General features: G+C 48.0%; 2 protein-coding genes across 4 annotated transcripts; one reads left to right on the top strand and one right to left on the bottom strand.

Annotated features, from left to right (window-relative positions):
- The first annotated feature begins 19,868 nt into the window (after positions 1-19,868).
- Positions 19,869-28,753, top strand: Mtif3 (mitochondrial translational initiation factor 3). 3 transcript variants are annotated; one of them, XM_038345844.2, is made up of 4 exons: positions 19,869-19,972; positions 23,713-24,146; positions 26,690-26,847; positions 27,779-28,753. In XM_038345844.2, the coding sequence occupies exons 2-4, from the start codon at positions 23,714-23,716 to the stop codon at positions 27,992-27,994; spliced, it is 807 nt and encodes a 268-aa protein (XP_038201772.1). In that variant the 5' UTR covers positions 19,869-19,972; position 23,713; the 3' UTR covers positions 27,995-28,753. The 3 variants fall into 3 exon arrangements, with proteins under 3 accessions (XP_038201772.1, XP_038201771.1, XP_038201774.1); XM_038345843.2 differs by having other exon boundaries at positions 19,899-20,138; XM_038345846.2 differs by lacking the exon at positions 19,869-19,972 and adding an exon at positions 20,194-20,259.
- Gtf3a (general transcription factor IIIA) lies at positions 27,987-37,114 on the bottom strand. Its single transcript, XM_038344514.1, has 9 exons — positions 36,755-37,114; positions 34,727-34,827; positions 32,895-32,991; positions 32,192-32,280; positions 30,839-30,912; positions 30,327-30,407; positions 29,662-29,891; positions 28,464-28,523; positions 27,987-28,239 (listed from the first exon to the last, which is right to left on the bottom strand). The coding sequence occupies exons 1-9, from the start codon at positions 37,112-37,114 to the stop codon at positions 28,075-28,077; spliced, it is 1,257 nt and encodes a 418-aa protein (XP_038200442.1). The 3' UTR covers positions 27,987-28,074.
- Positions 37,115-70,814: the final 33,700 nt, after the last annotated feature.

Consider the following 70,814-nt stretch of genomic DNA (forward strand, 5'->3'; position numbering starts at 1 on the left):
GTGGGGGGTGCTCATATCCCAAGACCTAAGAATTGGTGGAGGAATGGCCTCCAAACAGTGTGTGGTTCATCTTTGAAAAGCCTCAGGATTCAAGCCCTGTCTAATGTCTGCAGCTGCGTGGATGGCTGAGGATGGAAAAGCAAAGGGTGGGTGGTCGTTGCAGGCTTTTTCGGGACGATTCTTCAACAGTGACACCTTGTGGCCACTGTAAGAAACTGCAGCGCTAGCACCTGGGGGAGCCTGGAGAAGAGCTACAAGGGAATTTTGAGAGACACATACTGGACTCACAGTTCTGAGCGCTCTATCAATTCATGTGAAGAAAGAATATGACAATAGAAGCGTAACCGTCGACTTACACCACAGTGATTGAAGAGCGAGCCTGCCGATTGACAACCAAATCAGATGGGCTGTTTAAAGCCCTATTAACATTGAAAATACTGAAACTGCTCGAAATGCAATGTCAGTTTTAGAAGCAGAATATGAAAGTGTATGTAGATGTGACCCATTTGGTCCTATTTATCCAAAAGAGGACCATGTGAGAAACCAGAGATAGCTATAAACACAGACTGATCAGAGCTGCTCTCTGATCATGGCATGAAGCTCGCTTATGATCTATAGCACTTGGCTTCTTTTTGACCTCTTCCAGTGGTCCCCCTTGTGAGGAGGAGCATCTTCTGTAGTGAGCGTGCCTTCTGAGAGGCATATACCTGTGAGCCGCCAGCTTCTGGTCACCATGGGTAAGCAAAACACTGGTAGGTGTGCACAGAACCCAGGGTGCTAGTGAGCCCCTGGAGCTTGTGAATCATCATTGTATTGTTATTATTATTACTATCATTATTATTATCATTATTACCTCTCTTCTTTGAAACAGGGTCTTACTATGTAGCCCAGGCTGGCCTCAAACCTCCAGCCTCAGCCTCTTAAGGGACTGCAGGTATGAGACACCATGCCAGAGTAGTTTATTCTCTTTTGGTACCATAGAGTGGTTTTGGTGTGGATGTTGCATGCAGGAAGATGTGGATAAAGCCCCGCCTCCTCAGCAAAAAATAGACAGCTATTCCTGTCTTTGCTGAGGTTTGGCGCTGGGCGAGACTCGGCCATGTGATGGCCCAGGAGATATAATGACGAGAGGGACAGATGCCGAGGATGGTCTGCGTATATGGAACCAGTTCTACTGACAGCTAGCGAGGAAGTCCCTAGGGAGACGCTGTCCCACATAACAACAGCCCTTTGTCAGTCTTGGGTCCCCAGCTCAACTGTCTTTCTGGGAGTCTTGGCTGGGCTCTATCCCAGTGTTTCTCACTGAATACTCAGTGTGTGCGTTTACCCCCTCTCTGCTGTGGGGAAGGTGACTGCCCAGACCTGTGCCCCTAGAAGACCAGGGATGTGGCCAGCGGCTGGTTCTAAGTTCACCTGCACAGAAGAGTGGTCCCAGTCACTGTGGACTTGACAGTCATGCTGAGCCTTCCTTCTGGTGGGAGTCGTTCCATTGTCAAATTCTCTCAAAGAGGACAACTCACTTGGTCACTGCCTGGCTTTGCTGCCAGAGACAGGGAACGTCTGTGTCATGCAAAGAAGTATCTGAACCTCTGAAGGCACCAAGGACCCGGAAGTCCCCGTCACCCTCTCATCTGTGAGCTAGCACACTTTGGAGTGCTTTGAGGAAGCAGATGCCTTGTGAGCCATAACAAGTGTTAGGCTAGATCTGGGGTGGGGGGAGAGCAGAGCGGACGCCTGACAGAGCATCTGCTAGGTGCCAAGAGTCTGCTGATGCTTGACTCTGTAAGTCCCTGTGCCTGCATGATGGACCGACGGCGCCTTGATCCAGAGGAGTACAGGCATCGATATAACCACATGCAGAGTCAGCCTGGCCCTGCATCAGCTCAGCTCTAGCTACAACCACCTCCAACCTCCATTCTTAACCTCACTCCAATCTGTGGAGCAGCTGTTGCCCCATAGCCTTCCCTTAGAGGCCAGGATTACTGTGAGACCAAACACCAGGCTAAGCTCCACAGGTATCCAGATGTGTCGGGATGGCTATGAGCTATGCTGTATGGACACACAGGGGTGGATATCCGAGAGATACCTGCACTCCTGACCTGGGTGGTTCCATCTGGGTTGGACCTGGGGTTGGGGAGTGAGTCAGGCAGGTGGAGAGAGGAGAATAACAGCCAGGCTGGGCTGTGGAGGGAGAAGGGGATTGCCAGCAGCTGCAGCAGTCCGGAGCCGAGGAAGAGCAGGGAAGCCGTCCCACTAAGGGAGAACATGCTGGTCACCAGGGTAAAGATGGAGCCTTGCTCCATCTGTGTGTCCATCTGTCTACGGTCATATTTGATTCCCCCCCCCCCTTTTTTTTTTCGAGACAGGGTTTCCTTGTAGTTTCTAGAGCCTGTCCTGGAACTAGCTCTTGTAGACCAGGCTGGCCTCGAACTCAGAGATCCGCCTGCCTCTGCCTCCCGAGTGCTGAGATTAAAGGCGTGCGCCACCACCGCCCGGCTTATGGTCATATTTGAAAGGACATCCTAAAACACTCCAGGTAACCGTTAACAAATAAATGGACACACAAAGGGTGCCTTCCCTGGCAGAACTCTAAGGACTTGCCTTATTCGCCTTTTCTCACCTCCAGTGTGAACCTCCTGGGGGAAGTTCCGCCTTCCAGAACCAACTTGCTATTTGTCCTGCTGAAGGTCATCTGTCAACAGGCGGTGAGTCCCTGTCAGGTCTGAGCACTGCCTGGGACGTAAAACTTCCTGTTGTCATAAGCTCAGCAGAGTCCCCAGAGCCTCTGGGAGCAGTGCTTGCCACAAACAGGTTCAGGCTTTGGCTATTTAACGTAAGAATGGCTTGTTTGGTCTAGTCTTGGCCAGGTACCCAGTGTATACAACAGACCTGGGGAAGAGCTGACTCCCTAGGGCAGTGATTCCCAACCTTTTCAACCCTGCGGCCCTTTAATACAGTTCCTCACGTTGTGGTGACCCCCAACCACAAAATTATTATCCTTGCTACTTCATTACTGTAATTTTGTTACTGTCGTAAATCACAATGTAAATATCTGTGTTTTCCAGTGGTCTTAGGCAAATCCTGTGGAAGGGTCCATTCGACCCCCGCACCGCGAAGGGGCCACGACCCACAGGTTGAGAATCACTGCTCTAGAACTCTCTGACCACTTTGAGTCTCCGTCCATCCCAAGAAGAAGGCTCCCTCCACAGGCATCATGCCCTGTCCTCCTGGGTTTGGGCTTTGTGGATAACGATGAAAGGCCTGCCACATTAATGTTTCCACAGGGTACCCAAGGCTGACCTGTGATGGTGATAGGGGGAGAAAATAGTGCCTTTAACATATGGTAATCCTGCCTCATTCAGTCTGAAAAGGTCACATGAAAAATTCTAGAAATAAAAAATTTGCAAGTTTCAAATAACATTTATTACCGTGCATTAGAATTGTTCTGTTTTGTTCTGATTGTTACTAATCTCTTACTGTGCCTAATTTTTCGATTAAACTCAGTCATAGGCGTGTGTGCGAGAATCCGCATTGTATATTGCGTGGAGGGGCAGTCAGCTGTTAGGGCAGGCGCTAGCCCGGGTGTTGTGCAGGTCCTGTGATTAAGCACGAACGGCACAGACTCTGGTGCCAGAGCCTCGCCCCCTCCTCATTCTGACAGTTACATCTGCTCTGCCTCTCTGTGTTTCCAAATGGGCAAGCAGTGGCCAAAGGCAGGCGCGGTGTGTCCCCCCTGCACCCCAGAGCCAGAGTGCTCATGCCTCACACATCAGGGTGGTCCTCACACACACCTCCGAGAGAAGTGAACTGGTAAACCCAGTCACACAGGCTCTGTGGCCGTGGATGAGTCACGTGACCAGAGTAGGTCGCAATTGTTTTTCCACCTGTAGTCCAGCCCCCAAAGGCATCAATCACAGAGTCATGCATCACCCATAGATCCAGGGAGGTCACCACTGACCGGCACTGAACAGCCCTCAACTTCAGTTCTTCTTGCTCTCCCACCCTCAGTTTGTCTCCAGAATGAATTTTCCGCTTGCCTATTTCGGCCTGATCCCGCCTCCGAGTCGGGGAGGCTTTTGTCACAGGAGAAAGGAGTCAGACAGAGGTGTGGTTAGAGACCCTAGTCAACCACTTGTTATTCGTGTGACGTTGGGTAAACCATTAACTTCTTCTCCTCATCTGAGAAATGGATGAGAAACAGTATAGGTCAGGGCCTTTGTAATCACAAGAAACAAGAAAACCGCCCAGCTCAGGGGCAGACGGCCCTCGGATAAGATCGCTGCCTCCACTGTCAGCAATAGCGTCCCCTGGAGGAACAGGATGTGTCAGCTCTTAGGTTCTGCATCAGTAAGGCCACTCAAGAAGATGTGTATGGCTTCAAAAAAAAAAAAAAAAAAGTCACTGTTGAAAGCTGGTGTTGAAACCCACGGCGCAGCCTACCCACAGGGCCAGTGGTTGATACTGGCACACGTGGTGGGTCAGCAGCCTGCCCACTGGACCTCTGAGAATGGGTGTCCCAGGGGCACACTACCAAGATGGCTGCTCTAGCTGGCACACACAGACCCTGACTTGACTCACAAAGTGGATCCTTAGCAGGAGCGGGCCATCAGCAAGGCTTCCCCTGGGGTGGACATTCTGACTACCGCCCACATGTCCGGCAAGCTCCCAAGTGATGCCCATTGGCTGGCATAGAGGCTGCCCAGGGAGGCTGCTGCAGCTTCTTGGGAGCAAGTTTCAGGTAAGGCCAAGGTGGTCCAGGAGGAAGGGATGCTTAAGCCCACCGTGTGCATGAAGCATCCTCTTAGTGCTGATACATTTGAACAATGCAACAGGGTGTGCAGACCCCACCGTGGTATCACACAGAGAAGCGTTCCTACTCTCTGCCTTTTCCTCTCCCCCCTCAACAACTGATAACTGCTAGTCCTTCCACAGGAGACAGGGGACCCAGCTGGAATCCACTCCATGCTGTCTTGCCAACTAGCTTTCCTCCAAGGTGACATGTTACTAAGATGGTGTCTTTAATGCCTCTGCTCCCTCCCCTAAGCCTGATAAAAAAAATCTGTCTGATTGGGCAAGTCTCTTGGCGCAAGGCCTGTGACATTCTATGCTGTATGGCTAGCTGCCAGAGTCACATATGAATGTTGTGGGTGCTTCCGGACTGAGTGGGGCTGTTTTATTTCTGTTATTGGTTGAATGGTTGCAATTTATCCAAAAGTCAAAGAAACCCCTACTGAAACATAAAACCTTCCCAAGCCACACTATAAGTGTCACCCTGACTCTTATTCTCAGATCATTTCAAGCCCATTAATTTCTGTTCTCTGTCAGAAAGTACAAAAGCAAGCCAGGAATGATGGTGCACACTTTTAAATCCCAGTTCTCAGGAGGCAGAGGCAGGCAGATCTGTGAGTTTGAGGCCAGCTTTGTCTGCAAAGCGAGTTCCAGAACAGCCAGGGCTATACAGAGAAACTCTGTCCTGAAAAACAAAACAAAACAAAAAAAAAAACCAAAAGCAAACAAGAAAAAGTGATGTAAACCTTATTTAAGGGCTGCTAAAGAGTTACCAGGTTACGGATATAATAAACTAGACAAAGCCGTTTAATGTCAGCGTTCCATGGAGTACTGACAGTTGTGAGAATAATCCCATCACAGCCGTGCCCAACAACACAGCCTCACTCCGGAAGTAATTCCCACCTCCATCATAATTTATTTTTAACACGTCTCTGACAGGCTTAGTGAGCAAAGCTCTTGTTTAACCTGCTTAAATTTAGTCTTTAGTGGCCTCAACCAAGAATGAGTTGGGCAGAGATGAGAGGGAGACTTGGGACGCGAACGTGTGTTTGCACAGCCGTCCGTGAGAGCCCTTGCTTGGCTGATTTTCGCGTGCCTACGTTCCTCACCGCTTTAACCTTCACATATGCGCACTCGGTATTCCTTCACCAGATGTTAAGCAAGAGGCCGCTGTACCATTTGCAGTGTTCATGGGTAGGACAATCTTTTTACTGTTTTTACCCTGACCAGCATTCACGGCATCCTCTTGTCTCCATAGCCTCCATGGAGAGCACACAGAATGTCTACAGCCGGTGAAGCCCACCATCGGGGAGGGAACTCACTTCCGCTCTCACCTGTTGGGCTACCCTCTGACCCAAAGTTGACTTTCCTAAAATCTATTCTAGTAAGTCATATCTGATATGACAATTGCACCATCCCATCAAACATAGCCAAGTGCCAAATTACCTCTCTGTCCATCACTGACCGTGGGTACCACGGTGGTTCGTAGGTGTGCAGCTGGCTACTTGTGTAAGCATATTCTAGAGCGTTTGTGCAATGACCGAGTGCCCGGTGATACATTCTCAGAGTGTCTTTCCGTTGTGAAGTGATTCGCGACCTTAATGCATAAACCACGAAACTGTGACCGCAAAAAGAATATGAAGACCTGCAATCTCAGTAAGAATGAGTCACTGAGAATAAAGGTCTGACAGAGCCGTAGTGAGACAACTGAGAACCGGGGGGGTGGATAATGACGAACACTGCACTCCCACTGCTTCAACCTGCACAGATAGGCTCAGCAGTAAAGAGCACCTACGGCTCATCTGGTTCCCCAATCAGCCGGATCAGGTGGCTCATAACCACCTGTGACTCCAGCTCCAGCCCCAAGGGGACCCAACTCCTCTGGCCTCTGTGAGCGCCTGCACTCAAGGACACACACCTACACACACACCACACACACCACACACACCACACACACCACACACACACACTAAAAAATAAAAAATCTTTAAAAACGTCTTTAGCCGGGCGATGGTGGCGCACGCCTTTAATCCCAGCACTCGGGAGGCAGAGGCAGGCGGATTTCTGTGAGTTCGAGACCAGCCTGGTCTACAAGAGCTAGTTCCAGGACAGGCTCCAAAGCCACAGAGAAACCCTGTCTCGAAAAACCAAAAAAAAAAAAAAAAAAAAAAAAAAGTCTTTAATTTTTAATTTCTTCCACATACTTATGAACAGATTTGACTATGCAAAGACAATGTGAATTCCAGAAGGAAAAGAAATGGGCCCTACAGCAGAAAGGGTCAGAGAAATGTAACTGCATTCTCTAAGGATAGATAAATGTTAAGTAAATATGCACTTAAACACTTGAAATATTTTTACTAATTGGGAAAGCCCTACGATGTATTTGGGTCATACCCCCCCACACACTCATATCCCTAATTCCACCCAGATCCACCCTTATCCCCTCATCCCTCCCAGTCTCATGTTCCTTTGTTTTGTTTTGTTTTGTTTGTTTTTCGAGACAGGGTTTCTCTGTGGCTTTAGAGCCTGTCCTGGAACTAGCTCTTGTAGACCAGGCTGGCCTCGAACTCACAGAGATCCACCAGCCTCTGCCTCCCAAGTGCTGGGATTAAAGGCTTGTGCCACCACTGCCTGGCTCATGTTCCTTTATTGTATAAGATTTGTCCATTTTTTACTTTTTACTTTATGTGTGTAAGTCTTTTACCTCTATATTTGCATTTATACCACATGGGTGCAGTGTCAACAGAGAAGGAGGGAACTGGATCCCTTGGAACTGGAGCTACAGGTGGTTGAGGCTGCCATGTGGGTGCTGGGAACTGAACCCAGGTCCTCTGCAAGAGCAGTCAGGGCTCATAACTGCTGAGCCATTTCTCTAGATGTAGACCAGGCCTCTTCCCTTTTTTTTTTTTTTTTTTTTTTTTTTTTTTTTTTTTTTTTGGTTTGTCGAGGCAGGGTTTCTCTGTGGCTTTGGGGCCTGTCCTGGAACAAGCTCTTGTAGACCAGGCTGGTCTCGAACTCACAGAGATCCGCCTGCCTCTGCCTCCCGAGTGCTGGGATTAAAGGCGTGCGCCACCACCGCCCGGCACCTCTTCCCTTTTTAAAATAACCATATGTGTGCATTTTTTTAATCGCTGGTTTCCATTGTCCCATGCAAAAAGGATCTCACTGCATCATTCCAAAAGGCTGATCCCCAGTCCCATAGATAGATGGATCATTGGAAGCTGAATTCAAAAGACAAAACTACAGTGTACACTTTCCGTGCTTTTTCGGATAATACAGAATACAAACACCAGTCTATAATTTGGTAAGTGCCACGGTTTGCTACCCAAAAGAATGCTTCCCTGTGAGTAGTAAAGGGAATCCTGTTTTATTTATTGCAGCAGCAAACCCATGTTATCTTGTGGACTGGAAGAAACATTATATCATTCTCGTGTCCCTGAGTGTTGGTCAGGCCTTCATCCTCACCATGGGTTCCATGTCAGTCACTCTGAGACTCTCATTCAACTGCCACAAAGAGCCCCTGGGTATGTCCTGAGAGCTTGGGGTTAAATCTCCAGACTTCTGGCTGGGCAGTGGTGATGCACACCTTTAATCCCAGCACTCAAGAGGCAGAGGAAGGCAGATCTCTGAGTTTGAGGCCAGCCAGGTCTATAGAGCGAGTTCCAAGGCAACACAGAGAAATCCTATCTTGGCGGGGGTGGGGAAGATCTCCAGACTTCTGATACTGCCCTTAGCATTCCCACGCAGAAATGCTCCCAGGCAGAAATGGGAAGAAGAGGAGAACTCAGAGCCTGAGAAGAAATATTCATCTTTGGGTCAAACATTCAACCTACACCTCCTTTTCCACCTGGTCCCAGGACTGTGTGAAGAGGAAGGAACAAACCCAGAGAGTGCAGAGCAAAGGCGAACTCCAGGAGGATTGGATGGCATATAAACCCTCTCTATTCCGAGAAGCCCGCTAAGCATGAGAGGAGTCCGGATCCCCATGAAGCAGTGGGGTGGGATGCAGAAGGAAGGCTTTTGTTCTGGGCTCATTCTGACTCCCGCATCTGGTATGCAGTTAATAATTACCGCTTTCTTTTTTTAAATGCTACTTCAGCAAAAGCCCGAGTGTTACTGAGAGAGGAGGGACACTAGAAAGGAGATTAAAATGTATAAATAAACCCTGCAAAGCACAGCAAAGGCTGGGCTGCAACCTCCACGTGGGAATCAAATGAGGCTCTGGGAATGTGGTTCTCTCCTGCCGGCCTGGTCTACACCCCCAAATCCATTTCTCTAGCCCACCAGCTTCCTGTCTTCTTCTCACCTCCTAACAAAACGAAAGTGTCTGGGTGCTCAGAGATGATTAAACAAGTACGCCCCACCATGCCAGAACTCACTTAACAACTTCTTTTATTTATTTATTTATTTATTTATTTATTTATTTATTTATTTATTATGTATACAGTGGTCTATCTGCATGTATGTCTGCACACCAGAAGAGGGCACCAGATCTCATTGCAGATGGCTGTGAGCCACCATGTTGTTGCTCTGGAGCCATCTCTCCAGCCCTGCTTGAGAACTTCTTGAAGGAATGTGGGTCCCAGCAGCCAATGTCAGCATCAACACTACAGCAAATCTACCAATGGCTAGAGAAAATGCAATCAGAAAACTCCAAAAGCTATCTGTCTCTTGCTGACCTAAAATTCTACCCACATGTAGAGTGTGGAACAGCAGAGACAGCCATGGCTGAGAAGGAGTGTGCACACACACACAACGCGTGCACACACACAATACATAGACACACAGACAGCATAGGACGAGTAACTCCGTAGAGATGCCAGGCTTACGTCAGACACAAAGTTCACCTGCATCTCAGCCTTGCCCATTCCAGCCCCGGCTGCAGCCGTGCTGGAGTTCAATGTGAGGGTCTCCATGGTAAGCTCTGCACCGGCCAACCCTTCCTGTAAGAGCTAAGCATCAGATAATCATAATGATAACTTGAATGTGACTCGTAGCTAGCTATGAGACATGGAGAAACCAAGTTGAAACTAGAAAGGAAATCTCCTCCCTTGTGGCTAGCTCTTGAGCTTTTTAGAAGGTGCTATTTAGGCTGCTGGTGGGGAGAAGCCATTAATGGTTTTGTCCAGTAATGAATGGGGTATGCTACAATACCCACCTGCTAGAAAGTATATGTTACCGGAGCAGCAGTGGCATAAATGCCAAGGGGTAACTGATTGTTTTCTGATTGGGTTTGAGGACTAGATCACAGAAGGGAATTAATGCCTGGTACTGTAAACCTGATCAAAAACCCGTGGTTGGGGAGGTCATAGGATCCGGGGAGGAACCCTACTACAGTTGCTTCGCTAAATGAACATGCTGTTAAACTGCCTTCTAAGGACCCATGACCACACGCGTAAATCAGTTCTCATCTCGGCTTTGGTCAGAAACACTTACTTTTGCAATGGACAGTGGTTAATACTGAAGCTGATAACTGGCCAAGTGCTGAGAATAAGTGACTGCTGAGCGCTTCACTCTGAACAGGGCATCTTTATCACGCCTTCTTTTCTCAAGACTCCAGGGGCATCACTGAAGAGAGGGCACAAAGCACGTTAGAGTTGAAGACTAAGGAGGGGCGCTGTGAGACGCTCTCTTCTAGACGTGGCGTGGCCACTGCGATCAGGAATTCCCAAAGCTACGGTTCTCTACACTAGACCTACACACAAAGTCAAGTCTGAAAGGTCACTCGGTGGTTTCACCACAGATCGGGGAGGGCTCATGAGGCGCCACCCCTCGCTGGGGAGTCATTACGGTTGAGGTCTGCTGGGGGGGGGGGGGAGTGTCGCTTGTCGTCAGGGGTGTGGCTGCGGCTAGACCGCCCATGCTCAGAGGCACTGCCGTATCCCCCTGGCACACGGTCATGCCTTCCTGGAAGGATGGCTCAGACATAGGCACGCGCTGCCAAAGCCTGGCAAAGAGAAAGACAGCTTTCCAGTTAGGATTTCTGTCACAAATACCCCCTCTCCACTTAACTGATCTCCCACCTCACGCTGGCAAACTGCTTCCCGGGTCTCATGAACTGTGGGCATGACATTCAGTGCCTCTAAGACTAGGCTCACCCGCCGGGAGCAGCCTGGGCTGTGGGTGCTAGAACAGAGAAAGAAAAACACCCGGAAGCTACAGCTATCAAAGCGTTATGAGCTTAAGAACAGTTGCAGGCAAACCGTTTCCAACAGGAGTTGCTATTCCTGACTCCGTGGTATAAGACACCCGTGGTAGGAACAAGAAATAGATGTTCCTCCCTGGCGAGAACACCAGGCCGTCACTGAAAATCTGTCGGTGGGTACCCAGGATGGCATCTCAGCGTCGCTGGCTTTGTTGACAGCATAAGCACCTGGGTTGAAGTCATTTAGACTCTGCCTGGTCTTCTTTTGCTTTTGGTTGCTGTATACTTTTCATTCCCCTAAGACCCGGTTTCTCTGTAGCTTTGGAGCCTGTCCTGGAACTAGCTCTTGTAGATCAGGCTGGCTCCGAACTCACAGAGATCCTCCTGCCTCTGCCTCCTGAGTGCTGGGATTAAAGGCGTGTGCCACCACTGCCCGGCTAGTTTGCTGTGTGCTTCATAATCTCACTTCTTGGAACCTGAAGTGTGACTGCCATAGGTCATTCTCTAGACGGAATGGCCACCCGAAGCATTTTTGGTTTGCATTGTTGTCTGAAGGAGATGACAGGCATGGAGCTTGGCTATGACGAGCTCGTCCTGGCAGGAAGTGTGGGTTGATTTGGAGTAGAACAGGAGCTTGCCTTAGATGGGGGAGACTGAACTGGACTTTGAGCAGAAATTCAGGGGAGGGGTGTCTAGCAAAGCTAGCGAGGCAGATGTAATAATGAGAGGACGGAGGCCTTACAGATGGCTCATTTGTTAAGAGCGTTTGTGTTCTTTCAGAGGACCCAAGTTCGAGTCCCAGCACCCAAGCCAGGTGGCTCACACCACCTGTAAATGTGAAGTCTTTGCCTCCTTGGGCACCTACATTCCACCATTGTGTATAAACCACCTCTCTACACACACATAGTTTTGGGGGAAAAAAAGCAATAGGAGGAAGCTGATGATGTAATGGCAGAAAAGGATAAACAATACATGAAAAGAATCACAAGTTCAAAACCCATGACATCATGGTCACTTAGCACAGCAGCCTTTAACTCGGGGGTGATGGTGTTGTAATGCCACCTTATAACGATATAGTTGTAATGATGTTGTCCTTTAGAATTCTTATGTTATATTACAGAAAATAAGAACATTATTATAGAAGGTATTCAAGGGGGCTGGAGAGACGACTTAGCAGTTAAGAGCACTGAGTGCCCTTCCAGAGGACCTGGATTCAATTCCCAGCACCCACATGGCAGCTCACAGCTGTCTGTAACTCCAGTTCTGGGGGGACCTGACAGCCTCACCCAGACATACATGCAGGCAAAACACCAATGCATATAAAATAAAAACAAATAGATTTTTTAAAAAAGAAAGTATTCAAAAACAGTAAGTACAGGAGCAGAAGAAGTAACTCAGAACACGTTCTGCTCTTCCAGAGGACCAGAGTTCAATTCCCAGCACCCACACAGGCATCTCACAATTGCCTGTAACTCCAACTCCAGAAGGATTGATGCCTCTGTCCTCCTCGGGAACCTTCACACACATGCTCACACACACACACACACACATACACACACACATTTACACACACTTACACACACTCTAACACACATACATACGTACATGCTCATATACACACATACATATGTACAAATACACATATAGGCATGCACACAAATACAAACACATACATGTGCACACAGAATTAAAATAATAAAAATAACAAGCCTTTTAAAATGCTAAGTATAAAAAATTTTGTATTCATTCAAGAGGTAAGCTTAGGTGTGTCCAGAAGATTCTCTCACACAAAACATCTCATATCCCAAACAATAACTAAACAAATTCTAGCCCTACCTGAGACAAATGGCCTTCCAATGCATATTACTTTACTTTGCTGAGTAGTAAATAGAAAGCATGGCTTGGCACTCGGGAGGCAGAGGCAGGCGGATCTCTGTGAGTTCGAGACCAGCCTGGTCTACAAGAGCTAGTTCCAGGACAGGCTCCAAAGCTACAGAGAAACCCTGTCTCGAAAAACCAAAAAAAAAAAAAAAAAAGAAAGCATGGCTTGGGAATCCAAGTTCAGTATGTTAAAATATCCATTATTTATATGAATGAATATCCACATAAATATTGTACGAATGTATGAACCTCATCCAGGCAAGCCTCCTGATGAGAGAGAAACGTGTGGGTAGTACCAGAGGCTGGGTAGGATGAAGGACCTCAACATTAGCAGGTAATTTCACATTTCCAACCGAACGGTGATGTGTCCAGACAGTATCCGCAGCAGTCCATCCTTGACTAGAAACTGGGGAATCGTTGTTGGAGAGACGCTGAGCGGCTCAGGGCACTGACTGCTCTCCCAGCATACACGAGTTCTATCCCCTGCACCCTCATGGTGGCTCACAGCCACCTGTAACTCTAGTCCTAAATGATCTGAAACCCTCTTCTGGCCTCCACAGGTACGCACACAGAGCACATACATACATGCAGGCAAAAGTCATGTGCACATACAAATAAAATTAAATAAATCGTAAGAGAGAGAACAGAGGAGCTGTTCACAAATCTATAGCTGTCTTTGTTGGCTTATATAGAGAAGCAAAACCAGAAACAAACCCTCCTGCCCAGGATTAAGCTCTCGGTTTAAAGAACTATACCCCATGGAAATGTAAAGGAAGCTCTCCTTTGGGAATTTCCAAATAGCTAGAAATTCTATCCTAAGACGACTGAGGGAAAAAAAACACACACACAAAGAATCTTCTAGAAGACGGAGCTTCTGCCTCAGCTGGGCTGTCCCTCCATTTCTAATGAGGACTTTCTCCAACATCCCTCGTAGATTATTTTTGACTTAGCCACGCAGGGAGCCTATTTTAAAGCTTGCAATTTGAAAATCATGGATGCTTTAGACAGCCCTCCACCTGCGCCTCTTTTTAGGAACACAGCCCTTTATCCGCTGATGGATGAAAACCCCCAGCAAGCGCAAAACTTTGTTAAGCTGTCACTCTCAATAGAGTAAGAAAAAAAAATGATGGACAAAGAAGGAACAAATTGCATCTTCCAATAAGTTTTCTTGAAGCCCTTGTTAGAAGCGGTAACCTCCAATGTTAACTAAATTTAACCCACTGCGACCCAGAAGGTGACCTTCACCTCTCCATTCTTGTGCTTCCTGAGGCTGCTGGAGAGAACTGGCTTCTGCATTGGAAAAGGCCTCTCTGTCCTACACAAAGGCCCAGCCTTGCTGCCACCCTGCCTGGAGGCCCCTTGTCGCCCGAGGGGTCAGCACCTGGGCCTAGAAGCAGGTGACAGTGGCCTGCCTGCATCCTTCTAGAGCAACTTGTAAGAGGGTCTACCCGTCAAGGATCACGTGGCAGACGCAGGCATTCAAGCGACTGAAGTCCAGGTTTCCTTTGTGAGCACAGACGTTACACAAATCAATCTATTGCTGTTCAGCTGACTGTAAAATTGGTAGATTTACTGTTGCAAAAAAAGAAGAAGAAAGAAGAAAAACACAGTTTTCACTTCCATGTTGGCAGGGCCATGGATGCGTAGGGCTGCCAACAAAGCCGCCTTTAAAATTTTTGCCGGGGAGGACTTAGCAGTTTTTTGTGGGGGGGGGAGTGTTAAACAATGACTCCAATGGACAGCGGACAGTCTTCTCTGCAAGCACACATGTAAAACTCCACACCCCAGGAACTTGGGAAAGGAGAGTAATTGGCCTCTAATTCTATCTGCCTCAAGGAGAGTGACGGTCCAAATACTCCATCATCAATGTACTTACTGGCAGACCTGCCCTCCTCAAGTAGCGAGGAGCCAGACACTGTCACATGGCATCAAAAAGCGGTGCTGTGCTTTTTTCTTTTTCTTTCTTTTTCTTTTTTTTTTTTTTTTTTTTTTTTGGTTTTTCGAGACAGGGTTTCTCTGCAGCTTTTTTAGAGCCTGTCCTGGAACTAGCTCTTGTAGACCAGGCTGGCCTCGAACTCACAGAGATCCGCCTGCCTCTGCCTCCCGAGTGCTGGGATTACAGGCGTGCGCCACCACCGCCCGGCTCTGGTGCTGTGCTTTATGTGAAGTGTAAGTGCTAGGTGATATGCTGGTCGTGTTTTGCTGTGGCCCCCACAGTAGAGAACGTGGAATGTCTTCTAAGTTTTTATCACCCTCATTGTTCTGTGTGATGTGACATGTGAGCGGTGGGAGCTCCTCACTTTAACAGTTTCAAAACTGAAGGCCGTTGGGCCTGAGGCCATAGCTCAGTTGATACGGTGCTTGCCAGGCAAGCATGAGGATCTGAGTTCAATTCCCAGCTCCCATATAAAGAGTTGGGTGTGGTGGTGCACACTTGTAACCCTAGTGCTGAGGAGGCAGTGACAGGAAGATCCTTGGGCCTCCTGCCCAGCCAGCCTAGCCTAGTGGGAGAGGTCCAGGCCAATGAGAGACTGTCACATTTTGTCAAAAGGATAGCACCTGTGGAACAACAGCCAATATTGACCTCTGATCCACTGGTTCTACACATCTTTATATGCGCGTGCGCCCACACACACACACACACACACACACACACACACACACACACCAGTGTTGAAAGTTAGCTAAGTCACTCCAAAACCCACACCACCTTGCTTTTCCAAAGGAGACATTCGAACCCATTCGAACCCATCTGTTTCATTCAGTTGTGCAAAAAGACTATGCATGGAAGAGAAATGCATCTTTGTATGTAAACATTGCATTTCATGCACATGAAAGCTTTTGAAAAATTCATCACTTTGCATAGACTCCGACACACTTATTGTGCTCATTTACAGTTATGGTCATGTCTTAATAATTGGTGTTATCAGTTTTTGACAAAAGAAATATTTGATCCGGAGTGTGATGCTGTGAGGGGCTTTATACATGATGAAGAGGTGTATTCCGTCTGGATCTATTTATAGTCTTAGGGCACATGAAGGGCTGCAAGACAGGTGTGGGTACCACCAGATGCTCTCCAGGTCTCCTGGGGGGCCTGTCTAAGTAGTCACGGAATAAATGTGTCACCCAGAGGATGATTCTCAAGTCCGGCACATGTTGAAAGCACAGCTAAACCTACTGGTGTTTTTATTTTGTTTTGTCTTGTTTATTCAGCACATTGGTCTTTGGAGTGAGTGACCCATGGTCCCACCTGAGAGTAAACGGTCAACATGAAGACTTATCGTGATAGTTTATGATAACAGACTTGTGGATTCGTGATAGTCGTCTCATTGGATGGAGCTGGTCATCTTTAGGAAATTTTGAATGCTTTTCCTAACGTTTGGCCAAAGCCTATCCCCGTCCCAAGACATCTTGTTTCCTGCATGCCTTTCACCATAGCAGCAGTCAGAAGGTGAATGTGTGTCTTCTCAGCCATTAGACCCACGCTGTACTGACAGAGTCACTGCCCTGAACCCATGCAGACTTGACAGCATGTCTACAAGTTCAAAAGAAACCCAAGAATTGCACTAGTATGTGGTTTGCTTTTAAAACTAGTCACCAAGCAAGAGGGAGTGTCTGCTGGTGCCTGTGCAGACTTTCTTCACCAGCTTGTCCCAAGGTGCCCTCCCTGGGGCCCTCTCTGGTGTCCTGGCTTCTGTGGGTGGCCTAGCAGCTCCCCTGGGAGGCTGGACTCCTTGGCAGGCTTGCTGTGGACATCAGTACCACTCTCTTTGGTGTGTAAGGACCACCTGTTCTGAAATTTAATTTGAGACAAAATTTTTGAAAGAGTTTCCATGGGGACTTTTTGTGTTTTGTTTTGTTTTTGTTTTGTTTTTAGGTGGTTTTTGTTTTTTTGAGACAGAGTTTCTCTGTGTAATCCTGGCTGTCCTGGAATTAACTCTATAGACCAGGTTGGCCTTAAACTCACAAAGATTCACCTGCTTCTGCCTCCTGAGTTCTGGGATTAAAGGCATGTGCCGCCACTGACCAGCGAGACCTTTCAAATAAAAGTGAAATTTGAAAAAAAAAATATTGAGGACTTATAGACCTGCCGACTCTTGGTTAAACATTCTTCCTGACAGGACTTTTTCTGGAGCTATAAGACAGCCGTGTTGCAGGAGAGAAACGTAACAGAGACAGCAATGGCACCAGAAAGGCTTAATGCAGAAACCCCCAATATTCCAAAATTTGTCCAAAGAATCTGAAGTTCTTTTTTGACGGACAAATCAGAAACTGCGCCTTGGCAAAGAGGAGGGAGAAAGACAGTATCAGGGCATGGTGCTTGCTGTATGTGTTGTTTTCATTCAAGAGTCTCCAAATCCTGCCACCACCAAGCTGAACCTATTGCTCCCAATGTCTCCTTAAAATAGGCCACATCCTGGAGAGATGGCTCAGCAGTTAAGAGCACTGGCTGCTCTTCCAGAGGATCCAGGCTCAATTCCCAGCACCCACATGGCAGCTCACACCTGTCTGTAACTCCAGTTCCAGGGGATCTGACTCCCTCACACAGACATATATGCAGGCAAAACACCTGCACAGAATTTTTTAAGAATAGGCTACATCCCATTTCATGGAGGCTAAAACAGGATTCAGGAGCTGAAGGGGAAAGTGGGGGGTGCAAGTTCTAAGACCATGTCTGTAACAGCATTCCTCCTTGTTGTCTGACTTCTCTCAGGAATGCAAAAGCAAAACCACTGTCCTAGGTCCAGCGCTGTGGCTCTCACCTTCTAGCCCAGCACTCAAGAGGTAGAGACAGAGGACCTCTGTGAGTTCAAGTCCTTCCTGGTCTACTTTGGGAAATCCAGTACAGCCAGGACTACATAGAGAGAGCCTGTCTCAAACAGAACAAAACAAACAACAATTAAAAAAACAAAAACAAAACCCCACCATCATGTAGGTGTTAGGACAGCTAACTGTGGCAGCTGCTCCAGCCATTTGCTAGGTCCCATGGCCTTCAAAGAAGGCGACAGCAAGGTGCTGAACAGGTAAAACAGTTACCAGGGATGTCTGTCTGGTTAAATTTCTTAAACTGTAATCTTATCAAACTGTAAGTCCTTTGTTTGCATATTAAATGCTTCTGTTTCCTTGTGTCAATCGGACTTAGTGTTCCCACAGAGCAGTATCTTTTCTCCAGTCACTGCTGGGAAACGGCACAAGTACTGTCGAGGAATATGGCACCAGGCTGCTTGGGTCAGATTTTCTTTTTCTCTTTCCCCTCTTTTCATTCTGTTTATTTTTAAGTACTCGGGATAGAAACTGGGGCTTGCACATGCTGGGCAAGTGCTCTTGCTCTGGGGTTAGGGATTTAACTCAGAGTTAGAGCGCTTGCCTAGCGAGTACTAGGTTCTACACCCTAAATCAATCAATCAAACAAGGATGATCCATCACTGAACTCTTTCCCCAGTCCCCTTCACTCTTTCTTTCCCCCCCCCCTTTTAAAATCTTTTAAAGTTATTTTGATCTGTCTGTGTGCCTGCACGTCTGCATGTACCTTGGAGGTGCCTCCAAGGTAATAATAGGGCCGTGGGGTCCTTGGAACTGGAGTTACAGGCAGCTGTGGGTGCTGTGGGTGCTGGGAACAGAACCCACGCCCTCTGCAAGAGAAATACCCCCTTAACCACTGAGATATCCAGCCTTCTTGTTACAGTCGTTACTTTGCTGCTAATTGCATGATGTCGGGACAAGTCATATAATGTCTTCATGTTTCCGTCCCCTCATCTAGGAAATGGGTAATGACAGCAGTAGCTCACGAGGGTGTCTGGAGGATTAAACTAACTTGATACACATGAAGCGCTTAGAATTGTGGTAAATGTCGTAAATGCAGGCACGTGTAGCCGTGGTGAACCTGTCTACCCAGAGGTATCTGCACAGCTGTGCTTCCGTCTTCCCATCAAGGACTAATTCCAGCAGTAGAAAAAGCATCTCTAATTCTTCATTTCACTTGGAAATGACCGGCATGCCGGTCCCAGACTGGTCTTTGGGTCGTGTAGAATTGCTTCAAGCTTTGCCATATCACAGATCCAAGGTTCATGTGCCAGAGGCTGTAATTTGATGGGAAAAGGAAGGCTTAGATGTGGCTGTCAAGAAGCTGTTCAAGGCTGCCTTAGTTTCCTCTGATGCAAGCGTAATAGCTGTAATCAAGTATTACCCTGGTTATTTGGTGAGAATTAAATAAGACAAGTCTTGTCATATTTAACACGCAGCCTATAAATACAATGGTTTCCCCTCACAAAAGGAATGTAAGTTCCACCACGTAGGAATCCCCTGTTGAGAACCGAGAGAAGCAGGGACTAACACCAAAGTACGACAGTTTAACAGTCTGGTTGCATGCAGGGCTGCGGACCCCAAGAGCCAGTAGGTGTAACACAGACCATGAAGTTTGCGCCTGCCGTCTTCCCCAGTCTGTGGATGAGCTATGATTTCTCCCAGTTCCGACAGCCCTGGAACTTGAATCCATCACTTGTCTTGCCAGGGAGGCTTACTCCTGGCTACCCAGAGTTTTCACTAGCCTGATTGCCCTTATGGCAGTACTCATACCAAAGAATGGAGTCCAGACATTTATAGAACACATTTATGAGGCATTTGATAGTTTGTTAATATTGCTATTAATGTAATTGACCCAAGTGATACAGTGACTTTGCTCCAGGGACTTTGGGTTTTGTTTGTTTGTATGTTGTTTGCTTTTGGTTTTTCAAGACAGGACTTCTCGGTAGCTTTGGAGCCTGTCCTGAAACTCGCTCTGTAGATCAGGCTGGCCTCGAACTCACAGAGCTCCGCCTGCCTCTGCCTCCTGAGTACTGGGATTAAAGGAATGGCCACCACCGGCCCACTTGGGACTTCACATTTTCATGTTCTCTTCGCCTCTGGAGCAGCAGAAAGTAAGTAGCAATATCCTCAACTTCTTCCTCAGAACTTCAGCACTTCCGTCGTCGTCCCCCTCCCCCCCCACCCCCGGGACTTTATCTTAATAGCGGAAACCGCGACTGCTGGCGGAACCTTCCCTTTAAAGGACTCGGGAAGTCCCGCCTGCTACGGAAGCCGGCGCGGTCCTTCCGCGGAGCCCGTGTACCGATCTGCCGGTTCCTCCAGCTCGCCGTGCCCGGCCTAAGTAGCGCTAAGGTGAGGGCTCGGCGGTGCGGGCTGAGGCGGAAGGACGTGTCCCAGGGACAGTCTATGCAGAGCGCCCTAGGCGGACGGGGTACGGCGCCCCCAGGCTTCAGGATCCAACCCAGCTGCCGCGCTCCCGAGCCACTGTACAACAATCCCAGCCATTTTCGCCGCGCAGGTGCGCACGCGCACGACCTGGGGGTGCGGGACGTTGGGGTGGGGGGGGGAGTGTGTGTCTGGCTTCCTGGTGGCCGTGACCTTCGGGTGGGCGTGCCCGCTGCCGACCCTTGGAACACCTCGTGAGGATTTTTTATTTTCCTTATTTTTATCTTTTATTGAAACAGGGTCTCACTATGTAGCCCTGGCTGTCCTGAAACTCACTTTGTAGACCAGGTTGACGTCAAATTTATAGAGACCCACCTGCCTCAGTTTCCAAAGTGCTGCGACTAAAGGCGCTCGTCGCCATGCCGGGACTTTTGAAACTCCTGAAAGTGGGGGTGAGAGAATCCATAGTTATAGTGGAGGCCAAAGCTGAGTCCACAATATATTGAATCTACTCGAGCCCATTCCTTCTGGAGCGAATAGGTGTCAGGATGTCAGGGCTTGTGACTATAAAGTGATAAATACCATTAGTATGTTTAGGATCCCTTCAGAAATTGTTGGAAAGCCTGTCCAATCCCAAGCCATAATTCATTTTATTATTATTTCAGAAAACTAAGTTAGCAACTCAAATAGCAAGTTTTAAAACAAGACATTGTAATACATTACAGCTCAGAGATAGACTAATTTGATTCACACTAAAGAATGTCAGCAGGGATGTATTAAAAGTTGTGAACCGTAAGCACTTTGCAGTTCATATTTTGCCGTAGCCTTGACTCTGAATTGAGGTGTTTGAGGCAGTGGGCATTTGCTGGTGCTGTGTGCTGTGATGGCAAAGTAGGTGCGAAGCGTGTTGTGGGTTTTGATGCCATCAGGCAAGCTCACTATGGTGTGGCCATAGATCAGTCTGTGTTGAGAACAAAGACTACCGTGGAGTTGCTAGTTGCAACATGAGTGCATGCTCGCGGGAGCACCATGGACTCATTGTGCAGGTGTTTGTGAGTTAATTTTGATTCTTGCTCATTCGGACATGATATTGAATCAGCTGCCACATTCAGCTACACAGCCCCCAGTTTAAGAAGCTGGATATTAAGCATTCATAAGTTTTGTTCTAGAGACGGTCTTTGCAACCCCGTCATCATTATCTTGTGAAGAACACTGTCCAGGCGTCACGGTTATCAGTCCCTTATCCATAAGATCCTGAGCCCAAGCAGCTCAGGTGTCCATTAATAATAAATTAGACTTCTGCAGAGTGCAGTGCCGTGTCCTGAGGACCGCTTCTCAGAAGTAAGAAGGTACAAACTAACAGGTGTTCTGTATCGGACACAGTAAGCCAGATCAAGCCCAATTTAAAAACTAAAAGCAGGTTTATTTGCACAAAGCAACTTCCCAGGGAGCTCTCCAGCCCCAGAGATGGAGGCGGAAGAAGTCACACGCCAGGACTAAAGCTGGGAGCGCATAGAGCCTCTAGGGAAGGGGTGATGACATGTGTGCCGTGAGCTGGGTTTGTGCCCAAGTATGGGCAAAAGCTGACCACTTCAGGTGGGGACTTGGACTGCTGGGAACTTCAGAGAAGGAGTCGCCAAGAATGCAAAGCTGGCCTTTTCTTTCTTGGAGATTCTCTGAGAGGCTGAGGTTTGGAGGGAGAGAAGAATTGGGCTTACTTTCTTGACTTTCTTGCTTTTTTTTTTTTTTTTTTTTTGGTTTTTTGAGACAAGGTTTCTCTGTGTAGCTTTGTACCCTGTCCTGGCACTTGCTCTGTATCTGTAGACAAGGCTGGTTGGAAACTCACAGAGAGCCTCCTGCCTCTGCCTTCCAAGTGCTGGGATAAAAGGCGTGAGCCACAATGCCTGGCTATGAATAGGCCTTTTTTTTTTTTTTTTTTTTTTTTTTTTTTTTTTTTTTTTTTGGTTTTTCGAGACAGGGTTTCTCTGCAGCTTTTTTAGAGCCTGTCCTGGAACTAGCTCTTGTAGACCAGGATGGCCTCGAACTCACAGAGATCCGCCTGACTCTGCCTCCCGAGTGCTGGGATTAAAGGCGTGCGCCACCACCGCCCGGCCGGAATAGGCCTTTCTTGATCATGCAGGGGCGAGCTGGAGGTTCCAACCAAACACAGCCAGCTTCTTAATCTGGAGGCAGTGTGTGGCTAAGCCCTTGGCATGCATCATCCTTGTACCTGAACGTGTTTGATTGTTGTCTAAATGTACCGTTTTTATTGGTGGCAGAATGATGGTGGTGATGATGATGGTTGTTAGCGCCATACTTGGAGGAGAGCTTTTCCTCATCAGCATCAACAGGCACAGTTTTTCCTAAAGAGACAATAAATGCTCAGCTCTTTCAGTCTCATTGCCGTCTTACCAGTTTCCCGTGGGGCTGGGGTGTGACAGCGACATCCGGGGTAATTAGCAGCCTAAGAGATGTTTGCATTTTCAGCATGTGGAAGGGAATTAACAGCCATTTTCCTTAACGTTTAAATCATGCAACTGGCTAGAGGGAGCCCCTTCATGCTGCCAAACCATAAATGAAATATCACCGCCAAACAAAATTATAACGCCTTCAGGGAAATCTAGAAACCGAGAATCTGGTCTAGGAAGGGCTGTCTGTCAGGGCCAGACTGTCATCTTTAAAAAGACCAAAGCCGGGCAGGCAGTGTCTGCTGGCTACTTGGTAACTGATCCTAGCCTCTCCTGGGTGGAGGATGGCACCAGTTTCTGCTTATGCCACTCATTACATTGTTTCTATGCAAAGATTTTCCAAGATTGTTGCTGCTGTGTTTGGGGGCTGAGGATTAAACCATGGCCTTGAACCTTTTAGGCAAATGCTCTACCATTGAGCCAAATTCCCATGTCCCCAGTAAAGAATTCTAAATAATACATTCTTATGAATTTGTGATTTTTTTTTTCCTCAGACAGGGTCTCACTGTGTAGACCAGGCTGGCCTAGCACTCACTCACAGAGATCCACTGCCTCTGCCTCCAAAGCGCTGGGATTAAAGGCGTGCCCAAGAAGCACCATGAGAAGTGAGAACAGCACTTTGTATTGTTTGACTGTGGTAAAGAAGCATTTTTTTTTAAAAAAATCAAAGTGTCATTTTATGTGTGTGTGTGTGTGTGTTTCTTATATTTTACAAGTGTTTGCCTTTGCCTGCATATGTATCTGTGCACCACATGTGTGCAGCCTCTTCAGAGGCCGGAGGAGGGTGTCAGATCTCTGGAATTAGAGTTACCGTTGAACATTTGGACACTGTGTGAATGCTGGGAATCTCGCCCAGGTGCTCTACCAGAGGATGAGACTCTTAACCTCTGAGCCACCTCCAGAGCCCCTGAAATGACATTTCTACTTCATCCTTGTAAACAAACCCTTGGGAAAACGTGACTTTTGAGCTGGTACTGTAGGGTCTAGTAAACAATGTCATGAATGCGAAAGAAAAGGTAGAGAGTGAAGAGTCGTGCCGGGGTGCTCAGTCTGGTCACCAGCTGTACTAGGGATGGTAGCCGCCAAGAGGCCATGCCTTGGTGTTGTCTTCCCATGCGTGGATCTGGTGGTCTGTGTGCCGTGAGGTGCCACAGCCTCGCCTGCACCACACTGTGCCATACTAGCAGACCATGGCATCATCGATTGCGTGGTAATACACTTTCCCCATTACCTTGTCAGGATGGCTGTTCTTCTGAAGAGGCTGACGCTGCAAACCTCAATTGGAAGATGTTTCAGAAAATCCATTGCGAAGCCAGACCCGGCACAGCTGTCCCTGGCTGCCTCCACCACGAAGCTCGTGTACCTCACCTCTGCCAGAGGTTTCAGTAGTGCTGGAGATGCCCACAGTGAGAAGAGACAGAAGAGGAAAGATGCTTTTACTAACACTGGCAGGAAGATCGGCCAGCGGATCATCCGCGTCCTGGATGAGAAAGGCAGTGACCTGGGACTCATGCACCGAGCCGATGTGATCAGGCTCATGGACAAGCAGGACTTGAGGCTGGTGCAGAGGAACACCAGCTCAGAGCCGCCAGAGTACCAGCTCATGACCGGAGCGCAGATCCACCAGGAGCGGCTCAAGTTCCGGGAACAGGAAAAGGCCACCCCAAAAGCTGGTAGGTGCTTTACTGTTGGTGCCCTGAATACATCAGCACAGTGGTTCTCAACTTGTGGGTCGAGATCCCCCTTTGCACAGGGGTATACGAACAGCAATCAAGTCATCTTATGCTTGGGGGCACCACACCGTGAGGAACTGTATTAAAGGGGACAACACTAGGAAAGTTGAGAGCCACAGCTTCAGGACAATACAGCAACACTCACTCTCATGTTTGCCAAGGTGTCAGTGGACATGAGGAAGTGGGAACTCTGCTGTGCCTGGTCTCACCATCATTGCAGGGAGGTACACATCTCTCACTTCCATTCCCCTCATTTCTGATGTCCCATGTCTATCACTTCTTTTTTTTTTTTAAACTGGCAAGTATGGGGGGAAACACTATGTAAGCCTGCCAGAGTGATGGAAGTCGCCATCATCTTGCAGCCTGGGCTCCAGATGCAGTGGCGAAGCCATGGGACAGACAGGGCAGTGAAGTGACACTCGAGAGGGGTTTTCCAGATCCAACCTCCTTCCTGTCATTCTGCTTTTCAAGCACCTTATAAATGCTGGGACGGTTCACAGTACCCCTGGCCTGTGCACATGGCCAGTCACCTTTAGACACCTGTCATGGAAACCACCTGGAACTGGGCACTCAGTGAGGAGGGATGACTTTTATGGCTCCCAGGTATGGAAGACTCCGTTCCATGGGCTTCATGCTATGACAAGGATTGGGGGACTGGCCCCACTGTGGGAGGCTGAGCGCTGTGAGGAAAAAATAACCTGTTTTATTACACCCCAGGAATGCTAACCAGAAAACAGACATTCGTAGGAAACTAACGTGTAGTGGGGAGCTGCGGGCCAGCTTCCCACCGCAAGGCTCCCGGCCACCGGCTAGCTTTACCCGAAATAATTATACGGAAACTGTATTCTTTTAAATACTGCCAGGCCCATTAATTTCAGCCTCTTACTCACATCTTGACTAACCCATATCTAATAATCTGTATAACACCACGAATGGTGTCTTACCGGGAAAGATTCAGCACATCTGGCCTGGTGGCTGGCTTCATGGCATCTCCCTCAAAGGAGAGGCACGGCGGTCTGACTCACTTAGGAGAGGCGTGGCATCTGACTGAGCCATCTACCTCACTTCCTTCTTCCTGTTCTGTCTACTCCACCCACCTAAGGGCTGGCCAAGGCAGTTTCTTTATTAATGAATGAAATCAACACAAAGAGAAGACTCTCCCACATCACTAACGAGATCAGGGAGTCAGGATATCAAACCATGTCACAGCCAGAAAATGTGTAGCAGACTGGGAGCCTGGAGAGCCTGGCGCTTCACTCCATTTTCACAGAGACCCATAGCCAACTGGTGGAAAACAAGGGGTGCTGGAAACTTTTTAAAGACCTATAAGAAAAGGTAATAAAGGTGGTCGTGGTGGTGCACGCCTTTAATCCCAGCACTCAGGAGGCAAAACCAAGTGGCTCTCTGAGTTCGAGGCCAGCCTGGTCTACAAATTGAGGTCCAGGATGGCCAAGACTGTTAAACACAGAAATCCTGTCTTGAAAACAAACAAACAAAAATATAAAGGAAAGGTAATAAACAGTTGTCTGTCATCCAGAATCAGTGAATCTGGCTGTGATTCAGGTTTTAAAACGTTGTGGAAAAGTTGGCGTCTCCTCCACCCTCCCAAGAGATGTCATGGATTTAAGCCAGTGTTAATATAACAGATGTTCAGAAACAGTATGTAGATTCTTTCTTAAAAAGGCACATCCCATGTTCACAGGATAGCTGTGGGTAAGTTATTGGATCTGATTTGTTATTCCATCTCCATGGCATCTGGCCTCTTCCCAGTTCTTTATTCTTATGAATGTTTGTGTGCACTCTGGGGTCTGTGAACCTAAATGGGCCAGGATGCAGCGCCTCTGGGTTCCCGGTACTGTCACGGTGATTTTCAGCACAGTGACAGGAGCCACTGCTTAAGGTTTCCCTTCTGCTGTCTGAGCAAGTCTCCGAGTTGTCCACTATGCCCCAGTGGTTTCTCTTGGGTGGTCTTCCTGCAGATTCATAGCTCAGTCTGACACACGGTCTGGGGGCGGAGTCAGTGGGTGAGAGTGCTTGTGCACAAGAGTGGTCTGAATCCCCACAACCAAGTAAAATCCAGTCTCAGCCGCACTCCAAGCCTGCCCCTTTGGGGTGATGGGAGCCCACAGGCTAGTGACCCTGGTGTACAGTGTGCAAACAAGACTTTCTCAATGGAGGTGAGGACTGCACGCACACACATCTGCACTCACAAGCACAAATGCATACACACGCATGCACACCTGCATTCACAAGTGCACACATACACACAAGCCTTAGTAGATTTTAACTATTAATTTAGCACATTAAAAACAACAAACTTTTATGCCTGTCTCCCCCATTTAAAAAAGCAGCTGAAGGTCCATGAGGCTGAAAAGAGATGGGGCTCAGAGCCTGTGGGCCTCAACTCTTACCAGTGTGTGCGGAAGCTGTTTCAAAGGAGAGCAGAAACAGACCCAGCAATAAACTTCACTGTTTCCACCCAGGACCAGCTGTGACAAAGGAACTCATTTTTTCTTCAAATATTGGACAGCATGATTTGGACACAAAGAGTAAACAGATTCAGCAGTGGATTGAGAAAAAATACCAAGTTCAAGTCACAATAAAGAAGGGGAAAAATGCAGACCAGCCAGGGAATGAGCCGGTAAGTGTGAGCACCCGCTGGGTCTTTGTTCTCCCATGTAAAAATACAACTGTCAAGAAACTGGAAAACTACAGGCATAGAAACTTGACTGACTAGTAACTACCACCCTGTGTGGCACCAGCTTCCTAGTGTCAGACTGTACACCTACTGTATGTTTTCCATTATAATGTATTTGCCACATGTAAACTGTTCTGGGGACTCAAGATGGCTCAGTGGTCAAGAGCACAGACTACTCTTACTGAGGACCCAGGTTCAACCCCAGCATCCACATGGCAGTTGACAAATTTCTAACTCCAGTTCCAGGGAATGACTCCATCTTCTGGTCTCTGTGGGCGCCACACACATGTGGTATACATACATACATGCAGGCAGAACACCCATACACGGTTTCTTAAGAATTGTAATATAAAAGCTATATTGTCTTTTAAAAAATATAAAAAGTAGATAGTTCATAGGATTCTCTTCTATTCACCCATTCTCTGGAGGACTTTATTCTTTAGACTCGCTGGAGTTTCTGTGCTATGCTATTTGGCTTTAATCCTAGCTCACTTTATCCACACCAAAGGTGCGCTGGTACCGTGGTTTGCAGCCTAGGCTGCTTGCATCACATACTCGCAGGGCACAGCTCAACTGCTTCTGACCGAGTCCAGGTGGGACCTTCTTCCCTCCCTTCAGCATGAGGACGGTACTTTGCCAAGACCCAACGCCAGTGCCTGATTTTGGGAAAGCGTGGGTGGGCTAGCTATGACAGAGCCGAGGCTGCAGAGTCCGTCAGTGTTAGCACACACGTGGAGTTCCTGTGCAGATGTCAGTGCACAGCAGACATGAGAACTGATGGCCTGTCACAGAAGCCCCAACGTGCAGTGCTCAGTTTCACCTCAGCGACTGAGACACCGAGTTTAAACTAATCTTGCACTGTTGTCCTCTGTAGGATGAGATATTGAACCAGATTCTGCAGACGATGCCTGGAATAGCAACCTTCTCAAGCAGACCGAAAGCCATTAAAGGAGGAGCAGCCTCCACATGTGTTTTTCGTCCCTTAAGCAAGAAAGAAGAGAAGGCATACAGAGACACTCAGGAGGCGGAGAGAAGAGACACTCTGAGCAAGGATAACAGAAACACGGAGTCAGAAGTTCTGTGTCACTGACTTTAATAAAAAAAAAAAATCCAGGCTCATGCAGAAGCTACTGCTGGCTGCTCTAGAGTCCCTCATGTGGCCAGTGCTGCTCACTGGAGGGTAAGTGATGCAGCTGGTGGGAGCATCTGGCCTTGCGGGCTGCTGCCGGACTGTGCACTTTTAGGCTCGGAGGAGTCTGGCTCTGGTTTCCTTTTAGGAGGGAGGTACCCACTGAGGCGAGAGACCAAGCTCCGTCTTTCCCGATGTGGTTTTACCTTTGGGAGTAAGGAAAACAGACAACTGAATTCCTCATCAGAATTGCTTGTTTCACAACCATATCCACTTCGATGGAGTCACACCTTCAACAAGTGGACACACACAGCGGTGGGGGCGGGCCAGGTGGAGTCACACCTACAACAGGTGGACACAGCCGTGGGGGTGGGGAACAGATGCCAAGCAGACCTTACAGCTGAGTGCTGGTGCAAGCAGCTCGACTTACTTTGAGCTTCATCCTCTTCTTGTCAGGATCGTGCACAACGCTGTGCCTTATGAGGCTTTGCTGCAGTGCAGGAAAAAGGAGCCACTTTAGAAACCCTTGGTCCAGGGCTGGAGAGCTGGCTCAGTGGTTAGAACATGTGCCACTCTTGCAGGACCAGGTTTAGTTCCCAGAAACCACATGGCGGCTCAGAACCACATGTATGCTGGTTCCAATAATTACGATTTAAAAAAAATTAAAAACTCTTGGGTATCTGCTGCTAATATTAAAATGTCATGAAATGCTGCAAACTACCAGCTGCCTTTCTGTTGTAGAATGAATGTGACTTCTACCCAAGTCCCTGACCAGAGCCTAGGGGACTTCCACTCCTCAGCAGAGTGACGCTCCCAGTCTTTCCCAAGGGCCATGCAAGTAACTTACTCCATCCATCTACTGACTTAGATCTTGCCTGAGAAGGGAAGCCTGCAGGGATTGAACTCCCAGCTCATGCTTGCTTAGCTGACTCTCTCTGTGGCATCCCTAAACGCCAGACTGAAATCTGGCCTCTGCCCTGCTGGCTGGCAACAGTGGTCACCACAGCACCTGTCACAGTGTGGACTGATCTGAGCTATGCTTGGAGAGTTTAGAGTCCATAGTGAGAGCTCTATGAGACCAGCTCGGCTGGAGCAAACTGCACAGTCCCCCTAGGAACCGTGTTCTTACCTGACCCTGTGAGTCACGCCAAGATCCCACAGCCCAGAGGCTGCCCATCCATGGCACCTACCTCCTTTCTCAGGCCCTACGTGATGGTCTACAAGTTCATGGAATATTGGCTCTCTAAAGTGGAGATAAAGGATCCTGGTTCTCCCACAGCACAGCTAGAATTCCCTAGAGCAGTGGTTCTTAACCTGTGGGTCAAGACCCCTTTGGGGTTGACTATCAGATATCTTGCATATCAGATATTTACATCATGATTTATAACAGTAGCAAAGATACAGTTATGAAGTAGCAACGAAATAATTTTATGGTTGGAGGTCACCACATGAGAAACTATATTAAAGGGTCAAAGCATTAGGAAGGTTAAGAACCCCTACCATAGAGCACTGTCAAAATAAGTTCATCAGCTTCCAAACCTGGGGCTTCTGGCCCAGCTGGGTCAGAATGGGGACCTGGGTTCTGCAGGCTGGACATGAAGACCGCCTGGTTGGAGCAGGACACTCACTTTCATTGCAAACGTCTTGCCACAGCCAGCATGCTCACACATGAACGGCCGCTCTTCCTCGTGGAAGGAGAGAATGTGGCTCTGCAGGTTGAACACGGTAGTGTAGGTTCTCCCACAGCCTTCTCGCGGACAGTGGTACACGTCTCTCTCTGGAGCATGAGTCTTCATGTGCTGCTTAAGGTAGTCTTTGCGCTTGAATGTCTTCTGGCACACTGCACAGGTGACTTCCTCTGGCGGGGAGACACTCACTTAGCCAACCTCTCTATTACTGCATGTCTAGTACTGAGACTACACACAAACCCGGGATGTCAGAGGAAACTTCAACCCCTCGTCTCACTGCCGCTGGCTCCGAACCCCTCAAGTCCTCTCATGACTCCCAACTTCCCTGACTCTTCACTTGGCAAGAAGCAGGTGTCCCTAGCATGGTGACTGGGCAGGTGAAATTAATGCCCACGGCATCTGCCTCTGTCCTCTGACATGCAGCAGTATTTCCCAGGAGGCCCTGCAGAGTTGCAGAGTCTCACGAAAGCCAAGTGCACAGCAGCACCAGCTGGGAGATGTGCAGCCCAGGGAGCCAGCACTACACATGACGCAGAGCCCTTCCTTTACCGCACTGGCATGCATTTCAGTCTTTCAGAGTATGCCCTCAGCTCCATGTGGCCTACCTTTATGGGCTTCCCTCATGTGCTTCAAAAGCTCTGTCCATGTTTTTGCCACAAAAGAACATCCCTTTTGACACAGATAGCCTGTTCAAAAAAAATGAAAAAACAAAAAAAATTATCCACTGCCTATTCTGAATGCCCAGTGCAACCCTGATGACAACCAGAAAGGAACCGTGTGCCCGTATAGTCTTTCTCCTCTCTCTGCTGGAGGCAATGAGGTGAGCTCACTGCTCTGGCAACTTCGCCTGTCTAAACCTTTTGCGCACTTTAGAGTAGCTAACTAAAAAGAGACACACAGGTGGTACATGAAAGGGGTTATTAATCAACTCGAAGCATAGCCGGGTGCTTAGTACCACACTGGGTTTAAATGGCAATGACAAGGGTTCTTTGCCACACAGCTCTGTGTACTTAGTATGACCATGGAGTGGACCAAGGATGCCAAGTGGCCCGAGCAGCAGGCACATCCTGCTGTTGGTGTGTCTCTCAGTGCCAGCATAGTGCCCGTCTGTACGTACCCTCGTGAACCTTCCCGTGCCGCTTCAGCCTACTGGGTGAGGCAAAGTGCTTCCCACATCCCTCCTGAGGGCACCTGGGAAAGCAGCACAGGAAGCATTAGCTAGTCCCTTACCGTGGAGAACTTTGCTGAGATCCTCTCACGGAAGCCCATCGCTTCCCACACCAAATCTGTCATCAAAATAAAGATTCAGCTGTGGCCCTAAAAACAAACACCAGTGACTTGGCCAGCTCTGGAGCAAAAGAAGCTATTTTGAGAAAAATTCACACATCTTTTGTTTATGTCATCAAATTAAAAGTTCTCGTAGTTCTGAAAATATCCTGCATTGTGGCTACAGAAGCTACTTCAGGAGGCTGACTTGGTTTAGGTGACACTGGACCATCCTGAGCTGTCTGTGGTGTGGCCAAATGCTACACACTGTCAGATAAGAACATAGCACAGGGCCTGGCAGCTCAGTGGGGACCAACACCAGAAAAACGCCAACAAGAGATGGTGTTTGTAGCTGGGCAGTGGTGGCGTACATCTTTAATCCCAGCACTCGGGAGGGAAGCAGAGGCAGGTGGATCTCTGTGAGTTCAAGGCCAGCCTGGTCTACAAAGCAAGTTCCAGGACAGCCAGAGCTGTTACACACAGAAACTTGTCTCAAACAAACCAAACCAAACCAAATGGTGTTTGCTGCTGGACATGGTGGCCCACACCTTTGATACCAGCAGTGAGGAGCAGGGATAGGACAACTGAGAGTCCAAGGCTAGCCTGAGCTGTGCAGCAAGAGCCTGGCTCAAGGAAACAGAAAAGGGAAGCAACCAGGGAGGAAAGGGAGACGGTAACAGCAGATGCAGGACTGCAGGGGAGTGAGGAAAGAAGGGCCGAGTGCTGGCTCCTCAGCACCAGTGAAAACCCCACAGCAGGGCAGCGGCAGGGCCACAGGCCTGTGGGGGACACCGCACTGTCACTGCAGCAGCACAGGCAGAGCCAGAAGGAAGGCCCTGGTCAGCCCAACTGTGCAGGGAGACACCACACAGGCAGGCAGGCAGGCTCCCTGGCGCACACACCTGACCACTGCACCCCACCCCATGTGTCCTGAGTGCAGGCAGAGCCCAGTTACTTCCATTCTGTAGAGAAAGAGTCTTCAGGATGGCATGCCATAAAGCCCAACAGGTGGTTCCTCGCCTTCGCTTCAAGCTTAGCCAGCGCTGCAAGATTCTCACAAGCCATCCTCCACACACACAAAATGATTTTTAGAGACATGAAGACAAATATAACTGTTCAAGTCCCCACGGCACACACGACAGCTCTGCTCAGGACCCTCATCTTTGTCCTGCACTCTGAACCGCAGCGTTGGCAAAGCACTGACCTGAAGAGCGGCTCGCCCGTGTGCTGGCACTGGTGTGTTTTCAGCTGCTGGTGCTTCTTAAAGGCCTTCGTGCAACCTTCAAAATTGCACTGTGAAGGAATAAATGCACTGTTCAGTAAGGGAGAGAGAGACTCAACAGTTGCTGAAGTCCTCTCAAGGCTACAGATGGCCCCGTGGTTAAGGACACTGCTTCTCTCTCAGAGGACCCAGTGCGGACTCCAGCACCCACCTGCTGCTTCACAAGCTTCCTAACTCCAGTTCCAGAGGAACTGACACCCTCTTCTGACCTCCACAGGCACCAACATGCGTGTGGTGCACAGACACATACACAGGCAAAACACACTTGCACATAAAATAGAATGAATAAATATAAAACTTTTAAAATTAAACAACAGTGTCTCAGGATCTAAGTGCCTCAGGGAAATATAAACTTTACCTACTTAGTCCCTGTGAAATGCTTCATCTCAAAAACTTAAAGAGCAATGACATCCAGAAAAGCAAGCATGCTTCTGCTGGGGTAACCAGCAGAACACAGCAGTAACACAGGGTGCCCAAGGCGAGTCTGCAAAGTGAGAATTTGCATGATGAGGACAGCTAATGCTGGGCCTCGCATACCCAGCAAGAGCAAACCTGCCTTCTGAGAACTCATTTTGGTGGCAAATGTGAAAATCGTCAGAGATGAGGCACATAAAGTCATACTCACTATATACTGTTTCTGTGGATTTTCATGTTTGCGTTCAATGTGTTTCTTCAAGTTCGATTTTGTGTTGAATTTCTGATTACAGCCATTATCTTCACAACTGCAAGAGATTGTATGAACCAAAATATAACACACTAGCATGAAAGAGGGTTTAGGGTGTGAACATCTGGGGCTGGAGAGACGGCTCAGGTAACAGCACTGGCTACTCTAGCAGAGGACCCAGGTTCAGTTCCTAGCACCCACGTGGTGGCTTGTAACCACCTATAACTCCAGTTCCAGAGGATCTGATGCCCTCTTCTGGTCTCCACAGGTACCCTGCACACACAATACAGAAATACATGCAGGCAAACCCCCATACACATAAAATAATATTTTTCAAAAAAGGATGTGCACATCCTTCTACGTTATAAAAGCTGATGATTCCAAAGAACACTATAAAGTAGCCTTTTAGTAAATCCCAAAGAGTCAAGCTGGGATTGTGGCTCGGTGGAAGGTCTTGTGCGTGTGTCAGGGGGTAGGGACAGTACCACATGCCAAACCATGTCATGCAGGCCTCAGCTTGGACAGGTGTGCAACAGGATGCTTTGCACGTCCACTCTGGGCAAAATGCACACTGGTTCACCCATCCCTGTACACTGGCAAAGGGAGGGGAATGCTGGCCTCAGACGCCCCAATGCTGCTCAGGCTCCAGTAATGCTCCATTTTAATTTAGAATCTAATAACCTAACTTTTGTTAGAAATGTCCCCATAAACTGCATTTTCAACAAGAAAAGAGCCTGTCTCTAGTACTGTCACTACAGGTAAAAAATATACTTGGCACAGAACTGTGACCCACTGTCCCCTCTGGGATGTCACTGAGCCATTCCACTTCCCCTTGGCCTTGAAGGAGTGAAGTCCCTCGTGAAGAGCTCATGGCCCTGAGCAATGGACGAGGACTCGCTGCACTAGAAGATGCCCCTCGGGCACGGGGCACCTGGGCAGGGGTCAAGAGAACAGCAGGCACAATGAGGGGGTACAGTGCATAGGCCACACCAGCACATGGGAGGGGGGTTACGTACCTGAGCTTTCTCCCCACTGCCCCTCCAATTAGAGGTGGCCATGGCTAAGCTCAGGCCACCCTACTCAATGCTCGTGGTGCCTGAAGTGGGAACAGCATGCCTACTGCCCTCCTTGAAAAAGCTGGGCACCAAACAGGCATCTTGGACTACAGGGTTGAAGGACCAAGATGAGAATGGTATAGAGAGACCAATGTGGAGCCCAAGTCCCCAAAGACCCTGGAGTACCCTACCCTTCCAATCCTACTTCTGCGTTCCAGTCAGAACATAGAAAGCCCGATGCGTGAGTGACTTGCGCTTACTTCTTCTGCACTCTAAAACTACAGACAGTTAAACACAAGCGCAGGACGGGAGGACAGGGTCGCAAATCCTGGCAGGAACCAATGGCAGGGGCAAGAAGGATCTTGGCAAGCTGGAGAAAAGCGTTGTTGTCAAGGACAGCTGGACCAGATTCATTTCTGAGGGCCAAGCACATGGGAAGATACAGAGAAAAGGACAGAGGAGCACAGGCATTGCATGGCACAGAAGGGGCACGGATGTTATACAATCTGAGTGCAAAACCACTGTCATAAAGTCCCCTGCTCTTGAAAGCAGCCAGCCTGAGCCACCGGCAACACTTCGAGGTTCAAATTCAGGTTGTCAAGCTTGGTGGCAAGTACTTTTACCCGCTAAGCCATTTTGCCAGCACCCTCCATTCTAATCATATGAATCAGCAATCATCCTGCCAGGGCTACATGCAAGACAGAACGCACTGCAAAGGTCCAGTCAGCCCATACTCACACAAACGGCTTTTCTCCGGTGTGAATCAGGACATGTCGACTCAGATGGTAGTCTCTGATGAAGGCCTTGCCACAGCCCTCATAGTCACAAACAAATGGCCTCTGGCGCAGAGAAAAGGGGGAGGAAGGAAAAATGTTACAGTTATTGATTGATTGTGTGTGTGTGTGTGTGTGTGTGTGTGTGTGTGTGTGTGTGTGTATGTACTACTACATATATGTGGAGGTCAGAGGACAACTTTTAGGGTCAGTTCTTTCCGCCTACCCTTGGGTTCCAGGAATCCAGGTCCTTAGATCTGGCTCCCTGTGCCCTTCCTCACCGAGCCACCTCATCAGCTCTGTTGTTACAAGTCTGATCTGTGGTAGGCAAAAGCTTCGGGCTTCCTCTCCAGGTCTGTGTCTATTCAGCAAGGCGCCTGCTACGCACAGGCAAGAGCTAATTCTGCTACGAGTTCCACCATAAACACCCCATCTTCTCACAGGGCCACTGCTTTGTGGACGGGCAGTGTACTGACTGGTTTTGTCTGCCAATCTGACACAAGCTAGTCATGAAAGGAAGAAGCCTTAGCTGAGGAAATGCCTTGATGAGATCCACCTGTAAGGCATTTTGTCATTTAGTGATCAGAAGGGGGAAGGACCAGCCCATTGTGGGTGGCACCATCTCTGGGTTGTTGGTGCTGGGTTCTATAAGGTGGCTTGAGCAAGTCATGGGAAGCAAGCCGGTAAGCAGCTCCCCTCCATGGCCTCTGCATCAGCTCCTGCTTCCAGGATCCTGCCCTGTCTCAGTTCCTGTCCTGACTTCCTTCAGTGATGAACAGCAATGCTGAAGTGTAAGCCAAATAAACCCTTTCCTCCCCAACTTGCTTTTTGATCTTGGTGTTCTTTCACAGGGATAGAAAGCCTAAGACAGACAGCATCTGAAATAAGCAGGCGAACCCACTTCTAGCAGGGACCAGGCATCCCCAGCAAACCCCTTTTCAAGATTACTTTGCTGTGAGCACATGTGGCCCATTTGCACATCTCTCCCACAGCATCCCAACCAATGAGAACTCAGGGCAGAGGTAGGAGCAGTTTGTCTCATCCCAGGGAGCTCAGTGTCTGGACTAAGAGATGCCAGAGGCACCGATACAGGAAAATAAATGCATCACAGTTGAAAAAGGTCATAGCTGCAAGGGCGGACAAAGGAAACAGCTCCCAGCCCTAACTGCAATCTCCCTTTGGGACCCTGGAAGGAGGGAGGGGATGCTCTGGTGAATCCATAGTAAAGATATATACATACATACATATATATATATATATATACACACATATATATATATATACACACACACATACACACACACATACATACATATATCACGTCCCAACATTCAGTTTGGTCTACCTAACTACGGAAATATTCTGAAATCCAGGAGAGTGGTACCAAGACCTCATTCACAGTACTCGACAGCCAGTGGACAGGAACACACAGGTGAGCCACACTGCCCAGAACATTGTCAAAGAACCTTGTTCAGCTCCAGTCCCAGAGTAGGATCGACACTAGTCAAATTATTGTGGGACAATAAACACAACTTAGTGTTCAACCAAAGTGCAGCATTTTTGGTCTAGAAGGAAAGGCAAGCTCTGCCTCGGACACGGACAAATGTGGGACCAGAATGGGCAAGAAGAGAGGCTAAAGTCACAAAGGATGTTATGAGGAATGGCAGTAATGGCTAAGTTTGCCAAGAGAAGGGCCAGGAGAAAGAGTCAAACAAGAAGGCTTTACCTGAATACCCCTTACCTAGCCTTGATACCTGACCAAAGCCCTGCAATTAGAAGCCTTAAGCTTTCTCCTGCAGGAGCTCTAGGAGGCGGAGATTCTCTGGATGGGTGTGACTAGGGGTATCTGACTTCCAGATCCCAGTACTGGTCTGACCCCCTACTAATGACTGGGGCTAGGGCTGCCGTAGACCTCCGTCCTCGCTCAAGCAAGGCCAAGACTGGAACGCAGCCCCCAAGCCGGGCTCGCCACGCGCATCCGCAGCCAGGTTACCTCCCCCGTGTGCTTGCAGAGATGGGCGTCTAGCTTCCAGGTTTTGTTGTAACTGGCGCCACAGTCGGGGAAGGAGCAGATAAACCTGGTGGGGAGCGCGGGGCGCAGCGGGGAGGGGCCCGCACAGGCCGCGACGAACGCGTCCTCGATGGTCAGGGACGACACGGCTTCCGCGACCGAGACCCGCGGCTCCAGGGCGACGAGGCCGCTCCTGGGCCGAGGCGGGGCCACGTGCCGCTCCTGGAACGCCCGGACAGCACAGGGAATCAGCGTCCGGGCCCCGGGCTCCACACTTCCGGGAACGCGGCAACGCAGGGCTCGAGGCCCCGCCCAGCAAAGCCCCGCGCCTCGACTGCGCATGCTCAGAGAGGCGCCTGGCTGCGCATGCGTACGAAAAGGCCGGCTTTGTGCTCAGCTGTCTGGGTTTACAGAAACCGGAAGCACTGCTTAAAGGCCCGAAGTGCCAACCTGGTTTAAGATGGCCTGTTCTTCACATTCCGGGTTTGCCCTCTGCTTCCTGCCACAAGCCCCAGACACAGTAGATCTCAAGTTTGTCTGCTCATTCGCATGGCGTGGGGATTTTCCAAATTTCCAAAATCCAGAGTTTATCAGGATCAATTAAACAGTAATTTCCGAAGGCAAATATGCTGATGACTGTTTTGTCGACTTTCTTTTTGGTTTTAAGTCCTCAAGTGTTTGGGGCCGTTCTCAGTCGTAGGCTTTCCTCTTTCTATTCTCTTGATTTAATCTCTGTATTGGCAGAGACCGGAAAATGCCCTTTTTGAATCTTTACCAGCAAGGTGGTGTGCATCTATGAAGGGCTGAGCTAGCTGATCTTACTGATGGCTGAATGAAGATGCCCATGAGTTATCTTTACTAAAGAATGTTTTGAACGCACTGTACCCCAGTAAAACTAATCCACGTGAAAAGGGATTGATTGGCTAGGCGGTGGGGGCACGCGGCACACCTTTAATCCCAGCATTCGGAGACAGAGGCAGGTGGATCTCTTTGAGTACGAGGCCAGCCTGGTCTACAGAGTGAGTCCAGGACAGCCAGGGCAATACAGAGAAACCTGTCTCAAAAAAAAACCAAAAGGGGAAAAAAAGGTGTGTGTGTGGAGCGGGGGGTTGGAGGGATACAAGAGGGTCTCAACAAACCAGATGCAGAAAGGTCTGGGGACAAGAAAGTTGTTCACTGGTCATTTTCAGCGTTGCTACTGGGATCTCCTCATGCTCACCTTGCTCCTTGGATCCATGCCCCAGTGCATGTGTGGACTGCTGGCTGGCTCTCACTTCAATCCCCTTCCCACATTCCTTTCTCCCCCTCATCTGCTCCACTCCAGCATGCTCCAAAATGGAACCAACAGTACACAGAGCCCACTGGACTCTCGCTCAGCTTCAACCACTGTCAAATTTTGGCCATTCTGGTTGCGTCTTACAGACTCTATACCCTTAAGACCCACATACCTTTAAGCCCAGCATATCCAAAGCATCTCTTCTTACCCCTGTGAATGCTGCCACGGTCTACCCACCAACTGACCATAAATGTCCCATCCTAGACTGCACTTACTCGTTTTCGTTTATGCCCAAAGAAGACCTTAGCACTCTAGCACCTAGGCTGAGCCATGACTCCATCAGCAAAGGAGCACTAGGGAGACGTCAGTCCTATCTCAACTACACAAAGAGGATTCTGTTACTCAGGGGCTTTTCTTTCCCCCAAACTAATCCAGATATCCTCTGGTCTCTGATTCATTTCATCGAGACCTTCAAAACCATCTGACATCTGTGATCTCATTAGGTAGAGTGTATTCCATAACTGAGGGAGAAGCCCCTTCCAGAAGCTGGTCCCTTCTCACGTTGTCTGTGATTACAAAGAGTGATCATTTTTTGAGTCAACACTTAACAGGATAAATATGCTACTAAAAAAGAAGTGTGGACAGGCGGATCTCTGTGAGTTCGAGCCCAGCCTGGTCTACAAGAGCTAGTCCCAGGACAGGCTCCAAAGCTACAGAGAAACCCTGTCTCAACAAGAAGGAGGAGGAAGAGGAGGAGGAGGAGGAGGAGGAGGAGGAGGAGGAGAAAAGAAGAAGAGGAGGAGGAGGAGGAGAAAAGAAGAAGAGGAGGAGGAGGAGGAGAAAAGAAGAAGAGGAGGAGGAGGAGGAGAAGGAGAAGAAGAAGAAGAAGAAGAAGAAGAAGAAGAAGAAGAAGAAGAAGAAGAAGAAGAAGAAGAAGAAGAAGAAGAAGAAGAAGAAGAAGGGATATAGTGGATTGGAAAGGAAGTTCTGGAACACTAAGTGCACCCTAAGAGGACCTTGTCATTAGCAAAGTTGGAGGTCTGGTGTTGAGGGCGTAGCCATGCGACTGGGACAGAGGAGGCATGTGAGTGTTTAGATGCAGCAGGTGACTCAGCTGCCCTGCTGGTCAGTGTGGGATCCCATTTGTCCGAGTTCTGCTTTTTATAACTGCTAGAAGTTGAACGCAAGGCTTTGTCCATAAACGCAAGCAGCAGTATCTGCTCTTTCCTTTTATTTGAGCGGTGAGCAAAGTCTTATTAGTGTAGCCCTGGCTGGCCTGAAACTCACTGTATAGACCAGGCTAGTCTCGAACTCAAGACATCCTTCTGCCTTTGCTTCCTGGGTGCTGGAATTAAAGGTGCGGGCCACCGTTTCCAGCATGCTCTTTCTTCTTTTGTCACCCAGGTAGAAAACTCTTTGGGTTGGTTCCAGTTGTCACCACTAGCAAGTGACTCAGGCAGCAGCCCCCACCCTGTAATGGCTCCTCGGAAGAATAGAGGTCACTCAGGCCGATTCAAGGTCGGTTGTACTTCAGCTGCCCCCATCAGTCACCCCACGGGTAGCAAGGCTTAACCCGTATAAAGTCCAGAGCTAAGCACGTGGCTGAGGAGACCTGTTCTGAGGCCATTAACTCTCATCACCCCCACTTCTGTGCTCTGCATGTCAATCACGAAATACTGTGTGTCTGTAAGCAGTAGGTTTACACAGACAGTGGGTCCTTGAGTGCTGGGCCCGGGTGAAAAGTGACTATATGAACGGCGCTAAATAAACTACGTGAGTTAGGAGACAAAGGTTCACAAACCAAATCTAACCATTTTGCCTCTGGGTTAAGCAAGAGAGAGTCCCCTGCCACACAACACCTCACCTGCAGCTCCAGTCCCACTGTGCCCCAGTCTTCCAGAAAGGCTACAGAAGCTTCTGTCTAATTGCTCAGCAAGGGCAAGCTGTCACTTGTGGCTTGTCCTTGCCCCTAGCTATACCATCCGCAGTTGCCTCCCAGTCTCCACGCCCATTCCTTGCGTGTTCCCTGTGATGTTTGCAGACAATCTAGAGTTATGGATAGACTGTTGAGGCACGCTCCATTTAGTCTCCTTCATTATCGACTGGTCACGTGACACCCCACTGGCTTTTTCTGATTAGCCCTCCTCTCCCTTGGTCGGATGGCGCCCTAATAGCTTTGCTGGGGGATTGCCACCAGCCCATCCTTAATCACTGCCACCCACTTCAAATCCATTTTAGTCCGAGGGAGCCAGACTCTGTCTAGCCAGTGAGGCTTAATTACTCTCTGATGACCCTTGGGGGTCGGGCTCCCGCCAACGCGCAATCTCCATCTGCAGCACATGCAAAGGTTTTGTGTTTGATAATTTCCCCCGACAGCCAGCAGAAACATGCCTGACTGAGATGAACAGGCATCTCTGGGGAGTCCTTTTGCCACTTCTGCCCGGCTTCTTGGTTTACTTTGGAGGCAGGATCTGTTCATCTCTCTTCCCTTCTTCCTCTGACACCATTTTGATCCAGTTTACCATGGGAAGCATCTTACCTCAGCCACAGATAGCATGTGTACTCATCACCTCTGATCCTTCCTCTCCACTGCTGCTCAGGGATCCTTCTCAAACTCCAACAGTTTGAGGAGCGACCCACTATCGCTGGGATAGAGTCCCAGTTTCTTTCTGATGTATTTGCAAAGTCTCACAGACCTTAGATTAGTGTCTCCAGGCCTCATTTCTTCCACTCCCATCATGTCCAAGGATGCTTGGCTGAGCTGCCTTCCCTAAAGCCTTCTCCCACTCTTACGCAGATCCTACCAGATGCCAAGGACCACTGTGTTATCTCTTGGTTTACACCACTGCCTCCTTCTCCTCCATCTTCCAAAATTTGCAAGTGCCCACCCACCTTTCAAATGGCTGCTTAGGAGTCACTTCCTCCAGAGATCTTCCCAGACCTTCTCCAGCTAGCCATTGGTGGGGTGGGGGCAGAGGAAGGAGTGTCAGATAAAGGCAACTAGATCCAGAGGTAGTACCTGAGAGGGATGGATTCACACAGCCTTCCATGGAATGTATAGTGTGCCACAGGCATTGCCAGGATTGCCTTGGCAGCAAGGAGATACTAGAGCATCAGATGGACAGTGTGGACTCCTGACCTAGATTGCCAAAAGTCTGGTGGCCTCCAGGTCCTGCCAGGCAGGTTTTTACGCCTGAAACAGGTTTTTCTTTCTCTTGGAACTTCTAGATCACTGACTTTGTCTTATTCCAAAGTAAAAGGTCAAGGAATCCCTAGCTTCTATGCCCATCTGACCAATACTACAAGATGAAAGGAGAAGGAAGTTTAGGGGAGCCTTGGGACCAATCCTTTCTTGCTGGTCTTGGGGCCACCTTCAGCCTCTAGAACCATCTCTCTTCAAAGTGAAGGGTTATATGGGGAGAAGAAGGGGGCAGGAAGGTCTGTGTGTTCCTCCAGATGTCCGGGTCCTGTGGGAGACCTGCAGGCTTTATCCTGGAAGACCCTGGCTCTCATCTGTGGGATAACTCCAGCTCACTAAGAAATCGCCAAAGGACCACTACTAATGTAGGCTTAGCCACAGAGAAGAACAAACAGCTGACTCTACGAGGATGTCTTCTAAAAACAGGGCTTCAAGCAGATGTAGGGACAGCTGCTGGCTCATCTGGCCACGGGCCCGTCCTCTCTCTCTAAAGGGATCTAAAAAGAGCAAAAACGCCTTCATGTTGCTGCAGCCATCTGGATTTCCCGTGTTCTAGCTCTTCAGAGCTTGCGGACACGGGTTCAAGGAGCAGCTAGCCAGCAAGCGGAGCAGCAAGTCCTTAGAGGCAAGAGTCTTCTTTGATCACCTCATCCTTCCATCTCTACAAGTACCAGCTCTCTGTACAAACCAGAACTATGACACCTGCGTTATCCTGGCGTGCATTGCCTTCCCCCAGGGCACTGCAAGTGTGTGCACCCAGTAAGCAGTTGTCTCCTCAGCTGTGTATGTTGCTGCTGTGTGTTCAGCCACTTTATATTGTTCACGGAGGGGGGTCCCACCATCAATATTGAGGTAAACAGGCAGCAGACAGTCTAGTATCTGGATGTGCATGTATGTACATATGTAGCGTCTCTAAGGATCTAACTGCATTTTAAATGGACTTCAAATAAATTTCTCTGTATCTCACAAACGAAGACATGGCCAACGTGGCACTCAGATGACCTGGAACTGGGCTCTCTGATACTTCTCAGCAGTGGACCTGGGCTATCTATTCATTTTTCTGTTTCTCCATCTTTTAAAAAAAAAGTCTCCAAATAGAATTGTATGCATGGCTTTAAGCTCTGGGGAAAACAAGAGAGTAAACCAAACAGACCCAGCCCTTGTGGGGGAGACAGCATCCAGAACCTGTTGAATCTGGAATGGAGAAGAGCCAAGCGCCCTTAGGCACTTTGAGTACCTGGAGGGAAAGAGTGGGGTTTGCTCTACAAGGAAGGGAGGGAATAGCACTCCTTCTGTCTTGTCTTGATGATACTGTGGCCCAGAGCTCATGCTGTACGGAGCTCTGGACATGACGGGAAAGAATAAAAAATGTTGCTTCTGAAGGGAGAAATTTTATATATATATATATAGTGCCATCTTGTGGTGAGGAACGGGAACATGCGTTCCGATCATAATTCTTTATTGGATTTTATATGACATTAGCAGGTGTAAATAAATTGCATGCTATTACACCCTCAATTCCTCCCATATGGTCGGGCAGCATTTTAAAGTGGTCAGCAAATGTTGACAGCGATCTATACTTGTCCCACTAACACATTTACCACAAGTAATTAACTTAACTACCTGATAAAAATGTCATTGGCGTGCTGTAATGCTGGCTATTGTCTGAAAAGACTTTGACTGACAGTTTCTTGTGTTGGTTCTCTGGTTATCTTTATAGGCACATAATCAAATTCAAATTTGATCATTATTTTTACGATTTGATTAAAGTAAACAGCCAAACTGTGTAATCACGATCCAGGAAGATTTGTTCTTTGCTTCAATGATGGGCTTTGGATTTTTATATTATTAGAAGACAATAACCAATTAGCCTGATTGCTTTGTGGCCGTGCCAAGTGCTGGGCAGCCACGCCCTCCTTGTGAATGTAACTCATCAGCGGGATTCCACGGGCTCTGAGACATCAATTTGTATGCTTTCAGGGTTCCGGTCGCTGCTCCAGGAACAGCCATCATTTCGTGCAAACCTTTCATTGCCACACAAATAGGAGCGACACAAGCTGAGTTTCGTGAACCATGGCAAGCGTGCCCGCCTGCCTGGGGTCAGATTGGCAGAGGGTGAATGGCAAAGCAGCAGCTGCCTGAGCCTGGGTGGTGCAGCTCCACACAGTCCTATGAGCTGCGGGTCCAGGCTGTTATAAACAGCTCGAACAATGAAAAGCTCCTTGGGGCTGCTTCAGCTGTGACTAGTGAAGTAGTGTGTGCCTTTTACACAAGGGCTGCAGTCCTCCAATAGGAAACAGCCTTCTGTGTAAGCTGGACAACGTTCTCCTCTTGCATACTTCTGATAAAAGACGCCTCAAAAAAAATCTGATAATTGGGTCTGGAGAGGTGACTCAGCGGTATAGAGTTTTTGCTGTTAGTGCCTAGGATGCTGGCTGATATTCCCACATGGTGGCTGGAGAATACTAGTCCAGTTCTAGGGGATCTGGTGCCCTCTTCTGGCCTCCACAGGCACTGCATGCATGTGGTACACAGACAAACATAAAAGCAAAACACCCATACACATAATTTCTTTAAAAAAATTTTTAATGTGACAGTTTTTAGAGCTTTTTCTCCCCCTGACTAGAGGGTTGTCAGGACCCAGTAGATGCTCCCATTAATGTAGGTGACTTCTGCCCGATGCTGGTAGGAAGTGCCCTTTGCTAGCCTGTGTTGGTGAAGACCATGGATACAGCAAGACTTCAGTATGGTGCTGATGCTTCAGGCATTAATATACTCAGATTATGCCTTTGGCCATTTATTTGAAAGGCTAAGATAGAATCAGACCAATTGCTAAAGCCCAGTTTCCCAAATCCTGAAGGCTTACCTTATGTGTCCACACCCACCCACCCACCTGAAGCAACCTGATCTTTGCCCAGAAGACACACACGTACCTGCTAGCCTCAGCCCTGGACTCACAAGGACCTCAGAACTCACCGACTTCCTGTAGGGGGTACTTAAGTGCCTATGTACCAGCTCCTGGCTCCACTGGTCTCATCCTGGTTCCGCCCATGCCACGTAACACCCATGCCTCCCTAGCAAGACGTTAAGTGGCGTGGAAGCAGCAGGCCACTTGTGCGGAGCAGGTGGCAGCACCTGTGTGTTTGCTCAGTAAATGTTCGCCAAGAGCTAATCCCATGCTGAAAAAAGAAGGAGGGAAGGAAGGAAGGAAGGAAGGAAGGAAGGAAGGAAGGAAGGAAGGAAGGAAAGAAAGAAAGAAAGAAAGAAAGAAAGAAAGAAAGAAAGAAAGAAAGAAAGAAAGAAAGAGAAAGATGGGCAAACAGTATTTCCTAGATGCAGACTGTGTCCAAGATCCTAGGTCACCCAGACATCTAGGAGTGAGAGATTAGAGCGAAATCAGAGATTAGCTGTCAGCGGTGCAGGCTTCTGCTCCCCTGTGTGCTGCTGTCAGAGAATTTGTGTCTGAACAGTTTGATGATAAGACGGGCTCGGGGAAGTTCTCGTGGCTCCAAACTTTTTTGCTGTCCTCACTAAATATTCAGCATTTGCCCCAGTGGAGCTGGCTCAACTCCAGGCTTAAGAGCGCCAAGATGCTTCCTGGGTTCCCGATGTGACCTGCCACACTTAGCTCAGTGCAGCAGGAAGTTAAGGGGGCAGTTGCGCTGCCAATTCCAAATTACCCTTTGCAAACACGGTGCCCTTTACAGGGAAGCACCACCCAGTTCACGAATGGAGCGATTGAGAAAGAACTTTACCCACCATTAATGTTTTACAACCTTTCTGAAAAAGAATCACCTTTGACCCTAAGACGGAGAGGTATTGCTCCCGAGTGAAAAAGTTCTAGGTGATGATGCTGTTCCAGCTACCATATTTTTGTGGGGAAGAAGGGATTTTTCAAGGCAGGGGTTTCACTATGTAGCTCTGGCTGTCCTGGAACTCACTCTGTAGACCTCACTGGCCTCAAACTCACAGAGATCCTCCTGCCTCTGTCTCCCAAGTGCTGAGATTACAGGCATGAGCCACCACAGCCCAGCTAGACAGACTCTTTCAAGCCCCCACGAGAAAGCCAACCCAGACTTCCCAGAGCTGTGCTAACAGCCAGCCACTCAGCCTTCATCCAGAATGATATACGGCTAGTTATCCAAGCACTTCCCTGCCTGCAAGGGAGCTGGGCCTCGGCAGTGGCGAGGCAAAGGAAAGCACCCTTCTTCAGTCTCAGAGACCAGGGGAGCTGCAGGTAGGCCTGTCGGGAGTGAATTGCAGAGGTTCTGCAGCTGCCCCAGCTCCAGCAGCAGGGTGCCAAGCTGGCTCAATACGAGTGATTTTAATCAAGCCAAGCTGGGGACAGCAAGACATGGGGCTGCAAGGCAAGTCCAGAGCCTGAGCTACCTCTGGGCCAGGCAGCCTCTCCTAAGCAGGGACGAGTGTCTCCTAGGTAAATGACAGCCAGCACTAACAGGTTCATCTTTCTGGATGACTGACGTTCAGTTGTTTGCAACCTAAGAAACTGGTCATTGAGTACATGAGTGTGATTAGTTATTAATCACAAACACTAGGCAGAAGTAGAGTTGCCTGAGAGGACTCGCAGTTAGGGTTAGGTTTTTCCCCTGGACAACACATCACCGTAGAGCTAGAATTCCTGTAACCTGGAGGGGCAAGCTTTGTCATCTGTTCTGTCCTTACAATGACAGATAGACTTTTGTTGGTTTTTTTCTTGTCTTTTTTTTCTTTCTGTCTGTCTTTCTGTCTTCCTTCCTTCCTTCCTTCCTTCCTTCCTTCCTTCCTTCCTTTCTTTTTTTGTTGTAAGTTTAACTTCCTGTTGTCCATGTGACCTGTCTCCTTAGTTAAGTGGGTTTGCTTGCTTAACTGTACACTGTTTTTCAGAATCTGCCTGTAACATTTTAATAGTTTCACATTAACACGCAAATGCATGACTCACATGAACACCATCTGTTCATGCTCCTGTTTCTAAGTCACAAACATGTGTGTGTATAAGTGTGTGTAAGTAAGTGTGTGAGTGTGTGTGTAAGTGTGTGAATGTGTGTGTCAGTGGACAACTTTGTGGAGCTGGTTCTCTCCTTCCACTTTTATGTGAATTCCAGGATTGAACTCAGGTCACCATCTGGTGTCTGGTGTCTTTACCTACCTCACTAGCCCTAGTGTTAGCGAAGATTTCATGTATGGATATATGTGTGTCTGCCCAAGTGTTTGGGCATATATGTGTGCAGGTGCATAAGCCCAGGAAGGTATTAGGTCCCTCAGAGCTGAAGTTCCAGATGTTTACAGGATATCTAGTCTGTTAGGTGCAGACTGGAATCTTGAGAGTTATCTCTCTAGCCCCTGGGTTATAATTTATATGTCTTGATAACCAGTGATTATCTTGAATTCTCGACACAGGAGATTCCTGAAGAGCCTTTCCAACCAGCTAGCCAGCTCTCGTGTGGCGTAGTGCGGCTGTAACCGACGGAAGGCTGTTTGAGCTTCTTTCTCCTCCCAGTTCCCCTGGCTGGGTGGTTTAAGCAGCAGCTTCCAGGGCTCGGCCTCTCCACCACCCTTGTCACAGTCACCACAATGTGGCCAACTCCGGAGATGAGCTGTGGCTTTGTGTGGCCCAGATCAGCCAGGGCAAGCCCACACTTCAGCCAGTCCAGGAAGCTCAACCCCACCATAAAGAGAAGGCAAGCAGCAGTTTGGGAATTAGGAAGAGACTGGCAGCCTGCACTAAAGCCTCCTGAGGCCATAAAAATCTGCCCCGGGTTACTTCTCCAGAAACAAGGTGTGGGCTTTACACAGGCTTCTATTTTCTTTTCCTGAAGATTCTTAAACCCCAAACTTTAACTATAAGTCATAAAACTCCAATTCCATTTTCAAAGCTATTTCCAAAGATGTAATTTACACATTTATTGACTTTATGCCTTGACTAAAAGTCCCTCTGTGAATAATTGCTTCTGTCTTCTTTATTAGTCAAATGTGGGTTTTTCAAAGTTTGATTCCCATCGTATCCCCTTTTTACAAGTTATTTATTGATTTTATGTGTACGGGTGTTTTGCCCACACACGTATGTCTGTGCACCATGTGTGTGCAGTATGCACAGAGGCCAGAACAGGACACTGGATCCTCTGGGACTGGAATTACAAATGATTGTGAGTTTCTGTGTGGGTGCTGCAAACTGAACCCAGGTCCTCTGCAAGAACAGACGGTCCGGTATCACCCCTTCATAAAATCAAGTCTTTGTGTCTCTCAAAAGAGGATCCTTTTTTGAAAATGTAACAAGGTGTAACACATTGCCTCAGCTCCTACTTCTGCTTTATCTGTTGACAGGAACTTGGGTCTTTCTGCTAGGGAATGTTCTAGACTTGCCCTGGCTTCTGGCTCCTAGCATGTGCTATTCCCATCAGACTCTGGGATTCTTCTCTCAGAACTTGTACCCCGTGGTTTCCCGTGGAGCACCAGCTATGTTTAAAACATTTTTCTAGAGCCATCCTGGGCTGCTGAACACAAACACCTGCCCTTTGTAAGACACGGCAGGACAATCCGTGTAGATGTTTGAGTCTCCTCATAGAGGGATTTAACGATGGGATAAAAAAAAAAAAAGTGGCAAGCTAATTGTTCTTGACCTAAGAACCCTCCTTTCTATAATCCAGGAGAAAAAGCCACCTTCAGATCCAACAAGCTGGCTTCTAAGGAGGATGGAGGAGCGGGTCTGTGAGCAACTTGAAGCAGACACACAAACTGCTGTCTGTCATCCGAGTGCCTTTAGCAGTCCCATTTATGCACATGCAAACCAAATTTTTTTAAATTAACAGTACCTCACTTTATAGCTCAGGTTAGCCTAGAATTTGTGATCCTCCTGCCTCCGCCTGCTGGAGGTACATTTCTTTTTCTGAAGGAGGGATCACTGCTTGCTGGACTTCATCAATGACTTTTACATCTCCTTCTGTTCCTAGCCTAGTCAACCCAGCCGTTGAGTTGGCTGCTGTAGGGAATGGCTGGGTATCGGTGCCACTGGACCATCAGCGCCGCTGGACCATCAGCACCGCTGGACCATCAGCGCCGCTGGACGATCAGCGCCGCTGGACTATCAGCACTGCTGGACGATCAGCGCCGCTGGACTGACATCGCCTAGTTTTGTACTTTGCCCACATCTTCCAACAGCTCCTGCAACTGTCCCATCTGGGTCTGCTCCCCCTAGACTTGCATCTCCAGGGTTTACAGGAATCCTGGCAAAGCCGTTGCTCCCCTCCCATCTCTGAAATCCGACAAAACAAGGCCTGGGCACCTTCCGCCCACGGCGCCGATTCCATCCGGTTCCAGGTCCTATTCCTAGGTGAGGTGGAGACAGGCTCTGTAACCAGCGAACATAAAACTGACTGCTGGAAGCCAAGACTCTTCGGTGAGCAGGTGTTTTCCAGTTCTGGTCAACAGACAGTTTGTTCAAACTCCCACCTGAGGTTTATAGATGAAGTGGACAGGAGTCGCTTTTGGGAAAGGTCTTGAGTAAAACGGTGCTTCCTTGAGCAGAGCTTTGGCGAGACTAGGTACGAGTCTAGATAGTCATTTCACACAGCAAAAGCTAAAAGAGAGAGCCATCCTCTGAAGATCAGCCCAAAATGATAGACAAGTGACCAAAAGAGCTGAAATAATGTTCTTATTTACACGGCCCCACCTGTATTTTGTCCAATTTTCACTTCTGAGGACAAATTTACAAACAGAAGCCCAAACTAATAAAAGCTGGGGGGAAGCTGGGCAGCGGTGGTGCACACCTTTAATCCCAGCACTCCGGAGGCAGAGGCAGGCAGATCTCTGTGAGTTCGAGGCCAGCCTGGTCTACAGAGTGAGTTCCAGGGCAGGCTCCAAAGCTACACAGAGAAACCTTTTGTTAAAAAAGGAAGGAAGGAAGGAAGGAAGGAAGGAAGGAAGGAAGGAAGGAAGGAAGGAAGGAAGGAAGGAAGGAAGGAAGGGAAAAGAAAAAAATCAAAATTAAATACTGGGCATGGTGGTGTAGACTTTTAACAGCAGGCAGACCTTTGTGAGTTCCAGGGCAGCCAGGGCTACATAGTTCTACCCTGTCTCAAAATAATAACAATATTAATAATAGTTTTTTTATTATATGTGCTGCCGAAGCAAGCACTAATAGTTTTTTATTAAATATGGTTTGAATCATGTTTCCCAAAAAGCTTCAGTATATTCAAAGACATATACTTTCCCTCATTTTTGGCCCCCTGTGCACAGCATGCCTGGGAATTTAATAGATAATAAACATTTTAATGGCAAGCATTCATCCCTCAAAATAGTGAAAAATTATTATACATAGGTAAATTAATTTTAGTTCATTGCTTCTGTTTTGGTTCCTCTCTGCATTGACTCTCATCCAGGAATGTCGATTTTTCAAGGAAGGGGAAACATTTTCTTACTTGCTTCTTGACAACTCCAAATTAAAGATGTCTAGAAAAAAGAAGGGTGTGTGCTTTCTAAGTGTCGTGCCATGTCCCACCCCATTCTGTGCTGTTTTCTGCCCTCTAGCCCTGTCCCCACCAGCCAGCCAGCAATCATAGCGCTGGTGCTGACGGCATTGGCTTTGGCATTGGGCAGCATGGCAGGGCAAACAGCAACTACTCGCTACATGATGACTCTCAGGGAAACCGTCCTTTACCTAGTTGGAACTTGTTTTTATTACCTGCATAAAGAGGTCAATACTACCGGTTTGATAGGGTTGTTGAAGGAAATAAAAGAGATAATCATGTAAGAAAATAAACATGTTGAGGAGAACGGTGTTTAACCTATTTGGATCGGGAGGGTAAAACTACACCAGCCTACATCAGTCATGAAATCGCTGGTCTAAAGTCCAAAGGAAAGCAATCTTCCACTTCAGTTCCCAGGTAATAACTTTTGAGCCCGACTATATACAGAACAAACCTCCACTCTCTTAGATTCCTGCTTTATTATTATTATTATTTATTTTATGCATATGAGTATTTTGGTTGCATGTATGTCTGTGCTCCGTGTGCATGCAGTGTCCACAGAGGTCAAAAGAAGGCATGGAGTTACAAATGGTTGTGAGCCACTATGTGGGTGCTGGGAATCGAATCCTGGCTCTCTGCAAGAGCAGCCAGCGCTCTTAACCATTGAGCTGTCTCTCCGGCCCCTGAGACTCCTGTATTTGAAGTGCCATTTCACAGATTTAAAGTTGAAGGCATGGAAGTGTTCTGAGTGCCTATATGGAGGTAGCCTAGTGTTTGTAATTCTGTGCTTGAGATAGCACAATAAAGTCAGCCCCTAGGCTTCTGGTTCATTCTGTCTGTGATTTGGGGACTATGGGAGCACCTCCCAAGCGGTCTCCAGAGAACCTTCAGGGGCCAGGAAGGGCCTAAGAGAAATGTCCTTGATCTAATCCATTGTCTAGTCTCCAGGGATTCAGAGCCCAGGAAGGTCATGTGATTTGATTTGAGATGCTTAAATTCCTTTAATTCCATGATAAGGCAAACATTCGCTAGGAAGATCATTCTTGTAGGAAGATGGTTTTGATAACTGCAGATTAGACGAAGAATTTTAGGACTCTGTGGGAATGGAGGAAGAGATGGCTCAGCAGTTAAGAGAACTTGCTGCTCTTTCAGAGGACCACCTTTGGTTCCCAAAAACCTACAAGGAAGTTTACAAATTGGTTCCAGGGGATCCATTGCCTTCTTGCAGCCTCATTGGGCAGAAACAGTCAGATCTCTGTGAGTCTGAGGCCAGCCTATGCTACATGTTTCCAGGATATCCAGGGCTACATAGAGAGACCTTGCCTCAAAATAGAAGAATACAAAGAAGGAGAAAGAATTTTAGGGATCTCACAATGAGTGTCCTGTGTGAATATTTGCATATATGCATAATTAGTCAGTAGAGAAAAGGACCCGTGTAGAAAGAGGACAGGAAGGCAGGCTCTGTAGTCCGAAAGAGGAAAGGATCAATGAAGATTAAGCCACCTTTGCTGGTTGCCAACGCTGAATGGGCACAACTGAGATGTCAACCCCTTTATTCTTTCAACGCATCCATTAATCCTCTCCGGTTCATTCTTACGTTTGTTATCACCAAATGAGTTTAGACTGATGAGTCTCCCACAAAAGTAAAATCTAATGCAATGACTAGTAACCATAACAACAGCAAATGCAGCAACTACGTGGCTGGCTGACCATTTATGGGGACTTTGTTACGGGGCTGTGCCTGGCACTGACTATAAGTGGTGCAAGGATTTTAGGACACTCTCTCTGCCTCCTCCAAACTTACAGTCTCCCTAGAGAGACAAGCATATAGGCAACCAACTCAACATGAAGGGGGAAAGAAGTGGAATCACAGGCAATGTGCACCAGGGTTAGTATTGGGAGGCAAGAATCCACCAAGGGTATCACTTCCCAACGCCAAGAGCAATCACGTGACAGTGGTAGAGGAAAAAACAGTCACATGGGAGTGTTTACACCACAGGAAGAGCTAACACTACAGATCAGGGCTTATTCCCATGAAGAGGTGATTGCTAAACACTGGCCATTACTGTGCCCAGGTGAGGGGACACCTGAACAGGTCCTGCAGGTGGAGGCTGAGTTCTCTCCTTGAAACATATGCTCCGGGTCTCTGCTCATTGTTGATGTTTTTTTCTATCAGTTCTGGGTTTGCTTCCCAGGTCCAGCTGTGGGAGAGGAAAATGACAGTGGGACCAGTCTTTGGGGCACTTAGCCACTCCCTCAGCCCTTGTGCCCATGCCCGGGCTGACGCATACATCACCGTTACCAAATCTAATGAGCAGGGCCGAAAACCTGAACAAGTTCAGCATTGTAGAGATGGAAATCCCCATACCCTGGGAATTTTCCTATTTAACTTAATCTAAGTGATCAGATTCACTAAAATGTGTCCTTTAGAGGTAATTGGGTGTATCGATGTTTATTGAAAGATAATAAATGGGAGGCCACGGTCTCTACCAGCTTCTTCTCGCTGTAAGTACGTGTATATTGCCTTTAAAATAATTATTGAACCATTAAGGGTTTATGGAAAGACATTCACAGTCCAATAAGATGTTTCTGTGTTTTGTAGGTACCCATAAAATTTGGAATGAAAACGTGAGAAGAATAACTACACCCATGCAATGGGAAGTGACGCTTGCTTGGTCTGTGTCCTGTAGAGGATGGTTTGGAGTCAGCTGGGGTAGTGGTCAGATTCCTAAAGCATCCGTGGTACACACCCATACTTGACTTTGGTTCCTTTTTCAAAGTCAAAAGAGGCATCTGCAAGGAACCGTAAGATGCCAGTGCAGAATCAGGCCATCTGGGGGAGGCAGCACATCTCCTAGTGTCTCCCTGAACCCACACTTCTGGGGCTGTGGGAGGCGGGAGGGCATCTTAAGCATCCCGCTCCACCTGAGTGCAGCATTGACAATGGGTTCCTCACTATGAACACGCTGCTGCTCTGGGGACAAGAGCACTCAAAGAGGCCATGGCTTTGTGGTAGTAATCTCCAGGTGCAGGCCACAGGCCTACCTACCAGTCACATTAACAGGAGGGCCAAGGGGGCCCCCAGGACAGTGAGTGACACAAGAAGGGAGGAAAACAGAAGAAATCCCATTGGGGGAAGTTCCATGAACCTCGCTTCTTTTCCACAGCTGCTAAAGCAGGCTTCTCAGGACTGCATCACTGAGTGCCCAGCTCCAGTTCCAGACTTGTCCAACATATCATTCCCTCCAAAGGCTGGGATCTCCTGAACAGTCTTCCATCTTCCTTTTAAGAAAACACATATGGCCGGGTGGTGGCGCACGCCTTTAATCCCAGCACTCGGGAGGCAGAGGCAAGCAGATCTCTGTGAGTTCGAGGCCAGCCTGATCTACAAGAGCTAGTTCCAGGACAGGCTCCAAAGCTACAGAGAAACCCTGTCTCAAAAAACAAAAACAAAACAACAACAACAACAAGGAAAACACATACGTCTCTCTCTTCATTTATTTTTTTCTTTTTTCCTAGCTATTTTTTAAATTTTATAATTTATTTATTTGCATTTTTTGTACACCAGTGTTTTGCCTACAGGTATGTCTGTGTGGGGCATCAGATCTCCTGGAACAGGAGTTAAAGACAGTTGTGAATTGCCATGTGGGTGCTCAGAATTGAACCTGGGACCTCTGGAAGAGCAGCCAGTGCTCTTAACCCTTGAACCATTTTTCCAGCCCCTATTTTTTCTTTTTTTCTTTTTTGTTTCGTTTGGTTTTTGTTTCTCAACACAGGGTTTTTCTGTGTAGCCTTATATTCCTGGCTGTCCTGGATCTCACGCTGTAGACCAGGCTGGCCTCAAACTCTCAGAGATTCGCCTACCCCTGCTTCCTGAGTGCTGAGATTAAAGGCATGTATGCCACACCCGGCTCACAGATGTCTCTCTTGAATGAACTGTTTCTTGGTTGATTATCCTCCAACTTTTACAAAATTATCCATTCCTCCAAAGACATCCAAAGAAGTCCAGCTTGAGTGTTCCCATGCAAATTCATATTAACAGCTCCCAAAGTGGGGTCTATGAGCCCTTGAGGGGGCCAAGATTCATTGGGGGCTCCCTGATAATCTCTCTCTCTCTTTCCCTCCCTCCCTCCCTCCCCCTTCCTCCCTCCCTCCCTTCCTCCCTCCCTCCCTCCCTCCCTCTCTCTCTCTCTCTCTCTCTTCCCTCTCTCTCTGTGTGTATGTGTGTAGAGATGTATATAACATATATATACTTTCATGCATAAGACATTAATGCTATGAATATTTGCAAAGTAGAAAACAAGGCATCAGTGAGAGCTGCAAATAAGAAACCACGCTATTCCTGTTCTGTTTTGCTGTTTTGGAAAATACAATTTGTCTTGTTTTTCAAATTCAAGTTCTCTGGAAGAGCAGTCAGAGCTCTTAACCACTGAACCATCTCTCCAGACCCTTAAATTTTAACTCTTTAAATGGAGACTGTAAAACATATCTAGAAAAGTGCATTTGAACTAGATTTCAGGTCTTTTTTTTAATCCTAGTCCCTTGTAACTCAAAAATGTAAACTAACAAATTAGTTATTTTAAAGTTAGAGGGGACAATCAGTAACTCAGCAATATATAAACACCATCAAACAACTTAAATTAGATGGTAAAAAGATTTAACCAGGAGCTAGAGGGATGGCTCAGAGGTTAAGAGCACTGGTTGCTGCTCTTCCAAAGGTCCTGAGTTTAATTCCCAGCACCCACATGGTGAGTCACCATGTGGGTGCTGGGAATTAATGAGATCTGTAATGAGATCTGCTGCCCTCTTCTGGCCTGCAAGCAAACATGCAGGCAGAACACTGTATACATAATAAATAAATCTTTAAAAAAAAATAACCAACCTAAATGGCACATCCATATCACCCCCTCAAGGCTCCTGGACACCACGGAAAGGAAGAAGGACAGAACGTAAGAACTGGAGGGGAAAGGAGAGCTATGGAAACCATTTTTGGGATATGACATTGGGCATTGCGCACACGAACTCTCCCCAGCTGTGGTTACCCCCACAAGATCTGCTTCTTAATGCTTTCCACTAGGGAGACGGCCCTGTCTGCAAAATGCTCACTGCCCAGACAAGGGGACCTGGCTTCAGATCCCCAGCGCCCACACGAGAGCCAGGCACACCAGTGAACACCTGCAATCCCAGCATTGAGAGGTGGAGATGCGGGGATGGATGGGACTCCAGGGCATGACTTTGGGCCCTAGTGGTGACCGGTTGGTCTACCTGAGCATCTCGCTGCCCCTGTGTCCTTGTCTCCTAGTCTTTTGCTCTGTGTTTCTTGGGATTCCTCTATCAGGCCTGGCTGGGTGCAGGGACCCACTTCCTGCTTTCAGGGAATCTGGTGTCCCTGAAGCAGTGTTTCACAGAGTGACAGAAGCCACAGCAGAGTTCCATCCCTCCAGAGCACAGAGAGACATGGTGACATTTCTGAACATGTAGGCCAGATGGCAAGGCCCAAATGTTCTGTTTAATAACAGTTCCATTACATGCCTGTCATTCACCACCCCATCCAAGAAATGTGACATTTCCAGCTCCACCCGCCTGTTCCCATGTGATCCCCTTCTCTGCTGTGACAACCACTCTCCGATGACAGTCATCTCCTGGCTACTTCATTGTCTCACGTGTTTCTGTTTCTCCTGATGACTACTGTGATTTTGTTTTGATGCCTTTGCCCACACTCCTTGGTAACCTCGTTTCTAAATAGCACGCATGTGTTCTTGGATGTGGCTCACGGCATTGCTTCCATGATCCTCACGGGCTCTACCCAACCAGCTTATTCATCTTGAAACAGAGTGATTACCCAAGGCAACAGCAGTCAGCAATGAGTGGCTCCATTTAGCTGCCAATGAACGGCGCCAAGCTGTGGGACTGGGAGCCAGTTTTTATGGAAAGGGCACACTGGAAGATCTGTTGCCAGGGCTGAAGAGATGTCTCAGAGGTTACGAGAGCATAATTCTCTTTCAGAGGACACAATTTCAAGTCCTAGCACCCACATCAGACAATTCACAACCACCTGTAACTACAGCTCTAGGGGATCTGACGCCCCCTTCTGGCCTCCTGGGGCATTTGCCTGCACATGTATGGACTTAAAGGTAGACATACTTGCCATAATTTTTTAAGACATTAAAAAAAAAGAGATCTGCTATTTACAAGCTAGAATATTTATCTTTAAAAAATAATTTGCAAAAAAAAATAATAATTTGCAACTGGGCAGTGGGGTCACATACCTTTAATCCCACTTAGGAGGCAGAGGCAGGAGGATCTGTATGAGTTGGAAACCAGCCTGGTTTACTAGTGAGTTTCAGGACAGTCAGAGCTACACAGTGAGACCCTGTCTCAAAAAAAAGGGGGGGGGGAGCTTTAGTGGCTCTTCCAAAGGTCCCAGAACCCGCATCAAGCAGCACACAACTGCCTATAAATCCTGTTCTAGGGGATCTGCCCTTATCTGGCCTTCGACAGCACACATGTCACATACAAACATACAGACACACAAACATAAATTTAAATAAATATAATGTTTAAAAGCAGAATCATCAGAAAAGCCCTGCACCAGCAATGAGATGGCATAGTCTCAGCACACATTAGCATGTATTATGAAGCTTCTAGAATTCAATCAGTTAACATGGGCACAAAATAGACAGACAGACAAGGGGGCAGAATAGAAAATTCAGAAACATACCCAACTGCACACGGAAACTTAGGATACCATAAGGAAACATTCCAAAATCGCTAACTAGAAAGGAGCGGCTTGTTCCTGTCTCAGAACCAGAAGTGATGGGGGACTGATACAGTTGCTTCTAGAAAACAACAGCCAAATGCTTTCACATAGCAGAACAAGGTAAAAAGATGAGAGATGACTGAGAGAACATGGCTGCTGTGTGCCACACTCTTTTGGAAGATATGAAAGAGTTAGGACGTAGGTCATAGGAGAAAAACTCTAAGTTAGTCAAGAAAGAAAGGGGGGAGGGAGAGGGAGGAAGGAAGAAGGGATGAGGGAGGCAGAGAGGGAAGGAGGAAAGAAGGATGGATGGAAGGAAGGAAGGAAGAAAGGAAGGAAGGAAAGAAGGAAGAAAACGAAAATCTCTTTTCTATTGAGAGACACCCACAGTAAAATAACACCTAGTGGGTTTCACCAAGGACTGCCTAGACCCTCTGTAATGGTTTAGAAGCATCCAGAGCTGGAGTCTGTAAGGAGGAAAGCCATCATGTATGTGTGATGTGATGGTGGGTGTGGTGGTTTAAATGAGAATGTCTCCTTAGTTTTAGGCATTTGAACATTTGGTTCCCAGCTGCTGGCGAGGGGGGAGGGAGGGGGGTGGAGATCTGGGATTTGTTGTTGTGCAAAAGATAGAGAACAATGTTTATCATTTGCTACTGTTATCTTTTATGTGTGTGAGCGTTTTGTCTGCATGTATGCATGTGCACTATGTGTGTGCAGGACCCACAGAGGCCAGAAGGGGGCATTAGATCCCCTTGGAATTGAAGTCACTGATGGCTGTGAGCAGTCATGTGGGTGCTAGGAACTGAACTTGGGTCCTCTGCAAGAGCAGCCGGTGTTGTTAATTGTTGAGCTAGCTCTCACTTCTCAGCCACTGTTTTTCTATGAGGAGAAGTAGCATAAAAAGATACTTTAAAAGCAGCGGGTTTCATTAAACTATGTGTAAACCCTTTTTTTTTTTTTTTTTTTGGTTTTTCGAGACAGGGTTTCCCTCTAGTTTCTAGAGCCTGTCCTGGAACTAGCTCTTGTAGACCAGGCTGGCCTCGAACTCAGAGATCCGCCTGCCTCTGCCTCCCGAGTGCTGGGACTAAAGGCGTGCGCCACCACCGCCCGGCCGTGTAAACCCTTAAAATGGAGATATAACACTTACTACTTAAACACTATAACACTGTAAGGAAAGGTGAAATACATTTAATTATGCAAGGATAAGATAAAAGGTGGTGGTGGTTTTTATATACTATATCTTTTTCTTTTAAGAAAGGGAAATTGTATTTATTAATTAATTTATTTTGGCAATAAGGATTAAACCCAGGCCTTGGCACATGTTAGGCAAGAGCTCTACCACTGAACTATGGACGGCCTTATATTCAAATCAGCCTATGAACCAAGAACAACCTACAGATACACTCTCCTGGCTTTCAGAGGTAATGGCAATGCTGGCTCCCTCTGGCAGTGTTTTTCTGTTTTGTGGAAGGTGGCAGGGATTCGATGAACCCTCCTTTTGGTACTTCTGAGAGCAAATCCCTGTGTGAGGAAGGAAGTCATGAAGATTCAGAGACCCTGATGACCCTGGATAGAGCAGAAGTCCCAGAGTTACACCTTATGGTAGCTCCATCTTTAATGTAAAAGTACGTGTTTTCATCTGGGTATGGTAGCACACGCCTTTAATCCCAGCACTCAGGAGGCAGAGGCAGGAGGATCTCTCTGAATTTGAGGCCAACCTGATCTGCAGAACAAGTTCCAAGATAGCCAGAGATGTTACACCAAGAAATCCTGTCTTGAAAACCCCAAAGGGAAAAAAAGTACATAATTTCTGGCCACATTCACAAAAAAAGCTTTGAGAAGATGGCCCTCTGGGAGTAGCTGGTGCTTTAGCCTGGAGAAGATGGCCCTCTGGGAGTAGCTGGTGCTTTAGCCTGGAGAAGATGGCCCTCTGGGAGTATCTTGTGCTTTAGCCTGGAGAAGCTGGCCCTCTGGGAGTAGCTGGCACTTCAGTATGCAGATTTCCATCACCCAGCATCCTCCACTGAGAGCAGGTGGCCTCCACTTGGAGAAGTGGGCCCTGCTGCAGGTCTGGGAACAGACACATTCTGCATGTCCCATGCCAGGAATTAAGGATGCTGGCTGTCTTCTTGGGTGACAGTGGAAGACTTGAGAGTTGAAGAGCCTCTCACTGGTCATGGTCAGGATAAGCTAGACATTTTTATAAAGAATATAAACATCAGGCTGGAGAGATGGCTCAGAGGTTAAGAGCACTGGTTGCTCTTCCAGAGGTCCTGAGTTCAATTCCCAGCAACCACATGGTGGCTCACAACCATCTGTAATGAGATCTGGTGCCCTCTTCTGGTCTGCAGCATATATGTAGGGAAAACATTGTATACATAATTAATAAATAAAGCCGGGCGGCGGTGGCGCACACCTTTAATCCCAGCACTCGGGAGGCAGAGGCAGGCGGATCTCTGTGAGTTCGAGACCAGCCTGGTCTACAAGAGCTAGTTCCAGGACAGGCTCCAAAGCTACAGAGAAACCCTGTCTCGAAAAAAAAAAACCAAAAAAAAAATAATAATTAATAAATAAATCTAAAAAAAATATAAACTTCACTGGATTGAAAACAAGCCCTGATGTTTAGGTCACTAGCCTCACAGTAACATCCTGGTCATTCACAACAATCATAGCTCATTGGGTAGCTTAAAATGATGCAGCAAAAACAAGGGGCAGCACCAAGCATGTTCCCCATCTGTCATAGACTTGTTATCTGTATAACCAAAGAGCTGTTGAGGGAGGGCTTGCTCTACCGTAAAGAATCTAAAACACTCCAGATACGTCCAAATGTTCACAGTTTATGAGGTTCCTAATTCAAGCCAACCATTAAAGAAAAAGAAAACCCAGGGACACACAAATGTAGACCGGCTGTCTGAATGCTACTGGGGGGGGGGCATTTACTGATATTTGGGGGAGCTGATACCATGGTGGTAATTTTTTAAAGGATTTTTATTGTTTAGAAATCCTTGAGAAAATAGGTAAGTGATGAACTCCCTGGATTTGCTTTAGAATAATCTAGGGGTGGAATGAACTCGGGGCACAGGAGAAGATGAGCAAACTGGTCCTGGGCTGGAACTGAAACCCACGAAAGACTAGGATCCTCGGGGGCGTGGATTCTCCACTTTCTTCTGTTGTTTGTTTTCAGGAAAGAATCGAGTGTGGCATCAGGCTGGCCTCAAAGTGCTGACCTTCCTGCCTCAGCTTCCCAAGTGCTGGGTTTGCAAGGGTACAGCACCATGCCTAGCTTTATATTTAAAGGAATATCTTAGCTAGGAGGATGGAGAGATGGCTCAGCAGTTAAGAACGCTTGTTGCTCTTACTGGGGACCCAAGTTTGATTCCCAGCACCCACACCACACTGGTTCACAGCTCCAATTGCAAGAACTGATGCCCTCTTCTGGCCTCCACAGGTACCTGCATGCATGTGGTACACATAAAACCTCACGCAAACACACATTTTTTAAAAAATTAAGCCAAGTGGTAGTGGTGGTGCACTCCTGCCTTTAAATCCCAGCACTCAGGAGGCAGAGACAGGCAGATCTCTGAATTTGAGGCCAGCCTGGTCTACAGAGCCAGTTCCAGGATAGTCAGAGCTACACAGAAAAACCATATCTCAAAAAACAAAACAAACAAACAAAATTTAAAAGAACATCCTAGCCAATTAGAACAAATAATGACATACATGTGTGAAAATACTACAACGAAACTCATGACTTTGTATGATAACTAAAAACATTAAACAATTAAATATAAAATAAAAATATAGCTTTCTTTTCTTTTCTTTTTTGTTTGTTTGTTTTTTGTTGTGGTTGTTTTGTTTTTTCCCCCATGACAGGGTTTCTTTGTGTAGCTTGGAGCCTGTCCTGTAACTCCCTCTGTAGACCAGGCTGGCCTTGAACTCACAGAGATCTCCCAGCACCTGCCCCCTGAGAGCTGGGATTAAAGGTGTGTGCCACCACCACCTGGCATTGTTTTTCAGGACAAGGTTTCTCTGTGTAGTCCAGTCCCACCTGTCCTGGAACTCCACTTTATAGAGCAGGTTGGCCTCAAAATCACAGATCCACCTGCCTCTGCCTCTAGAGAGTTGGGATTAAAGGTGTGCACCACCATAACCATGTGTGTGTGTGTGTGTGTGTGTGTGTGTGTGTGTGTGTGTGTGTGTGCATATTTTAAAGGGAAAGTAAAAAGAACATTCTAGCCTTTAACAACTGAGGAAAGGTGGACCACAGACCTGCCCAGGAGTGGAAGTTGGGTCAGAACCAGGATGTGACCTTAGGGGCAGAAACAGGAAACTTTCTGGCTCTTTGGCACTTTACCTGAGTACAGCTATGTAGGGGGATGAGGGAGGCCTGCGGGGGTGATGGGGGTGAAGAACGGGAAGGCTGTGGGGCATCTTCACTAGCTCCACTCTCTTCCCAGGCAAGTAGCTGGCAGGCCAGCAGTAGTCAAGCCGCTGCAGAGATGCCCACCAAACTGCCCTGCTTTGATCTGCTCGAAATGGCCCTCTCTCTCTCTCTCTCTCTCCTCTTCTCTTTCTCTCTCTGCCTCTACTCCCTCCTTCCCTCTCTTCTCTCTCATTCTTCCCCCCTCCCAGCTTCCAGGACGCCCTTCCAGGAGTGTTCCAACCAAATCCCTGGGCCTGTGTGTGGTAGGTACTGAGCAAACACTATGCCGGGATGATGTGTCCAGAGAACAGAAAACGGCCTTTTGGAAGGTGATGGTACCAGAGTGTCTGGTTGTTTTCCTGCTGAAAATACATCCCAGAAGAAATTTACCCCTTTAGCTGGCTAGGTGGGTCCCAGAATCCGGTATTTGACAGTCAGGGACATTTCCAACTGGAAATGTCGGCATATCTTTCAGAGGGTACTCCCGCTTAGCTGTGCCACTGAGGAGTGTTGCAAGCTCAAGAGGCACAAGTGTTTGAAGGGCAGAGTGACCCCTGTGCCTCTGGTCACTTGTCTTGTGACCTCAGGGTGACTTATTCCCCCACCCCCTACACACAACCTTTCCTGTGCAGCACCATCCAGTGACACTGTGATGACACAGGCATGCCGCTTGTCCAAGAATCACATTGCTGTGCCCAGGATGGCTATTCTCCTATGATGTCCCATTGCATAGAGAGATAGACACACGTATCCTGAGGGAAGTTAAGAACTAAACATGCATGCTTAAAACATAACTGGATCCGTGTTCCCGCGCCCTGGAAGTATTATTACTGAGCCATCCCAAACGCCTTGCTTTTTTGAACCCAGGCCTTGTCCTATATCTGCCACCACTGCTCTGGCTGTCTGGCCTAAAGCAGGCGCCAAAAAAGACCAGGGAGGCTCGAGCGCACAGTGGCAGGTGCGCCTGTGCTGCCCGGGTGAGGCTCCCAGAAATTACAGACAGAGCCACTTTTGGCTTTGCAGAAGAGTATCTGCCTTCCTACGCAGCTTCTGAAGCTCCCAGGAGAACGACACCCCCGCCACAGCCCACTCCTCCCCCCCCCATCCCGTGAACCACCTCTCTTTACACTTCTCGGCTGTAAGGGGGGAGGGGCTAGAAAAACAGCTGTCTGCAGCCCCAAGTCCATTATAAAGGAATTTACGGAATAGAGGCAGACCTAGTGGGTGGCTCCCTAGAAGCCCAGAGGCCCTGACGTCCAACCCTCTTGTCCCCCCCCTTACCCCCTCCCCCCCTCCCCACCAGGTTGGAATGTGGGATCGTCCCTGGATGCCTGGAGCGGGTGGGGGAGGGGCGCTCCTCCCCCATCCGCACTGGAGCCTGTGATGTTGGGAGCTGCACTGACAGGAAGGCCATTCTCAGCCCGGTCGGCCCACCCCAGCCACCACTTTCCCCATTGATCTGGCCAAACGAACCCGCACCTGGCTCTCCCGTGTTGTAAACACTTTTATTTTCTCTCGGGTTTATGGCCTCCCCTTACAAGGCTCCACGACTTGTTTAAAAGTGCGCCAAACAAAGGGCTCTGGGGATTACAGACTAGCTGCTGGTTTATGGTGGTCTTCCTTTGTCTCGTCTTCTCCCGCTCTCTTCCTGCCTCCCCCACCCCCTCCAGCGCCAGGTACACAGGCCCTTTAGGAGAGCCCTCCCTGTCAACTGCTGGGGGCTTCCGACTCCAAACATCTGGTTCCCCTCAGCGGCAAGCTGGCTGACAGGAGGTGTGGGACTGGGCACTGAGACCCTGAGTGTCCTCAGGTCAGGCTTCGGCATGTCACCATGAGATGAGGGTTCTGGGATGTCTCCATGGAGCTTACCAAATGGCGTCTCTACCACATGACCTCTCATGGGCCAGCCAAGCTACGGGGTAAAGATATATTCTTGGTCTTCTATTGTATTTTCTGCCAGGCTGGCAAGCCCACACTTGATGCAGTTACTACCATGGAAGCCCAGAGGATGTGCTAACCCAAACGCCTGTGTGGATGGGTACCTGGGGGACAGGCTCTCATGTCTGCAACAGATTCTGGTTGCAGGAGCTCCCAGGGGCTGGGTCCAGATAGCAAGTGATAAGCAGGTCTATCTGTGAAAGAACGGACTGAGATGTTTGTATGTCCCAACAGCCATTATTCGAAGAGGTGGAAACCCACGTGCCCATCAATGAATAGAGACGGTTGAACAATGGGATAATGCATATCATTGAGCCTCTTTGAAAGGATGAAAATTGCAGTACACGCCGCTACAGTGTAGACGAGTCTTGAAGACCTTATGCTTACTGAACGAGGGTTAGCTTTATAGTGACAGCAATAGCAGGGTGCTTTCCCGTAACTGTGGGGAAGCCACGGGAGTCACTGTCTAGTGGGACCTCGCAGCTGGACGGTGGAGATGGCTGTGCTTCAGGAGCTTTGGTGCCCCTGAAACATACTCACGGATGGTTTTTAAATGGCATGTGGCATGTGGGTTCTATCTCTTCTTTTGACATTTATTTATTTTGTGTGTGTGTGTGTGTGTGTGTGTGTGTGTGTGTGTAGGGAACATCCATGCCACTGTGTGAAGGGAACACTTGTGCACTGTGTGGAGGAGTACCTGTACCACTGTGTGGAGGGAGCACCTGTGCCTCCATGTGGAGGTAGCACCTGTGCCTCCATGTGGAGGGAGCATCTGTACCACCTTGGAGGACCTACCTGTACTACCGTGTAGAAGGAGCACCTGTACTAACATGTGGAAGGAACACCCATACTCCCATGTAGAGGGAGCACCTGTGCCACCTTATGGAGGGAGCACCTGTGCCACCTTATGGAGGGAGCACCCATGCCACCGTGTGAAGGGAGCACTCATGCCACCATGCCACCATATGGAGGGAGCACATGTGCCACCGTGCTCACACAGAGGTCAGAGGACAACTTGCATGAGTCAGCCCTCTCCTTCCCTGTGGTCAGGGGATCAAGTTCACCTTTACCACTGAGCCAACTAACTGGTCAGCCCTATCACAAATTTTTAATGTGGAAAAAAGTCTGGTGGGGGAACATTGCATTGAGTAGATGATGGATTTAAATACGTTATGCCTTAGACTTTGAGATGTTTGAATCTGAGAGCCTATAAACATTTGCCAAATGGTGGTGGCGCACACCTTTAATCCCAGCACTCAGGAGGCAGAGGCAGATGGATCTCTGTGAGTTTGAAGCCAGCCTGGTCTACAGAGCGAGTTCCAGGACAGGCTCCAAAATTACAGAGAAACCCTGTCCTGAAAAATGAAAAAAAAAAATGCTATTTTTGTAATTTCTCCTCTTTTTCTAGATAAATATTGACTCCTTTTATTTTTATTTTTATGTGACTGAGTGTTTGCACGGATGTCTGACTGTGCACCGCGTGCATCCCTTATACACAAGGAGCCAGAAGAGGGTGTCGGATCCCCTTGAACTGAATTACAGACAGTTGTGAGCTGCCATGCAGGTGCTGGGAGTCAAACCCAGGTCCTCTGTAAGAGCAGCTAGTGTTCGTATCTGTTGAGCCATCTCTGCAGCCACTAAATATTCCCTTCTGTACCTCATGGTTTTCAATGGCACTTATTATGTGATACTTAGTTTCATTTTCTGAAAGTGGAGCCTATGTAGGTAGCTTGTACAGTCATAATGGCCCACGCCTTTAATCCCAGCACTCAGAAGGCAGAGGCAGGCAGATCTCTGTAATTTCGAGGCCAGCCTGGTCTACAGAGCAAGTTATAGGACAGGCTCCAAAGCTTTAGAGAAATCTGATCTCAAAAAAAAAAAAAGAACACTGAAGATATTAAATACAAAATATCATGTAAAATACATACACTAAAATATATGTAAAATAGATTTGAAAAATTATGAGAAGCCAGTTTTTTTGTTGTTGTTGTTACGATATCAGGGGGTATAACATAAAGGAAATAAAAAGAAACCCAGACTGATTCTTAAATTATTCAAAGTCATCAGGATAGATTTTTTTCTTTTCTTAGCTTTATAAGTATTTTGAGACAGGGTCTCACTGTAGCCCAGGCTGGCCCAGTTTGCAGTTCTTAGCTTCCCTAGCCTGTGCCACATATGTGGCCAGCAATAAATTATTCTTTGCTTGTTTGGGCTTTTTTTTTTTTTTTTTTGGTTTTTCGAGACAGGGTTTCTCTGTAGCTTTGGAGCCTGTCCTGGAACTAGCTCTTGTAGACCAGGCTGGTCTCGAACTCACAGAGATCCGCCTGCCTCTGCCTCCCGAGTGCTGGGATTAAAGGCGTGCGCCACCGCCGCCCGGCTTTGGTTTGGTTTTTTGAGGCAGGGTTTCTCTGTGTAGCTCTGGCTGTCCTGGAACTCACTCGGTAGACCAGGCTGGTCTCGAACTCACAGAGATCCACATGTCTCTCCCTCCAAACGTTGGGATTAAAGACCTGCATCACCAGCGCCGGCCAGCTTTTCTTAGCTATATTTCTGCTGCGATAAAGCACCATGACCAAGGCAGCTGATGGACAGAAGGATTTGTTTGGATTTACCGTCCCAGTGGGCTAAGCGTGGCAGGGGAGACATGGCCGCAAAGGGCAGGCATGGTGGGAGGGAGGAGCGGGAATCTGAGAGCTCAGATTTTCAACCACAAGCTCAACGCAGAGAGAGCAGGCTGACCTTCATCTTCCAGTAAGGTCACACCTCCTAAACCTCTATTAACAGTGTTGCCAGGTAGGGGTCGAGTATTTAAATATGTGAACCTGTGGGCGACATTTCTCATTCCAGCCAACGTATGACTGAATAACACCTCCCCTTCCCCATAGACCCGTTTAGCCTGAGACTCACTATGTAGACTGGGCAGGCCTCTGATGCACACCCAGCCTGGACAGCAATTCTATGGGGCTTCCAGTTTAGCTGAGGTTGGTGATTCTCCATCTGCGGCTTCCTAACGCTTTAAGCTAGATCTCGGCAGAGCTGGGAGCAGCGGTAGGGAGCCTTCCACACAGAGGTCAGAGTGAAGGAATCTCACAGAGAGTGGAGTCCAGGCTGGTAAGAAAAAAGGAGTGGAGCCCCCTGGTGGAGAGAGGTGATGGTGCCGTCTCCCCACAAACATTTGCGCCCCGAAATGTTTCAGATTTTTGGAGTTTTTCTGATTTGGAAATGTTCTGCAGACTTTATTCATTGAAGTTTTAGATTTCAGAGCAGCTTTAGCTTCAGGCTTTTGGATTAAGAGTGCTCAAGGAGGTACCCGGGTTTCCCGGGAAACTGCCCTTTGAGGGCATCCTGCACCCTAGAGAACTGCCACTTAACTCCCTTGGTCTCATTATGGACATTTAGAATCCACAGTGCCCTCTCTGTCACATACCATCTCATTTATTTCTCCTAGCAGTGCCAATATATACTGGGTACATGAACTGTCTTTTGAGGGCACCTCTGCCTCAAACTTATTTGTGGTGTTGTGGCACCCAATCTTTATTGTTGCCTATGGCAAAATATCTCCTTCTCCAGAAACTAAGCAGGTGGGAGGTCCGAGTTGGATCCTCTGCCAACAAGCAAACCCTGCAGAAAGGATCGCTGAATATAATTCTCTAAGAATAGAAGCTGCGGTTTCAGGCAGGTCAGCCACACCCCAGTAGATGGCCCCACACCCAGGAGTATATGGACGGCACAAATTGGAGTTGATGGGTTTTTACATTTAAAAAAGCAAAAAAAAAAAAAAAAAAAGGGCATGAAGTTGAAAATATGAGGAGCGGCCACGAGTCCAGAAGGAGTCAGGCTGAAAGGTTATCAAAAGCCATAGTAGAGCCGGGCGGTGGTGGCGCACGCCTTTAATCCCAGCACTCGGGAGGCAGAGGCAGGCGGATCTCTGTGAGTTCGAGACCAGCCTGGTCTACAAGAACTAGTTCCAGGACAGGCTCCAAAGCTACAGAGAAACCCTGTCTCGAAAAACAAAAAACAAAAAAACAAAACAAAACAAAAAGCCATAGTAGAAAATTCTAAAATATAAAAAATTTAAAAATATACTCCGGAGAGCTATTTTTTTGCTTTGTTTTGTTTTGCTTTTATTTGAGACAGGGTTTCTCTGTGTATCCCTGGCTGTTCTGAAATTTGCTCTATACTCAATGCTGTACTCAAACTCACAGAGATCCACCTGCCTCTGCCTCCTGAGTGCTGGGATTAAAGGCGTGCGCCACCACCGCCCAGTTGAGATATTAATTTTTTTTAACAGGATAGTTTCCTTTTCCTACTTAAATATTCACAATTATAGTCTTATGTTCTAAGCTTGTTTGAGGGAAACATGCCATGTTTCAAACTAACTGAGGAAATGTCATGTGGAGAGTTGGTGGCAATATTGTTTAATATTCAATATCAGTATAATCAATGTCACTTTATCATCAAAGGAATCTTATTGATCATTTCTATTAGAGTATATATAACTGAAGATGTTGCCTTAACTTTAGGAAACAGTGTTGACAGAAATTCCATGCAAATGTGCTACCGGTCCAGAAAAAGATAGATCAAGTTGGCTTTAGTGTCTACCCAGTGGCAGAGGACTTGGGAAACATCCCCATGGGTTCCAAATCTGTGCCAACCAATCTCAAAAAAGAAAGAAAGAAAAAAAAAGAGGGCTGGCAAAAGAGGAAAAGAGGTGGCTCAGTGGCTTAGAGCACTGGCTGCTCTTGCAGAGGTCCCAGGTCCAATTCCCAGCACCTACATGGCAGCTCACAACCTAGTTCAAGTTCCAAGGGTCTCACACCCTCTTCTAACTTCTTTGGATACCAGGCACATGATACATATACATACTTGCAGGCAAAATATGCATACATACAGAATAAATAGATCTTTTAAAAAAATTGGCTGGGGGTAGCCACCTTTAAAACCCAACGCTTGGGAGGCATAGGCAAGTGGATCTCTGTGAGTTTAAGGCTAGCCTGGTCTATATCATGAGTTTCAAGACAGACAGAGCTACATAGTGAGATGCCATCTCAAAGCAAAGATTTTGAGAATAAAATTAATGCATACTGGACGTGTACAGATTTTGTCTTGCTGTTCCTTATTCCCTAGACATTGCCGTTCCCAATGCCAACTCTTCACACTGCATTTACACTGTGTTAGTCATTACAAGAAATCCAGAGATGGGTGAACGTGAGAGGGTGTGTATTGGATCTATAAGGGTCACACGGGGACTCCAGCCAATCTGACAGCAGGATCCCTAGGGGCGGTTGGACCACAGAGCCTCGAAGCGGTTTATGGCCACACAGCGCCACCTACTGCTCATTCCCTGAGTAAAGAAAACCCGCGTGGAATCAAGGGGGGGGGGGGTTGCGAACTCAGCTCGACAGAGAGAGAGAAGGAAGTGAGGCTGAGGCTGCGCTAGTTTGTCCTGTGGCTTGCCAGCATGAGGACACCTCAAAGAACTGGCTGCATCTAGCGACGTCTGCGAACCGGGAGCCCATCAGATAAAACGGGAGGCTCGCGCCACACGCTGACTCACAGGCAAGACTCCTGAGGCTGTGCCTGTGAGCTCCGTGGGTTAACAGCCAACTGAATCAGACACACCAAGTAGAAAGTGGCCTTCTCTTTAATTATCCTAGGAAATGACACTCCTCGGCACCAGGCTGTCTAGGGATGGGCTAGGAGGTTGGGTATGACAAGTCTATTGCTCCCTGACTCACTGACACGACCCTCTTCCAGCACTGCTCTTCAGAGAAGGAAGACTCAAGGAGGTCGAGGGAGGGGTGTTTTAAGGTCTCCCTCACCCGGTCCATGTGACCAAGCCAGGGCTTTCCAGAACTCTTCGGAATAGGCGAGGCATCTGGGTGGCTGAGGGAGAGATGGCAGCCTGCCACCATGCGGGCAATGTAACCCTACGGAGCAATGTAACCCTACGGAGTGGCTTCCACTCACTCTGCTGTGTCTGCATTCTGACACCCAGATGTCAGAGCTGGGGAGGGCTAAGGACACCCAGGTTCACACTAGATGTCTGTTGGGTATTCTGCGGGTGGAACCAAATAATAAACAGGCCCGCGGAACCCTTGAGCTGCTCAAATATAAGAATACTGGGATGCGCAAACACTGCCTTGTGCAGAGTGTGGGGTTAGCGTGTGGGATCTCCTGGAAGGAGCAGAGGCCGCGGGCGCCAAGCGGGATAGAGCCACCGCAGTGAGCTGGAGCAGCCGAGGATGGGTGCTCACGGGTATGGGTGCTCAACCTCTCTGGACCAGGGGCTCTCTGTGTTTGTGCCTGTCACTCCATGTCACATCTGAGTAGAGTACAGACAAACATCTCAAACCACCAGTTCCCTGCCTGGAAGGATCCCCAATAACACACCCAACAGCAAAGCCAGCCGTATAATAGGGGACCAGGAGCTCGGTGGTTCCGAATTTACAATGGTCCTCTTGAGGGCGACTCCACCGGATGGGGTGAAAGCCACACACAGTCAGCTGAGACTGTACTTCAAGTTTGGAACCTGGCTCTTTGACTAGTGGAGATGTACTCTGATGTTCTTTCATGATCCTGGCAGACAGCAGAGGTCACAGCTCCCAGGTGGTCACACAAGGTCACAACCACATGCTACAGCTGTGGGTTTCTTCAGGGTGGGTGGACCACAGTGTTTTCCACTGTGGGTTTATTAAGGCACAATCTGCTCATTACTCAAGAAGCAGCGGCAGATTTTGAGGCTAGTGAGAGTGGATGGTGAGCTAGACTCAATTCTTCCTGGTTTTTCTTTCTTTCTTTTTTTAATTTTTTTTTTTTTCGAGACAGGGTTTCTCTGTAGCTTTGGTGCCTGTCTTGGAACTAGCTCTTGTAGACCAGGTTGGCCTTGAACTCACAGAGATCCGCCTGCCTCTGCCTCCCGAGTGCTGGAATTAAAGGCGTGCACCGCCAGCCACTAGACCAAATTCTTAGCTCCTTAAACTCCTTAGCTAAATTACTCCTCCCGAACATGCTTTTTATCGCCATCCTGCAGGTGAGGACCCTTGGCTGCACGTAGTTTAAACATCCCGTAGGGGAACCAGGATGGCAACACCACCAATCTGGCTGAAGCGCGTTAAAAGCGTTAAAAGCATTAAAAGCATCTGCTCCGCTTATAGCTACGGCGAAATGGAGGGTGTGGCCTGGTGGAATAAGGACTAAACAGTCATAGGAACAGTGGGTGGGTGGGCACCCTTTCTGGGATCTTCCTTTCTGCTTTGCGTAGACACCTTTGCGCATTTTCCCCACGAATACTTCTTTTCTAGATTTGTATTGATTTATTTATTTTGAGAGAGAGGGAGCTGAGAAAGAGCAGTCTGTTTGCAAAAAGCAGTGGGCAGCTTCCAGCTTCCGGTTGCCTGCTCTTCCGGTTGCCTGCTGTGCCCATCTCCACAGCCTGGCGACCCGGTGGCTTGTTCAGGGCGGTCTGTTTGCCGACTGCAAACAAGAGCCCTGCTGGGGACGTCAGGGAAGCAGCTGCTGGGTGTCCAGTGCAGCTTGAGTGTGGTTTGTAAAGTAAACGGACTCTAATTTGGACAAATACGGCTGGGGCCTGGAACCCGGGGCAGCTAAAGCTGCAAGGAGGTGTTGACCTGGAGGGACCTTGTCTCCAGGACCCAACGGGGAAATGGGAGTGGCCCAGGAATGTGGGCCAAGGACTACCGTCTTCTCGGGGAGCCGACAATAGCCCACAGCCATTTGACACCTTTGATATTGGACTTGTCTGCAAAGAATTGGTAGAGGGTGCTATTGAGTGTTTGTTTACAGTTACATCACCTTCAGGGAACCACAAGTTCAGCCAGGTTTGAGGCTTATTGTCCCTACAGACAGTTCAGGCAAGAGCCGATCTAGGACGCGTGTCTGCCTTTGCCAGGCTCTGGGATGAAATATACATCAGTCCCCAGCTAAGGGGGAGCTGACTGAAAAGGGGTCCATTCATCAT

This window comes from Arvicola amphibius, chromosome 10 (genome assembly GCF_903992535.2).
Source record: "Arvicola amphibius chromosome 10, mArvAmp1.2, whole genome shotgun sequence".
NCBI lineage: Eukaryota > Metazoa > Chordata > Mammalia > Rodentia > Cricetidae > Arvicola > Arvicola amphibius.

Excerpts from the sequence above, each read along its gene's own strand:
- Mtif3 (XM_038345844.2), top strand. The coding sequence starts at position 23,714 with ATGGCTGTTCTTCTGAAGAGGCTGACGCTGCAAACCTCAATTGGAAGA. Across the intron at positions 24,147-26,689 it reads AAAGGCCACCCCAAAAGCTG|GACCAGCTGTGACAAAGGAA; the intron begins GTAGGTGCTTTA and ends GTTTCCACCCAG. Across the intron at positions 26,848-27,778 it reads ACCAGCCAGGGAATGAGCCG|GATGAGATATTGAACCAGAT; the intron begins GTAAGTGTGAGC and ends TGTCCTCTGTAG.
- Gtf3a (XM_038344514.1), bottom strand. The coding sequence starts at position 37,114 with ATGCGCAGTCGAGGCGCGGGGCTTTGCTGGGCGGGGCCTCGAGCCCTG. Across the intron at positions 30,408-30,838 it reads GCACGGGAAGGTTCACGAGG|GCTATCTGTGTCAAAAGGGA; the intron begins GTACGTACAGAC and ends TTTTTTGAACAG. Across the intron at positions 28,240-28,463 it reads AGAAGAGGATGAAGCTCAAA|GTAAAACCACATCGGGAAAG; the intron begins GTAAGTCGAGCT and ends TTACTCCCAAAG.